Below are 72,089 nucleotides of genomic sequence, written 5' to 3' on the forward strand. Positions count from 1 at the left end.
CTTTCCTTTCTTGACAGTTATGACTAAAGGACTGTGCACCTGCTCAGGTAGAATAAATGGGGGAAATGCTGAAGCAAGTATTTATGCTAACACCGTCTCCTTTCTTGCCTTCAAAATCAAGCCTGCAGCTCAGAAAAGCCGCCCCTCAAATAAGCACACTGAAACCTTTTACATTCAAGTTCTCTCAGTCAAAAAAGGTCCTTGAGTCTCAACTCTATGAGGTTTACAGGTGCCGCTTCCTCAGAGATCAATGGGTGATTAGCTCACAGGAAATGGGAAAAATTGTTTCTTTTCTCTGTAAGAAGCAAATAAGAAGGAAAACAGAGGAGAGGGCAAAGACAAGAAGGTTTTGATAATAAATGGCTTAGAAATCCCTCCTTTCCTCCCAAGATCTTATAAACTCCAGGGTTTCTAGGTTAGATTTAAATACAGTTTTATAAAAGAGTGTCACAATGTGATACATAGATGATGTATTAAGGAATTGTACACCTGAAATCTATGTAACTTTACTAACAATTGTCACCCCAATAAACTTTAATTACAAAAAAAAGAGTGTCAAATGTTTTTTACATTTGCATCCTTATTTTCAAAGCCCTGTCCAACACCACTCAGGCTTCTCATCTATTTTTTCTCTCTCTGATGGGAAGAAGCAGTTCTGCTAAGGTAGCTCGTCAATTAGTAGGCAAATCCCATTGAGTAAACATAGTTTTTTTTTTGTTTGTTTGTTTTTTTTTAGAGAACAAGTTACTTTCAAATACTCTCTCCCTCTGTTCTCCTCCCCAACCCCTTTCTTCCCACTCCCTCTCCCTCATCCTCATGGATGACTCCCCCCCAAAATTCATCATTGCAGCTGGTGAATATGTCTCTCCAGTCTGTTGATTCTCCTATTTCCCTTTCTTTCTGTGTTATTTATTATTATTATTATTATTATTATTATTATTATTAGTGTAGAAGGAATTGGTTGGCTTGTCCTCAGAGTTCTAACAGTTTGGATTTTGCTGATTGCCTCTGTGGAGGGGGTTTAATATGTTCCTTATTCTTTGCATTTTCTGTGACCTGCTAGTTAGGTAAACAGGCTTGATCAGATGGAGCCCTGAATTTGGGGGTGGGGGGGAGAAGACTACGTCACAGGTGGTGGTGTGTGTTTCCAGTAGGTGGTATATGAGAATGTCCAGTTGTCTCTTTCTGTTTCGAGGTTAGAAGTCAGTGAGGATCACTGCGTCGATTCAATCATTTTCTAGTAGTTGCAAGTGACGATAATTCAATTCAATCATTTCTCCTTCATTTATTCATTGGAGGGCTTCTATAAAAAGACTTCTTCTTGTCAAATATTTGTTAAGGTAATTCATCTTATGGAGGCTAGACAGGGTAAATGCTTGTTTCTTTCTCCTGGTTTACAAGTTTTTAAAGTAAGGAGTTCGTTTCCTAGCAGCTCAGAAGGTGATTGTCTTAGGTAGGTTTCTGGAAAAACCAGACCCCAAAACAGGGATTTGAAGGTGCAGGAAATACCAACAAGGGGACGGAGAAGTAAGACCGAGAAGGGAAGATCGCCCAACGGTGCATGACTGAATGAGCTCGCACAATGGGTGACTGGTGTTAAACCTGCCTGGGAAACTGGGAACACTGAAGTAGGCTGCTTCTGTGTTGTCTCTTGTGAGGGAGTGAGGCAGATGGATATGGTGCACCCTGGCTCTTCTGTCCTGATATGCGCTCTGAAAGCCAGACAAAGGTCTCCCGTGAAGAAATGTCCTGCCAGTTGGAAGTTGAGCCGCTGTGCCCTGACATAGTAAGGGTGAGCAGAGGTCGAGGGGGCTCTGAGAGAGACTGCGATAGTCTACCCCTCCCCCCTCTCAATGCCCCACGTTAAGTTTCCTCTGTCTTATCACCCCTTCAAGGTGCTAGTCAGCAGCAACTGAAAACACTCAGCACGACAGTAGGACAATCAACATTCCTGTTCCTGGAGGAATAAGCTGACATCTTCGATGGTGGAGCAGAAAAATAAAAGGAACGGAGGTCCTTGAGGGCCTTGCTGAATCGACCCACGTGGAAGTCTGCCTAACTTCTAAACGACCAGGTATGTGAGACAATACATTATTTGGCTGTTCAGCTATTTTTGAGTGGAGCTTTCTGTAAAGGCATTCAAAAGCATGCTTTCTATTATAGTTTCAGTATTAACACCATTTAACAGATGAGAAAACAGAATCAGAGGGAGGTTAAAGGAATTTGCCCAAGGTTGATACGGACAGTTAAGTGACTAAGGTGGCACGCTTGAGCCCGAGTATGTCTAATTCTAGAAACTTAATTACATCACTTACGTTCTTCATAGCAAGATGTGAATCTCTAAGAGAAAGAGAAAGTCTTTCCAAAGAAGTTTCCTCAGTTTCCCCTTAAATTGACACAAGGGCTTCAGGGACCCATGCAGGTGAATAAAACCATGGGAGGATGGAGTCTGTCTAGGCAGCCAAGTTCCGGTCATGCGAAGGCAGCCATGAGTCACCAACTAGGAATGCTGAAATCGCCTTTATGGATGGGTCTGAGTGTGTGAGTGTATACAGCATCCTGCCCCTCCTTCCCAAATCCCGCCTCACTGGAGCTCCTAGGGTAAGATGTGCATAGAGAATGCAGCTTGGACCCAAAGCTAAATTGTGGTTCCCTGTTCTTCCCACTCCCCCGTCCCCGCCTCCCCCCCCCAAGTCTGGACTGAGGGACTTGCCAGTGGGGAGAGCTGATTGGTAGAGGAGACCCTTGTCCAGCTCACAGTCTCATAAACCCACGCCCCAGGCAAAACAGGTTCCAGACAGTGGGAGGGAAAGGGCTGACTGCTGCTTTTGAGGCAAAGTAATACCCGCTCTTATTATGTGGGACAGAGCCCAACTTCTGGTGCTTCTCACGAATCATTAGCCCTTCATTTCTCAGGGTGGAGGCGGGGGCAGGGAGGAGTGGGAGGGGAGCTGAAGCTCTGTACCCAACGCTTCTCAAAGAGAAGGGCAGTGTTGGTGGGCTGAGTGGGAATGGGGACAGAAGGAAATGTTATCTCTCAGGTCAGCAGATTTTTTTCTATAAAGGGCCAAATAGTAGTATCTGAGGTTTGTGCGTCACACATGGGCTGTGTTGCATATTCTTCTTATTTGTTTGCTTCCCAACTTCTTAAAAATGTAAACACTTATTAGTTGGTGGCCAGTCCAAAAACAGGACACAGGCAAATTTGGTTGGGGTTGGGGAGAGTCTGACTCCTTAATCCACAAGTCGCCAAACCTGGGCCAAGGCTTAATGCCCTCTGACATGGGTCACGATGGGACTTTCCTTAAAGCTGCTCCAAGGCCATACTGTAACCTAAGGCCAAAAACTCATTCCTTTTCTGTATCCTAAATCCACTTATGTCCAGCCTCGAAGTTCAGTATAGCTCACCAGAGACAATGAAATGAACTTAAAGGCCAGCCGCTTGAAATATAGCGGGCATCAAACAGTGCCAGCAGTATGCAAATGTCTTTTTATTAGAATATGCGCTCTCTCTCATTCTTGAAGTCCAAAAAGACTACAAAACTAAAAATCTTTGGCTTGTTATTGGAAGTTCAAAGATTAACGCCTCAATTCCAGCTTTCTTGTTTTGCTCTCTCTATAGCAAGAGGGGCCTCGTCCTGCAAAGCCCGGCTTCCCTCTCCCGCCCTGACACCCTGGGCACACACCAGAATGCCCCATCCCCTCCAAAAGCGACCTAATCCTATGCAGTCAGTAGGACTCACAGAATTCTCATGGCACCAGCCCCAAGCTCATCCTGTTGAGGGAACCCATACACATGAGCTGAAACTTTTCTTTCTGCCAACAAGGACTTCTCTCCTTGCAAGCTGGCTTAGTTTCTGCCTCACCCCTTGGGGTTCTCCACTTGTTAAAATAAATCCTGCGACCTTCCCTCCCCAAGTCAGTTAATTCCACCAGGGGGTATCCTCCCATAGACCTAGCCTCTCATCCAGCCCAGGAAGCTGTCATTATCCCACTAGGATACACTGTATCCTAGCATCTTTCCTTCCCTACATGGAATCCCCTACATAGCCCAGGCGCATTGTCTCACTGTGCAGGCTGTGCCTGCCTCTGGATCTTGATACTCACTAATTCCTAAAGTATTAGGCTAGTGCAAAAGTAATTGAGGTTTAAAAGGTTAATAATTGCAAAACCAATTGCAGAAACCGCAATTACTTTTGCACTAACCTAATATTTCATCCTGGTTTTTCTGGTCTTCCCTTTTAAATCCGTGCAAGTGTTCTGTATGTTTCCTATACATGTCCCAATCATCCAAGGGTAATTCCCTTTGTTTTTACTAATTGGTCACCTTGCAGAGGGTGGCCGGGGGAGTCTCCTGAGCCCTGCTGCCCACAGGCCATCATTCCCTCGCTGTCTGTGGTCTCCCATCTCCCTCTATTGGAGCCCCTGGCCCCCATCAGCCCTTCTGTAATAACTGAAGGTAATAACTAAAATGTCCTACTCATCTCTGATTGCAGCCTTTTGAGCAGTTAGGTCTGAGTATAGCTTTTTTTTTTCCTTTCAAATCTCTTTTGAGGCCACTGATGTTTGTGGTCTTGGACTTTTCTCCTCAGGCGAGCCTTTCGTCCCCAGAGCTTAATCAGTATGTCTTTTTATTTTTTGTTTTCTGTTCCCTTTCCCTTTCCCACAGCCAGTGTTCTGACTAAAACTTGTTTCTTAAACTGATCTGCTTCTCCCCTGAGTCACTGAGTAAACCTAATTTGTAGAGACAGCATGGTCCTGCTAAAGTCTTTTTAATTCCCTCCTAAGACTGGATTTGAAATGAATTCCATGGACTTTCTTTTTTCTGATTTTTGTTCTAAGAAGATGACTATTTCCTCTGTGATAAACCACTGTACCCCACTCATGCTGGCCACTCAGTTTCTCTGTCTTTGCTCGTTGATAAAATCTGCCACTTCTTGTAGATTTCTTGTAGTAGACCTTCCGGACCCAAAATGGAGAAACCTAATTTGGGGCAGCTGGTCGAGTGCCAGCACTCGGGGTTTGAGGATCGGCTGGCTTCACACATCGATGTCCTGTGGTTCGTGGGGAACTTAGGTGCTCTCTGCATTTACAGTAGTTCTGGCTGAGACATATTTACAGGAAAGCAAACATGCCCTAGTTGCAGAAATCATCCCATGTACCTACAGCTAAAAAGTCTGTATGTTAAAGCTTTGCCTGTTTGGAGGTGAGCCTTTCCTGGAATGGAGAAACTCCCTCCCAGGGGGGATATGCCTGCTTGGCTGAGCCTGCAGTACCCAGAGCCACGTCCAGCTGTTGTCCCGACAGGGACCAAAGGCCCATGTACCCTCCAGCTGACTGGCTCCAGCTCGGCACTTGGTACCTCAAATGCTAACCGTTGTATTTGCTCTCAAGGTTTCCTCCATATGTTGGGTGCTGAGGAACCAATCACAGGGCTCCCCTCTCTGAGTTCTGACCAATTGCGATCAGGCACATGAACCCAAATGCAGCGTCAACATTAGACCTAGTGTGGCAGGCCCCTTCAAGTTCATAATTTATGTGCCATTTCCTGCCTGCTCGGTACAGTGACAAACCTTTGCAGCCAGCCAGTGAGAGAGGAAAGCAGCCCCTGGCCTCTGGAAGGCAGCTGAGGTCTTGGTGTTCTCCTGCTGAACGCGAACAGCGTCACAGAGCACCAACATCAGACAAGACCACTCTGGGCGTGATGGACCAAGACAAAAATAAGGGCGCTCTTCAACCATGTACGACTCCTGGCCAAACGTGAACAGTGTCCAGACCACAAAATATCACCTGTCCCCTCTCCTGGCTAATGTTAGCGACAGCTGTTCTTTGCTAAGTACGGCTTTAGCTCTGGTCTCCTTCTTCCAGCCAAGATGTAGTAAGATAACCAAAGTTAGAAGTAACTCCACTTCCGCTTCCTGCAGCAGCCAATCCAGAGCAAAGTGCTGCTTCTGTAAAAACCCTCCCCGCCAGTTCCTAACACAAGCCAAAATCTTACTCTAAGTCCTTTATAACCCCTCTTACTGAGATGGATCACAGTTTCCCATAGTGTGCTTTAAGAAAAAAAATATTGCAAGAAGCAGTAAACTCAAATGTTCAACTACAAGTGTATTCCTACCGTGTTTCCCTGAAAATAAGACCTAGCCGGTATTATATTATATTATATTATATTATATTATATTATATTATATTATATTATATATTATATTATATTATATTATATATAGTAATATAAGACCGGGTCTTATATTAATTTTTGCTCCAAAAGGCGCATTAGAGCTGATGGTCTGGCTAGGTCTTATTTTTGGGGAAACAGGGTAGTGGTCTTTGGAGGACATCGACAGCAGGAACAGTTCATAGTTTACAGCAGGGGCAGAGAAAGTTTATTCTTTAGCTTTTAAGTTAAAAAACAGAAGTCCCTTTCTCTGATGTGGGACAATATGGATTTACTCACCAGCATGGACAGAGCAGGAGATTGGTAATAGATGTGCTCTGAGGCCTAGAGGAAAGGACTGGAGGTTGGGAGAGGAAGAAAAAGTTTATACAGAAGAGAAGAATCAGGTGCTGTGCTCTGACCCTTCTCCCCCAATCTTCCAGGGGTTGGAAGAGGAGCAAGAGCCTGGGTGCACGGCAGACCCAGCCTTGGTATTTGGGGGACCTGTGACTGTCCACTGGTGCCCTGCTTCCCATGGGACCCGTCAAGCCTGGCAGCTCCACCTGTGCGATTGCACAGAGAAGTGGACATAGAGAGCATAGAGACATGTGACGAGCCCCAGACCCCACCCCACTGTAAAGACAGATCCAACAATTTCCTCCATCTCCTACTGGGCATAGAGATTAGCCGAGAGAGAACCAGTGTGTTTGGTTTGGTGGAGCCCAGTTAGGGACACATACTCTGGTAGAGCCCAGGGCAACCTGGTGACGGCCTTGAAGATAACTACAGCAGGTCACTGATGTGAAAGCAGAATCTCACCAATGATGCCAAGAACAGCCCAACGGCTAAGGCCAAGATGGAGAGAGTGGACACACACGCCTTCACCGTTGGGTGTTTGATTGTGGCTGCAGAAATTGGCAATTACCTTTAAAACAGTACACTTATAGTATTTCTTAGGTTATCACTTTTACACCCATCTACTAATGAATTCCTATGATAAAAGAAGAAGAGCTAGACCTTTTCTATCTCCCATGCTCCTACTGTCCCTCTTTTCATTCTATGAATATCATCATAATTTTTGACTATGTTAATTGAATGTTCTTATTATGAAAAAGTGTTGTTCACTGATAAGCCAATGTGTATGCTGCTATGATTACATTTCCTTTCTTGTACAACTCCCCACCTGCCCCACCGCCTTTACTAGGCTTTGTATTAGGTTATCCAATAGAATTTTAAAACCTTTAAAACCCAGTTAAACATATCAGGTATTCCAGTCACTTGTGGCCACGTCTCTCCTGGAGGCCTCCGTCTAGACTAGTTGTTCTCAGCCAGCTGCACAGGACTGTCCATTGCCCCCCCACCCCCCCACTATGCTAGCTCATCTGCATCTCAAATATCATGTCGCTTTTTTGTCTTGGTTTGTACCTTCATTTTGGTGGAGCATATCTTTCATGACGCTACTAGCTGCCTAACTGATATCATTAGCCTCTTCTTACCATCTGTTGGAATCCTTACATTATTAGGTTCGGCAAATAACAAAGCTATGCTTCCTAGGCTCCCTTCTGAATAGATATGGTCAATGATATGTAAATGCATGGGATTTCTGAGATAGCTCTTTTGCCCTCTCTGCTTCTCTTTCTTTTTCTCTCTTCTGCCTGAAAGAAGGATGTGCTGGCTGGGGCTCTTAGAGCTGTATAGTGACCTGAAGAGGAGTGAGCTAATAATAGCAATCAGAAAGGTAGAATGAACTATGTGCTCAATGATTTCTTGGAGTCCCGTGCTGGCTTGACTCCCTAGCTCTAGATTTAATTTTACTACAGACAGAGAAACAAAGCTTTGTGTGTTTAAGCTGACTGCAGTTGGCTTTGTAATTATACAATTCCTAACGGATAAAATTGTTTCCTGAGAAAGGGTGTATTGAAATAACTTTTTAAAAAATTGTGTGTCTGAAATGATTTTACTTCCCCGTATGAATTGACTGGTAGTTTGAGTAGGTATAGAATTGTAGAAATCACACTCTGTAAGACTTTTGAAGGTGTTGCGTCCAACATTTACTATCTCTGTTGGGAAGCCCATTCTGGATTCTTCTCAGGAGGATCTTTCTGTTACCACTGGTGTTCCGAAACTTCACAGTGTTGTGTATTAAAGGGAATCTCTTTTCATTAATTGGGTACTCCGTGGGCCCTGTTACCTGGGGAATTCATGTTCTTTAGTTCTTTCTTTGTAGTATTTGTTTAATAATAGTTTTATTTTCTCTTTCTAGAACTATTAATCAGATTTGGTCATGGGAATAAATCTCTAATTTTCTAATCTTGTTTTTCTGATTTTCCTTTGTCTTTTGGTTCTACTTGCTTAGAGATTTCCTCAACTTCATCTTTCAACTTTTCTTTTGAATTATTGTGGTTATTATTTTGCCAGAGCTCTGTCTTGTTCTTAGATTTTCTCCTCTCTTGTCTACCCTCCTTTCGTCTCTCTCTTTCCTTTCCTCTCCCCCTTCGCTTCCTCTTTCCCTTCCTTCCATACACTGATCTTGTTTTAGGGATGCTATGTCTTCTCTTACTGCTGAGGATATTTATTATAGTTTATGTTGGTTATTTATTTTCAGTTTTTTGCTATTGCCTACAGTGTCTCTGTTTCCTTTGAGTTTATTTCTTTTCTTTGTGTGTCTGATTCTTAGTCTTTCATGTGAGGCTCTCCTCAAATACCTGAGGATGTTTTTGATGTATTCATATTTAGCAGCAACGTGCTAAAAAGTTGACTGAAAGCTGTGTGTATGTGTACTTGTCGTTTGATGGAATTCATGTGGAATGACTGGCCATCTCTTTGGGAAACCCAAATACTCAGCACTTATGGATATTTTTTATGGGTCATATAGAGTATCAGAATAGGCCATCCCAAAATATGTCACTTTGGCATAAGGATTGTTTTGAACTGAAGGCTATTGGGGAAAAGTGGATGTAAGAAAAGTTCTCTGCCCTTCCCCTATTTGTTTAAAAGCAGGACATAAACTTGCAAAGGTGTCTTCCCTTACCCATGTCAGGAAGGGCAGAACTCTCAATCACTAGCAGAGAGCTCTACATTCTTATCAAAGCAGAGGCTTTGATAAGAGGAATCTAGATCAAGAGGAATCTATATAACAAATTACTAAATAACAATTATCTTCCATTAGTTTCCCCATACTCTTTTTAAAGATGTTGTATAACTCAATTTCTGATCACCCCTTTGAGTGACTCATGAGTTGTCCCATGTGTATGCAAGATGCAATTGTTAATAAATACTGTTTTTCTCTTGTTAATACTTTTTTTGTTTTGTTTTGTTAGTTTATTTTGCAGGCCCAGCCACTGAATCTGAAAGAGATATACTCTTTCCATTCCCTGAGAGAGATCTACTCTCTCAGATTCAGTGGCTGGACCTGCGTCATTTTTCTGGGACCATTTGATTTCTCTAGAGAAGAATCTACCAATATCATCTTACTTGGCTGCCTCTGATTAGCTGGGTATTTCTGAAACTGGGCAGGGGGCTGGTGGTCTTCAGGTTCAGTATGTAGACTTCCATTTATCCACTTAGCCTCAGTTTTTAGTAGATGCCTCTTCCCTGCCTGGTGCACTGGGGTCTGGAGACACTGATTCAGTATCCCTGTCCCCCCAAATAAAGCTCCAGTGTCCTGCAATGGAAGGGGGAAAGTAGGTAGTCTGGCAGATGGGTTGCGGTTTAACCTTCTGCCATGACTTTTAATGCTTCTCCCCTCCCCGCTGCCTTTATCAGCCTCCTGCCTTGTCCCACCCTCTGTGGCTCTTAGTGTCTCTAGTTTATGACTCTTCCTGAGGGTCTGGCATTGACTTTCTTATCGCCTCTAATTCGTTGATCCATATTTCAGCTTCTCAAGTTTGTGGACACATCTTCTCTGTTCTTCCCCCATTTTCTTTGTCTCTTCTCCCATGTACTCATTTTAGTATGGTTTCAGAATAGAATAAATTTGTATTTTTAACTCTTAAGTTTAACAGAAGACCCCTAATCTTGTAAACAAACTGTGGTCAAAATTTATGTGGTTCTACTCAAGGCCACTCAGTTGCTGGCAGAACTGGAATAGAACTAAAAGTTCCGAGTTAACTTCTGAAGTGAGATTTACTGGTAAGAGGGTTCAACCAATCATCTTTCATTATTGAAAGTAAGGAAATGATTCCTCCTCCTTTAAAAAAATTTTCTTTTTAAATTATTTTATTTTTTTAAAAAATTTTTTATTTTTGAGAGTAAAGTCTGCTGTGGGGTTTCCTAGTTCCATCTAAAGTCCTTTAGCCCCGCCCCAGGTTCACAAGAGGGGCTCACTGGGACACTTATAAACTCCTGATAACATAAACAGAAATTGTGATGCACTAAGATTCCTAACATTTAAGTGTGTCTGGACCTACAGGAAAAGGCGTCCTACCTGTCAGCCCTGCACCCCCCATAGAATAATGCAGCCTGAGACATCAGGGGATATTCTTTTAGCAAAAATGTTTGGGAGGGAGGGAAGAGGAGAGGAAGGGGGCCGGCAAGCTCCAGGAAATTAAAGAAGGTTTGAACATGAAGCAACAAGGTGGTCAGCACCACCAGGCTGGCTTGTTGAGACTTGACTTACTGGGACGACAGCAGAGGAAGCACAGTAGTCTGGTTTCAGAACCAAGATTAACAGGAGGGAATAAAAAGATCTAATTGGATGCTGCATTCACTTTTTGAAGAGGCAGATAACAGTGGAGAAGCAGGGTGACTCTTCATACGGACAGGCTCCTAATGGAAAGGACATAGAGGATTAATCCACTGTGGATTCTCCACGCTTGGGCTGACTTAATATCCAAAGACCTCCTCTGAGCCTGCCTTCTCTCCTCCCACTCACGGTCATTTTTGTACTGGAAGGAGAACATTTATGTTGAAAGAAGTCTGGGGGACTGAAAAGGGGTGATAAGCTGCTGGTGCCATAGAGATGGCTGCGTGTCACTGCCAGATGCAAACAGCAGAGGCTCAGAGCTGTTCCAGGCTTTTTAGGACCTTGAGGCAGACGTCTCTGATAGCTGTAAAAGGACAGCTGACAGCCAGTTGTAGCTGAGCCAGGGTCAGGGTGTCTGAAGCAGGTTCGTAAGGAATTTGTCAAAGCTACATGCAGGGGCTACATGTAGCAGTGCAGAGGTTTTAAATATGGAAGGAAGCCACAGAGACAAAAGCATTTAGAACAGAAAAGGATCTTACTTGCAAAGAGATTTTACAAGGGAGTCCAGTCCGGGCTTTGAAAGACTGCTCTCCACATAAAATATATAGCAATTATTTAAAGAAAAGAAATAAAAGTTACCAAGACTACTATACTATGTTCATGGTGGGGAAATAGCAGTTTGGTCACTTGATTACCATATACTCAGAAGGGATCCTATGTCTGGAGATATCAGGACTTCGGACGTCAGGAATAAAGGTTTTTTTTCTGTTGTTATTTTTTTAAGGAGTCATCATCTAATGACTCTAGGTCTCATTTATTTTGAGGATCAGAGCTAGACAGGGCAGTGCTGATTTTGTCTCTTGTTTTGTTGTTAGGGTATTCTCAGGTGCAAAGTGCTTGCTGGCTTAGGGCGTGTTTGCCATTGATCCTAAAGGAGGCAGAGCAAGGTTTCAGCTTTGCTTTCAAGACACCCCTCGTTCTTCCCCCCAGAGGTACAGACTTGATCACAACGTTTGCTTAGCACTCTTCTGATTCCCATCATTAATTTGATGTTTGCTTTTGTTTAGCTGGCCTTGTAAACACAGGTGTAAGAGGGATGTTGGTTCGTGCACAAATGCCTCCTGAGGACGTGGTGAATAAAACCGGAGCCACAGGATAGTAGGCCTGAGAGCTGGTTTCTGTCTGAAAGTTTTCTAAAGACTTCAGGGCTGAGTTTGTATCCTCTTTATGTGCTAGAAGTATTTTTCCTGTCCTTATTAGTTTGTCTGTTGACACCAGGATCCAAGAACTGTCCAGCTCTGCTCTCCCAGGCCTTGCCAGCAGGACCTGTAATTGGAGTGGCTTCCGACGGTTTCTCACTGTTCCTGGCCACCCAGGACACGGCATTGACCATCAGTAAAGCTAGGATTTCACAAGCTACTAAACAGGTACTAAGCCAACATTTTATTATTTTGTATAAAATTTATAGGCATTGTTGTCACATATGATATATAATTCCTGCTCCTTAATCATTGGTTTATCATCCCCAATTAAATGAGATTTGTTTTTCTATGTGACATTTCTATCATGGTCAAAGCTATACATTTGATTTTCCCAATTATATTCTGGTAGAACGGAGGACGTCTTCTTTCTAAATCTATGTAAATAATATGATCTTGGGAAGTAAAATGATTTATTAAAGCACTTTGCCTAATAGTTTATCATGGTTATCCCTATTTTGAGTTATTTTGTAGAAAAGGCCTTTTGATTTATGTCACTTTTTCCAGCATCATAAATCTTAGGTTTTTCTGATTATTTATCAGCTTATAATCTTATTAAGACCTTTCATAGATTTTTTTTTTCCTGAATTTTGAGAGTTCGGTTGAAAAACGATCCCATTTAGGAGTATTTCATTCTAGTTTAATATATGCACAGCCTATTAAATTGAGGTTTAGAGACAGACCAAGAAGAAATAGAAAGGATTTTCTCATATGCCCATTAAAAATACACCACAATCACACCCGAGTCAGTTTAATTTGTTCCTAGGCAATTCATTCTTGTTTTGCTGACGTTAGGCTGGTTAGCAGCCTACTTTCATACATTTATCTACTTCTGGACCCAAGAGTCCTGGGATTACTGACTTAGGCACTTGGTACAGACTGACAGATGTCAGTCGGTGATGACAGCGCCAGCCTTCCCTGGCAAGCCTGCACTCATTAGTCTATTACTTTAATATTACTAGTTAAGAGAACATGGGAGTTACTGAGGCTCTTTCGATAGTTCTTTCAGAAGACTCAAATTTCTGATCTGTAGTTTGTAGCAGGAACCGTTAGGCAACTGAGAGAAAAGCAAAAGCACTTGTCAGTGGGAAGAATGAATGGCTCAGGTTAATTTATTATAACAAATAAAAATATCAGAAAGAGGAATGGTAGACTCTTCTCTTGATGTATAATACATTATGGAATTTACAAGGAGTTAATCAATAATTACCCTTAGAGAAGAACACATTGTGGCCGAGGTGGCCATTGAGAAATTTCTAGAGCCTTTTAAGTCATTCCATGTTGTGAGTATTACCATTGTTCCTACTTTTAGCAAAGGTATTTAAACCCAGAAACAAAATTTTAATTTTAAAAAAATTTATTTGTTGGGAGTTATTGTGCCAGTCTTCGTATATGACCATCAGTGTATTTCTATCCAATCTGAATGATACTCAATTCCAAAACATATTCATATTAATGTAATTTTACTTGCATACAATTAACTTATGTATGCTAGGTCTTTCATTGTTGGCTTTAATAAGGTGATGGTAAGTAAAAATGTGGAGACTTTCCAACATACGCAATTATGTCTAGTAATTCTTCTTTTATAAGGGAGGGGGAGATCTTTGATATTATCCAATCTGGAAAATCCCAAAGATTTGTTTAGGTTATAAAGGATGAATTATTTTCAGTGTGGGGCCTAAATTGGGAAAGGCAATATCCAAAATATTTTTCAGAGGAAATAAGTTATGAGTTTGTCATAGGTGCCTGAAGGCAAGAAATGATTAGTTTCAGACAAGAAAGAAAATAACTGCAGCAGCCTATGACTATAATTATTAGAAATTCTAGCTTTTTCAAAAGTGAACTTTTGTTAAAATTGATTCAACAACAAATAAAGTACAGAGAGTTAAGAGGCTGCTGAGTATAGAGAAGGTATAAAATGATTTTTACTGTTTCTTGTTAAGAGCAAACTGTTACTCAAAGATCAATTTGTCATCTTCACAGGAAGAAACTAAATTCTGGTTTTACCGTTTTTGTGTATCACCCGTGTAACATTTTTCTTTGAAGAATCCATAGCTTTTTATCTGTCTCGGGGGTCCACAAGCTTGGGGTCTATGGATCAAATCTGGCCACATCCATTTGTTTACTTGTGGTCATGGCTGCTTTTGAAGCTTAAACAGAGTGAGGTGGACAGGTAACCTAGGGAAATTGACAACCCCCTCCAGGGGACCAGGTGAGGTGCCTCACTGGTTATACAAGCAACAAGTGACTATATCCAGCACCTATAGCTGGAGAAAAAAACAAGAACCACTTTCATCCAGCAAGGCTAATCCCTATGACTGGGGACTGACCTTTAGCTAATTTTAATGTCATTATAATGTCATTTGCATTGAGGTGACTATGACTCCCATCATGCATCTGATGCCATGACAGTTTCGGAGGAACCAAGTAAAGAAGAAAAAGTAGGAAACGGAGGGTCCTGCCCAGGGAGAGGAAATGAATGAACCATATCAATGGTATGTCACCAATTCCCACCCTTGGAGAGATAAAAACCTCGGATCATGACTTCCTCCAGGCGACTGGTTCTCTGAGTTCGCCTACAGTGTCTCTCAAGTGTGTACTTTCATTTTCTATAAATCACTTTCACTTTCCGGCATCTGTCTTGCTCTTGAATTCTTTCTTGTACGGAGACAAGAACCTGGTCCCTGCTGCTCCAGCTTGAGCCCTGTCTTGGACATCCCCGTGAGCCTCAGGCGACAAGAGGAGTTGAATAGTTGCAACAGAGACCCAGGGCCCACAAAACTGAAAGTTTTACTATGTGGCTCTTTACGGAAAAAGTTATCAATCCCGGAATTGTACCTTATAAAAAAATCCATCAAAATTTAGCCAATTTGGGTAAACATTTTACTTAATACTTCTTAGTACTTCTTTCAAACTTGTTTTATGCAGATATTATAATACCAAGGAAAATAGAATTCATGTCCCCTCTGACCTTCTACACCTCATTGTATACCCTCAAAAAAAAAAAATTTTTTTTTTTTACTATTTCTTTTTACTATTTCTTTTCACATTCTTGCATGATCAAACTTTAGGACAAACTTAATCTCTTTTTTCCCCCTATATAAACCAATAGGCAAATCACATTCATTATTTTGTAAATACATACATATTCCTTTGTAATGATTGTACCTAGCGTAGTCTCAATCTCTTACATTGGTTTCAACCTTTAACTGAGGTAATTCATTTATCTCCACCGAGACTTCTGGGAAATAGGTCACTGCGTCCATCAGCACAGTGCCTTGCGGACCAGCAGAGCTCCAGTTTGGGCTGCTGTGCCTCACATGCACACACAGTATTCATTTGCTCATGGTCACCATCACCCATTTCACCCTCCTTGAGGTAGGAAAAATAAACATGTAGGCTAATATGCCCCTAAGGCATCTACACAGCAGTGTCCACCTATTAACTGATAGCTTTTCTCTAATGTATAAGAAGAGGGTTACACATGTGCACGCATGGTCTGACAATTAAGTTCATGAACTTGCCACAGTGTGAACTTGCCATTGGCAGCACTGTACGAACAGCTCGGTAAGGTTTCATAACCTTGGTATATCAGTGTCTCACAGCTGTGTTCATGTCGATGTGTGGTGGTATCTTGCTGAGTGGCGTTCATTATTATTGCTGTGTATTTTTGTGTGCTGTCGTATGTCTGAGTTTGAATTAGAGCAACGAACAAACATTAAATTTCTTGTTAAACTTGGCAAGAGTAGAAGTGAAATCAGGGACATGTTAATCCAAGTTTATGGGAATAATGCCATGAAGAAAATGGCAGTGTACAAATGGATTAAACGTTTTTCTGAGGGGCGAGAACACGTCACTGATGAAGAGAGGCCAGGAACGAGCAGAACTGATGAAAATATTGCAAAAATGTGTTGAATCGTGCATCAAAATCATCAGCTGACTGTGAGAAGCATAGCAGACCAGGTAAACATTGACAGAGAAACAGTTAGGAAAACCTTAACTGAAAACCTTGGCATGAGAAAGGTGTGTGCAAAAATGGTCCTGAAGGAGCTCACCGATGAACAAAAGCAAAGGAGAGTTGAAGTTTGCCAAGACAATGTTTTGGGCCGTGTTATCACTGGTGATGAAACGTGGGTGTACCAACATGACACTGAAAAAAAGCGTCAACGTGCACAATGGAAGTCAGCCAATTCTCCATGACTGAAAATGTTCCGTCAGTCCAAATCAAGAGTCAAAATGACATTGCTAAACTTTTTTGATATCAGAGGGATTATTCATGAATTTGTACCAACTGGACAAACAGTTAACCAAGTGTACTATTTGGAAGTGCTGGAACCACTTGCTGCTCTGGGGGACCTCTGTAGCCAAAATATCCCTCCCAATTTTTAATGGTCACATGTGCATGTGGGACCAGCCCATTTCACTTCTCTGCCCCTCCTACCAGTCTCAAGGTGGCTTTTTCTGTATGTCCTTAGTTGTAGGGCTTCAGTTCAGCTAGACTTCAGGCGATTCTCAGTGATGGGTTTGTTGTACTTTTGATGTGGTCATGAGAGAAGGAAGCACAGTGTTTATCTACTCCTTTATCTTGACCAGTGACTGATGTGTAAACATTTAAATGTATGCAGCATTAGAACTAATGAAGCAGTTGATTGCCATGCAATATCATTAAAAAAAAAACTATTAGAAATTTTAATTTCTTAACAATATTTTGTTGGGCTTGGCTTTCTTTGAGTATGTAAGTTATAGATATTTTAATTTGGGCCACATGATTTTATAGACCCAATTTCTTTCCCCTATTATTCTATTAACAGAATATTTTCATTTAATGTATAATTAAACCTAAACAGAAGCCTATCATCAAAGAAAAATAGGCCTCTATAGTTGGATATTTAAAATTTTAACTGAAGGAGTTACTTTTCAGTTTCTCTTTTGTGAGTGGGAGGGATGAAAGGTACAGATGGGAATTAAGGAGAGGGATTTGTCTCTTTAAAACCTTTTTATTTGTAAGTAATTACATATTCACAAAAAGGCACAAAGAAGTGTACAGGGAGGTTCTGTGCACCCCTCTGTTAACCTCCCCCAATGTCACTGTTTTGTATAACTCTAGTACAATATCAATACCAGGAAACTGACATTGTACAATCTATAGAGTTTATTCTGATGTCACCAATGTATACAAGTACTCATTTGTGCTTGCATACGTGTTTGTGTCTGTGCAATTTTATCATATGTATTGCTTCATGAAACCACCAGTATGATCAAAATTCTTGACTGTCCCCTCACTACAAGACTCTCTTGTGATATCTCTTTATAGCTACGCTCACCCTCTCCCTCCTGAGTCCCTAATCCCTGGCAACCACTCATCTGTGTAATGCATCCTTTTGAGACTGGCTTGCAGTGAATTTTGGAATTACAACGTGTGAGGTTTCCGATTTTGTTCTTCTTTTTAAAGATTGTTTTGGTTATTCTGGGTCATCTGAATTTCTATATGAATATCAGGATCAACTTGTCAATTCCTACAAAAAAATGCAGTTGGGATATTGATAAGGTTGTCTTGAATCTTTAGATGAATTATCATTAAGTCTTCCAATCCACAAATATTAGGTATCTTTCCATTTATTTAGGTCTTTAATTTTTCTCAGTGATATTTCATAGTTTTCAATGTACAAATCTTTCAATGTACAAATTTATTCCTAAATATGTTATTGGTTTTGATGGCATTGTAAATGGAATTGTTTTCTTTTTTTGAACAATGCAAGAACTCAAGGTAAATAATACCCATATGTTCTTTTATTGTTATTATTAGTTTCAGGTGTACAAAGCAATGTAATAGTTAGACATTTACACCCCTCACCAAGTGATAACCCCCTGCCCCCATCTACTATCCTGCTGACAGCATATCACAGGGATATGAAATACAGTATGGGGAGTATAATGAATAATATTGTAAAGATCATGTAGGGTGCCAGATGGGTACTGGACTTATCAGGGGGATTACTTCACAGACTGTGTAGATGCCTGACCCTGGATTTGTTTTCTTAATTGAACTCTGAATTATTCACTGCTCAGGTGTAGGAATGCAATTGATTTTTACATATTGGTCTTGAACTTCTAAAATAGTTCTTGAGTGGATTCCTTAGGACTTTTCCTAAAAGCTCATGTCAGGGAAAGGCTCACTGATAAGGTGGCACTTGAGCAGAGCATTTCACATGGGGACAAGGAGTGGGTAAGAGCAAAAACCTTGAGATGGGGCATGTTTCATAGGTCTTCAGGGCACAGTGAGGAGACTGGTATGGCTGATGGTGCAGACTTAGGATTTATCCTGGGGAAGCTGGGAAGCTGGTAGGTGCTGGTGAGCAGAGTAGCAGCACAAATAATCCTCTCAGCCTCACCTTGCCTCTCATTCTAGCTACAACTGCAGCAAGCATTTCGACCTGGAATTTCCCCACAGGTGCCTCACTGCAGGCTTGTGGCACATACCTAGTGTCCTGCCCCGGGGCTCCTCTGAACCTGTCCTAGGGGACACCCCCTCAGACTCACACATGTACCACCCAGTGGTGGGGGTAGAGTGGTTAGACAACAGGCACTTGGAGCAACCCCCGATCACTGGGGGACAGAAGCCAGTGCTTCCTTCCCTTTCTGCTCCCAGGTGCATGGCTCAGCTGTAATGACAGTGCTCTTTGCAAGGTCTCCCAGAGACAAAGCATTCGTTGCTTAAGTTATGCTTTCCTGTATCGACTCCACCTGTTTCAGTGTCTTTCCCTCACTGCTACTCCCTGGGACCATATTCTCAAATAAAATGTGCACACAGACATTTTTGTCTCATACTTTGTTTTGAGCGATATCAGGCAGAGATACACAGATTTTAGGAGGATCTGTCTGGCTGCTAGACTAGGGATGGGAGAGGAACAAGGGGGAAAGCAGGAAGAGCGATTAAAGATGATTCATTTCCTCAGAGAGAGGTGACAGTGGCTCAGCCTAGGGAGGTCTGTGAGAGTGGGAAGCATGGCTGGATCACAGACGTTTTGGAGGAAAGGCAACAAGGTTGGAGAATGCGTTAGATGTGGGTTGTAAGAGAGTGGCGTCAAGTGCGACCCCAAGTGTTAGGATGAGGCGTGAAGGCATAGAGTTGCCGGTGCCATTAGTAGGGGCTGGTCTGGGGAACTTGTCAGGACAGTCAGCCTTGAGAAGCCCATCAGGCATTCAAATGGAGATTCCTCAGGTTGTAAATATTGAAACAGAGACCAAGGAAGGTGAAAACAAAATTACCTATTTCAGGTCATATCAATAAGAAACCATAGAAGTAAATCTAAATGTCTCACCTCCTCTTTCACCTAACCTTAATCTGTTCCCCAAAAATTTTGGGGAAGGAAAGTCTCCTGGAGCAAGCGTGTGCTCTGGATTTGGCGCGGTCTTATGGACATGATGGCAGGAGAGACAGACTGAATAGTTCAAATGTGTAGCCATTGTGGCTGTCATTTCATGTCCTCTGGACCCTCCTTGGTTACACTGCTTATTCTCAGCACAGATGAGCGGTGGTGGTTCAGAATCCTCCTTAACCACTTGAGGGGAAAGAGAGGCTGAGTGATTTGACGGGTGCTGCATAATTAATCAAAGTTGCTACCTACATGAGCATTTATGCCTGGGAGCTTCCCTGTGCTGGTTGCTCCACACCCCCTCCTGCCTGCATGAATATTGCAGTGGAGCCAAAGTCATTTCCAGGAGAAGAGCTTCGTGGCCTGGCTTGGGAGCCCCTCACACGGTCTCCTTGACAGACTCCTGAGGAGGCCCCATGTGGGGGAGCACCATGAACCCCAGAACCCTGGGCTGCCTTTCTCAGAGGAATGAGGTCCTAAACGGTGATCCTCTGTCCAGTATCTTCACAAAATCTTGCAGCGGATGAGGCAAAAGATCCTTTCATTACCGTGGCATTAACTGAACAAGTGAGGTACTCACGGGCCCAAGGCAAGTTAGCTGTCAGGGGCATGAAAGCTGGAAAGACAAGATAATGCATTTTCCTCTCCAAGGAGAAGAGAAAACATGTTCCCCTTGTTCATTTATATCAAAGTTATCAACTTGGCAGTTGTCTGAGTTTATAAAACTGAGCTTTAACTTCAATTAGCATTTATTGCTTTTTTAGTTTTGGTGAAATAATGCATTTTTAATTTTGTTCTGTAAAGTGTTAGGTGTCTTTGTTCAACACCTTGCATATAGGAGTTTTCTATCCTGTGTGCATTACAAATACTAATATGGTATGAGGCACCTAGCGAGATTTGGTATTGCTAAATGGTCAACAGGTGTAAGAATGAGTTGTTTTACTAGCCAGTGAGAACTGAGACCATCCTGAAAAATCGTAAGAATGAGATTTGGCTTCATAGGTATGGTAAAATTCTCAGGAATAGAAGGAACCATATGAAGTATAGAGAATGGAAGGGGAAAAATGTATTTTAAACATTTTTCTATTCAAAGCATTAGGAACTAAGCACACCTTGATAACTCCACCCACCACAGGGGCAAACCCAGGCTTTTTATGTTCCGTGAAGAGGTACACCCTGGGGCAGAAGGCCCGAAGGTTTCCAAAGCAACATTCATTATTACGTCCTTGCTTGTCACCAAGTGTGGCTCTGTGACCTGTTTCCAACACCAGTGCCTTTCCATGACGTGGGCGTGGTTTTGCCTCGTTAGTAAAACAGTGTGATCGGTAGTTAATCGTTGGCAGAACTCGTGGAGAGGTGGACAGACATATGGATACTTTTGTAAATATCTTAGAACAACACAAAGAGAAAATAAAGGCAAATAAAGCTAAAACTCGTAGAGGGGAGTTAGACACAAAATACAAACAGAGAGTTATTATTACCCTCATTTTATAGTTAGTTGCACAGCTCAGGTTCAAGTTGGCCAAGCAGTGTCTTCACTGGAGCTTTGGGCTTTCCTGGTGGGTTTGGGAGCGCCAAAGAGACTTGAGCGTGGAGAACTGTGGAGCCAGGCTTCACCTCGTGTGCAAACTGGCCACCAGCCTCTGCTTCCCTGGGCAACCCCTCTCCCTGGCCAGCAAGGACAGAGCTCTCCTGTGTGCGTATCAGAGGCCTTCACATCTCAGAATTATGTGATCAATCCTACACAAAGAACAGGAGATCGTAGCGATTAGATCAGATACAAAGAAAATACAGGATGTCCAGTTATGTTTGCATTTCAGGCCATGCAATGCAATGGGACATACTCATACTAAAAAACGATTCATTGTTTATCTAAAATTCAAATTTAACTGGGCATCTTGTATTTTTATTTGGTAATTCTAGCAATTCTATATTAGACTAATTTATTTAAAAATGACAGTAAGAAAAATTACCTGCTTAGAGATGATACAATCGAACGGCCAGAAAACAAAAAATCAAATGGCCAGAGATGTTATGTACTGGTGGGAATGTTATTATGTATTATATGTCATGTCTATAGGAGAAATTAAGGGCTATTTCACCTTTTTTATCAGTTAATGAATAGTAAGCATTACTAAAAATAATACAAACCTTCCTCTTAATTTGGTTTTTCATATTTCAGCAATCCCTTTCTTCCCCTAAACTCTGGTATTCCAGTAATCACTGGCTTGGGATTTTTTTTCAGGTAAATATGGATTTGAAATGGTTCTGCTTCCTTTGAATTGAACCCAGGTAGGGTACATTTGTGGGGTTGCTGGGACTACAAGGTCCTATGAGTGAGTGAAGTGATGGGAAAAGCCTCTGACACAGGTGGGGTGGAAGTCGGGCCTTGTCTGCTAGCAGAGCTTGGTGTGGGATTTGTATTGTCTAGCCAGACCACCCCTTCTTCCTTCACCCACGTTCCTCAGTGTCCATGCCATGCTTTTATATAGAAGTTTTGCTGAGCATTTTCCCGTAACAGCTTAGATGCATATGATAACTAAGCGTTGATAACTTTGATCAGCTTTGGCGGTTCTCTGTTTGTCAGTTGTCACCCTCCCTACTCATCACCATGTCATAACAAGGGGAGAGTATTGCTTTCCAGATGTTATAGATGATAGAGGACTTAAACCATGTTGAGTTAACTCCCATTGGCTGATCTTCCTCTGTCTACTCTTCATGTTTGTTCTTTCTAGGACGCCATCATCGACCCACTTCTCTTCTTACACTGTATTCTTTCCCTGAGTGCATATACTCTTGGAGTTTCTGCTGATAATTTCCACATTTCCAACCATTGAGTGCACATTATCAAGCACCTACTAACAGTCCGGGTGTTGAGGATTCAAGGGTGAGTAAGATGCAATGTCCCTCCAGCTGCCAATGTGCCAACTGCCGATTAGACATCTCTCCTCGGGTGTTCAATGGGCGTGTGAAAGGCAGCTTGTCCAAAACAAGCCCACCACCCTTCTCTGCAAATCTTTTTCTCCATTATCAACTCAGTTATTCAAGTCTAGAGATAATCCTAGACTTCTCCTTCTACAAAAACCCCACGACCAATTTAATAATTCTTCCCCCAAATCTCCCAGCAACATAGTGCAGTGATTACAACTTTGGAGCGAGACTGCCTGAGTTTGAATCTAGGCTCTGGAAGTTTACTACCTGTGTGACTCTCTGCTTCACTTTCCTCATTAGGACTAATAATGGTGCCTGACACAAAGGGTTGTTGTGAGGTTTTAATGACTTAGCCCATATAGAGGTCTCAGAACAGTGCCTGGCACACAGGAGACACTCAGTAAATATCTGTTTATTATAATTATTATTATGCTCCCTCTCTTTGCCGTCACCACTGTCGTAGTTTGGACCATCGTGATCTCACCTGGATTATTGCATGGCCTCCTACCTGTTTTCCTATTACCAGGCTTTCTGCTTCCTACCCATTTCTCACACTAACACCAGAATTCATTTTTAAGTGAAAAGGTAACCATTCCACTTTGTTCCTTACACCCTTTGGTGGCTTCTTAGCTTTAGAATAAAGCCTACAGTTCTTAGTGTCCTCTGCAAGGCTCTTTCTGACCTGATCTCCATTTCTGTCTTCTACTTTGCATGCTCCTACTGTAACTGTTTTGATTCTTGCCCATTCTCCCTGCCCCTGACCCAGCTGGCAACCTCCAGCTCATTCTTTCAGATTCATCTCAGGTGTCATGTTTGCTAAAGGCCTCTGCAACCCTCCAGGGTGGGATTAAGAGTGTTTCTGTCATGCTGGTGAGGCCGTCCGTCCATCAGTAACACCTAACGCAAATCATTACATGTTGTGAGCGCTTGACACCTGCTTGCTGGATGAATTGTCCCCCAGCACGCCATTGGGAGACCAGGTGTGGGGCTCATGGTTCCTGGGATTGCACCATGGGGACCATGTTGCCTGATTTTTCCCTTTCATAACTAACCTGTCTGTTTTGTTCAGATCCCCATGGGCAGGAAGAGGCCAGAAGAGCCCCTGACGTGGCAGGGAGTTTGGGGCATATGTAGTAGATAGTTTTACTAATAATGAAGGCAGAGATCACCTACTGAACCCTTCCCTAATGCCAGGGATGGTGTTTTATGTGCTTTCTCATGTTTCCTGGCAGCAGCCCTACAAAGTCGTTACTGTAGTGATGCCCATTTTACATTCAAGGGAACGGACGCCTAAAATCATATTGTTTATAGTTGGCAGAGCTGCAGTTTGGATTCAGGACTTGCCTGCAGCAAAGCCTGTTCTCTTGATCCACACTCTATTCAGGATTCCCTCCCTGTCCGCCCTCCAGTGGCACCCCCAGGCAGTCTGGATTATTTCCTCAGCACCAATCTAATGGAGGACTGTGGAGGAGGCTTTGAGAGACCCCACAGTGGGGTCTGTGACCAGATGGGAATGAGATGCATGATGGAAATGCCCATGACGCTCAGTAAACACGTGTCCCTGTCTTGTGAAGTTACCTATGCAAAGAAAATGTCTACACACATTGCTAAAACTAGGTAGAAGTAAAGGTAAGGTTGGGAGGTTGAGACTGGCTGAAATGTGGGCTGAGTGGGGTAGAACGGGGCTAAATCAGCTGTGGAAGATAAAAGCTGATTGGTTGTGCTCTGAGTGAGTCATCTATTTTGTTCTCTCTCTGTGCATCCATCTTCCCTTCCCCCATGAAAACAAGGGTTTGGTCCTTGTTCTCATTGAACTCAGGGGAGGCAGGTAGCAGGGCAGAGAGCAGAAATGCTGGCTTTTGTTTTTCAAAGCCTGAGCCCCACAGAGGGGAGATTCAGGGCATAGGTCGTGTATCTTGTTCAGAAACATGAAGAGAGAAGGATTTTTGCCCTTTTGAGTCAGTGCTGCCTACCTGGAGTGGATGAGAGTAGAGGAATTTGTGGGTCTGCAGGAGGCACCTATGCGCCTCTTGTGGGCAGTGCACTGAGAAAGGGATGCTTGTGCGGTTTATCCAGGCAGATGTAGCACTAGATCTAAGGTGTCAGGAACAACCTAGAAGAAGCAAGGAGGCTCAGGTCTGAAGAAGCCATGCTGAGAAGGATGACTCATTAACCAGGAGGTCCCCTGGTGCCTTGGTGCCCCAGAAACAGCCTTCTCTCGGGATGTTGCGATGGATGCCAGAAAGGACTGAAATTAAGTTTCCTGCCAGCCCTGGAATGGGCACTAGAACCCATTCCAGGTGATTGGCAGGAGCTCTGACAGGCATTGTGTACCTTGTGCCTAGCTAGATACACCCCAATGTCCGTTGTGCCATCTGCTCATCCATTCGAGATGGACACCGTTGTGAGGGGTCTCAGTCCCGCACGGGTGCTGATAACCTGCAGGGCAGGCGTTCCCGGCCTCAGGCTCAGAATCTGCCAATCAGCCTTGTAGCTGGTGGGCTCTTTGAATAAACCACTGAGGCTGTGGGATCAAGACCTCTGTGCCTTTTGTCCCTCTAATAGCCTTGAGAAGTGGCACACAAAGAACAGGGGGCAGTGAGAAGGAGTAGGTGAAAAAGGAAGAAGGAGATTAGTTTGGAAAAAGATAAAAGAAGAACTGGAGAGCAAAGAGGGGCAGGAAAGGAGACGGACTTGGGGTTGGTGTGGGGCTCCAGAAGCTGGTTGGTGGCTCTGGTGCTGTGAGCTGTCCTTGGCAAGGCCTTGCTTGCTTTGAGGGAGGATTGTCTAAGGAGGGCTGAGCACTCTCCATCTTTCTGCAGAGGATCAGAGCAGGGGAGGGAAATGAAATTTAAAAAAATGTTCAGCCCAACCAGCTGTCGTCGTGAGCTCATTCAGCTGAAACATTTCCGAAGGAATGAAAACTGGAAGGTAAGCATCCTCTTTCCTATAAAAGGAACATCTTTAAAAAAACATATGCTGCAAAGATTCGTCTGAGACAGACCTCCATCCTGCCTCAGACTTCTTCTCCCCTCTCTCATTCTTCTTCTTCTTGCAGTTATTGTCATAGTATGTAGTGTATTAGTAATAATTGTAGTTGATTGCTTTCATTACACCTATTAAATGAGGTTCTTAAGGCTCATTACTATCCAGCCTTCTCTACATTATTCTTGCCTTTTCAACAACTCTGCTGCTCAAGTGAGTTTGTGAGTAGTTCTCTTCAATCATATGGAATGAGTTTGGTGTAAAGTTCAATGCCAAAGAACAAAAGCCGATTGGTTCAGAATTGATTTACCAATAAACACATTTTTAAAGAGTGGAGCTAGATTTAGGTTTACGGAAACTTACTTGGGTTTTGCCTGAAAACCTAGCATGGCAGAAACTATTACGATCTCCTAGTATCAGTAAGTCCTTAATAGATGAAAAGTATCCTCTTCCGTCTTTTGGTGTTACAACCCCCTCCCTCGGGTTTCGCACTGCTCATGGGTGCCCCAGTAGAGACAATGTAATTGAGTGGAAATGATGTGTCCAACTTCTGGGACATGTTCTTAAAAGTGATCTGCTTCCTTCCTCTCTCTCGCCTCTTGGGAAATGGTGGTGGCTGGGACAGACACTTTGACACACAGGTGGAAGCGTGTGTGGAGGATGGCTGAGCCATTCCACCAGCTTGGATACCCGAGAGTACGTATGGAGCAGAGCTCCCCATGGCCCTGCTCTGCCCACCTACTTCTGGCCTCTTAGAGAAACATACTCCTGTCTCATTTAAGCCACTGAACTTTCAGGTCTCTGTTACAGTAGCATAACCTAGAAACTAATAAAAATACCTAGCTGAGAAAAATAAAAACTGTGGGTGGATCAGATACATCTTTTTAGAATATAGATGAATGTGCCAGGGTGGCAGGTCAGCACACTTTATTTCCGAGGGAGTTTGGTGATTTTTTTTTTTTTCAATCTGAATCTCTTTTGGTAAAATATATTCTCATTTCCCCACAATCCCCAGCAAACCTTATTTTTTTTATACCTACTAGATTCACACATTTATATTATCCTCCTGGCTCCTGTGGATATTTGAGTTTGTTACTCCTGAAAATAACCCAAACGATTTTTTTGCAAGTTGAAAACTCTCATTTATTATCACTATGTGATAATAAGCAGGGTTTCTTCAATATGCTACAGACTGGACATGATAATGCAGATCAGATCACATCACTTACTGACATTCACTGGGGCCTGAAAACAACTTAGAAGTACCGCGCTGCTGGGATTATCTTGATATTGGATAAATATGCCAGATCTATCTTACTCATGTTCCTGGGAGAAGCAGACAGAAAACACATTTGGTGGGGTTCACCGAGGGGGAGGAAGATAAAACATGACACACAGCCCAGGAAGCAGAAGAGCCTCAGGACTGTTCTTCACTCAACATGATATTTAGTGAGATAGTGGTTAATGAAGCTTGAGAACTCAGATATTTCAACCCTTTAAACCAGCATCAAGTAAAATAAAAAAGTCAATTTTACAACTGAAAAAGAAGTGACTTTTTCTTCGAAGCTTGCATTCGTCTTGCCTCCTGTCACAGCATTATGGGAAGAACTGTGGACATAGGCAGGGACCTTCAAGGCCCAGGAGGTCCAGTGGTTTTATTCTGGGAAATTCCATAGAATAGGAATAGAGCTGGGAGTCTCCGCTGGATGATTTGGAATTGGAACTGGAAACCATGAAGTATGGAAACTACAAGTCAAAATGAGGATGAGTTGATGCGGGATATAAAATCCTGAAGTAGAGCTCAACAGAACAATTGAGGCCTCAAGTCTCTGTGGAAATCCATCTAAGAAAGTGGCAGTTGGCCTCAGAAGGTCAAAGCAGCCAAGCAAAGCTGTGTGGGGGTATCTGCTTTGCTTTACAGAGACTAATGTACCTAGAGAGGGGACCAGCCCAGACTGCAGTGGGTGAGAAATGGGCTGAAAGTTTAAAGTGGTCTAGAATAGTGTTTCTCAAAATTTGTTCCAGAATCACTAGGGTGTTTGTTCGAAATGCAGATCGTTGGTCCCCTACATAAAATGAATGAATTAAAATATTCTGGAGTTAAGAGGATATTTTAATATTTTTAATGCGTTTTCACTGCATTCCCAGGTAATTTGAGAGTTAGTAAGAAGCAGCTGAAAAGAGGTTGACCAGAGAGCACAAATTTGCAATGAGGCTCTAGGGTGTTCAGTATTTATAGGACTCCTAGTATGTTCCAGGCACTGTGCTAAGTATTGAGGACATAGCAATGGACATGAACATTTCAGTGAGGAGACCAGAAAAATAAGTAAAGAATGACCATGCAATACGTTAAGGGTCTCTATAGTAGAGAGAGGGAGAAGATGCTATGGGATCCTGCCGAGGGAAGAGGGGGAAGCTTCACAGTGCAAGTAACATTCATTTGAGTAGGGTATTCAAAGATAAATGGAATTTCCTGGATAAAGAAGAGCCATTCCAGCTGGGGGGAGGTGGAATGTGCATTGGATGTGAAAGGGAACAGCTAGGGACAGTGAGCCCAGGGAAGCCAGATCTCAAAAATGGCTCAAGAGTGACATGTAGAAGAATGGATGCGTCCCTGTTGTCTCGGATAATCTGAAGGGTATGTGCATGGGTCTGTCTTTTGGAGGATTTGTGGGGTCTCTGGTAGCAGAGGTTCTTTGTGGTCATGTTTCTTCCCTGGGAGGGGATATAATAGTAAACAAGGCAGATGGGCCCTGTTACCTCAGAGCTTTCCGTCTGGTGCAGGGAGGCAGAAAGTATACAGACTTTTAGCCAATATACAGACTTTTTAGGACGTAGTGAGTGCTATGAAGAGACTAAGGCATGGGTTTCTATTTCTGGGAATACAGTCTACTCGATTACTTGGACAAACCCTCCCACTGAAAACACATCTTCTTGAAAGTATAGAAGAGTTGACAAGATGATAAAACCAAGGAAAAGTAGGCAACCAGAGAGGCAAGTGGGCCAATGGAACTGGTGATTCTGACAAACGAAAACATGGGGAGGCAAAGAGACTGAAAGCTCCAGCTTTCCCAGGTAGAGATTCTAAGAGACTCCGAAGGGCTCCATCCTCAGGATGGGGCTGACCCAGACTTCCCAGGGCTGCCTGCTGCCTGTCCTTTCTGAGGCTTGCTTTGTGTTCAAGTCTGCCTTCTGGCTATCCAGTCTCCTGCCAGCAAGTCCATTTCTGTAGTTTTCAAGTTGGTCACAATCAAAGCGCCCCAATCCAAACTTTCTATTTCATGTTTTCTCTTTTTCTTTTGAAATCCTTTTGAACTTAAAAAAAATCTTGCAAGAATAGTACAAAGAACATTTTTCCTCCTTGAATCACTCAGTAAGTTGCAGACCTGATACCATTATCCTGGAATACTTTAGCATGACTGCATGCTAGAACATTCTCTCACAGCCATAATATAACAGTCAAAATCAGAAAGTTAACATTTATTCTATCTAACCGCCAGACCCTATTCAAGTTTCACCCATCATTGCAATAGCATCCGTCATGACAAAAATCTGTTCCGAGATACTATTATCTTGTCGTTACTGTCATGTCTCTTTACTCTCCTTCAGTCTGGGAGTTTCCTAGTCTTTCCTTGCCTAGCATGACTTGACACTTTGGAAGATTACAGGAGTATCACAGAAATGTGTTCTGATTGCATCCCATCACGTAGTGTGTGGTTTTGATTTGACCTGTTCCTGGTGATGTTACTTTTGGTAACTTGAAGGTTTGCCAGGTTTCTCCACTATAAAGTATCTGTTTTTTTTTTTCTCTTTGTAATTAATAAGAATTTTGTGAGGAGATACTTTGAGATTATGTAAATATTCTGTTTCTCATCAAATTTTCGTCTAGTTTGAAGCATCCATTGATGTTTCTTGGCTCACTTTATTATTTTTATAGTAATTGTCATATGGTGATTTTTTTAATTCTCTTATTACTTGAACATTGATTTATCAGTTATACCATAAGGAATAACTCTCTCTCTCTCTCTCTCTCTCTCTCTCTCTCTCAGATTACTATTGTAGTCAATGGGTTATAATCTACTAATATCATCATTTATTTTGATGCTGAAATGACCCCAGATTTGGCCAGTTGAGATCCCCGTTAAGCTGGATCTTGTGTTCCTTTGAAATATACCCATTATTCTTTGAGCTCTTTCTTACTTTCTAGCTCCAGAGTCTTATACGTTCTCTGCCCCAACCCTGAATCTAACATTTCCCCAAGGAGTCTTGGTTCCTTTTAAGGAGGATGGTATTTAAAAACCAGCATCTGATCACCAGGTGTGCTTATTGCTACACACACGCGCACTTCTGTATTTATTCCTGAGTTCATTCTAATACTTCCAATTTCTGAGATGTATGAGTTCATTCTAATACTTCCAATTTCAGCTCAACACTACATTTGTGACTCCCTTATCCAACAATAAGAACGTTGGTTCCAATGATCCTTACCATATGTAGTAATTGGATCAACCTTCTGCATATGTTATCAATCTCCTATAGCCTTAACTTTCTTCCACCCCTGCTCCAAGCAGTTGCTGCCCTGCCCTTTCTCGGGCTCTAACACCTGACTCTGGGCTGCCACGGCTCTGCTCCCACTTTCTAGACTCCTTCCTTGCCCCACTCAGGTGCCAGTGGTCACATCAGGCCACGTTGGTGCCCCCGTCCTGTGCAGGAGCCTCATCATACCGCCGAGGCTCCACATCTGCCCTTGGCCATCACAACACCCTGCCCTCACCACAGATGCCGGCCTTGCTGGTCTACAGACGGTCTTTGGACTGTATTATTTAGAAAGGCAGGAGCACAGCCAGGAAGAGCAGGAATGTAGGAAAGCAGGCAGGAAGCTGATACATTCTTCTTGGGGATACTTAGAAAAGGAATAAACTAGGAAATAGTCATAGAAAAAGTCGAGAAAAGTAGATGGTGGAAAAGAAGTGGATGTTTATCTAATGAAGCCTTGGAAGGAATCACGGGTGATGGAGGCAGACCTCAGAGCTGCACAGAGGACATCAGAGGAGAAAGGAGCAGAATGGTGTGTGTGAGAGGGAGAGGAAGACTGCAGCAGATGCTTTGACATGAGGTCATTGAGGAGGAAGTTGAGAGCTATCCAACAAGTAGGTTGAATAGAGGTTATCCCAAACGTCTTTTCTTATAAAATAGCCAGGTTATTCTGGGCCCTCGAATGAGGCAATTTCCCAGAAGCAGGATGTAGGAACTCTGAGTCATAAGACCCATTATTGTGCAAATTTCTACAAAGCAAAATGAATTTATAAACGTCCCATTGAAGCGTCAAGAAAACTAAGCAAAAAAGTTTTTAGTACGTGAGGAATAGTACATGGAAATTAGTAATACAGTACCTTAAATTAGTAACAGTAGGCACTGTATTATTTCAAAAAGTGCTTAGAGGACTCTGTAAGAAAAATGAAAATGTGATGACCAGACAAAAATGTCATATCAATGTATGTAGGAGGAAATTGAGACAATGAATAAAAGAATGACCTAGGAATTCTGAGTAAAGCAAAAAGGATGAACCAAAGTGTAGAGACATGATTCTTCCTTAACTATGGGTCAACCACATACTAGGCACACTCCCCACTCCACTGAGAAGAATACAATTGAAGGAAAGGAACTGAAAAGTTATGTACAGTTGTCATGCCGGGACTCTGGTCCCACTCCCCGCACAAGGACGCAGGATATGGCGAGGCCAAAAAGGAACACCCACAGAGCCACAGATAGGGGAGTCATCCCACTATATTCTGCTGGTGGCTGGGTTGGAGATACAAAAGCAAACATCCGCCAGTACCCCAACAAGGGGTCTTCTGCACCCCAGTCTCACTGGTGGCCGGGCGAGACACAGGAAGTAGGATTCACAGGATGCACAATCTGCCAACGGCTTTTCTGCCTGCCAACGGCTTTTCTGCCTGCCAACCAACCAACCCGTGTAGCCATGGCAGCCATATCAGTGGCTAATTGGCAAACTGGTTACAGCTGATGGCCAATCAGTCACAGCTGATGGCCATCTACTACCCGAGCCAGCACCTTTCCAGTGAGGCCGAGAGCCTGGCAACTGCTCTCTGGGGCTCTGTCCCAACAACAGTCATGTGCAATTTAACAATTGGGATATATTCTGAGAAATGCAACATTAGGCAATTTGATTGTTGTGTGAACATCACAGAGTGCAGTTACAGAAACCTAGATGGTACAGCCTGCTACACACCTCGGCTGTGTGCTACAACCTGCTCCCAGGCCACAAGCCTGTACAGCATGTTACTGTACAGAACAACAGGAGATTAAATCAAGCACAAGCGAAATAATGCTCTCAAGAAACTTGGTACATACAACTTGATGAGGCTGCTGCCAGCGTAACACGGCGTCCTGTTTTACAGCAAACTTTATATAAAGTAGGAAGAGGACACTTGAAAATAATGATAGAAGTATAATATAGTAAATACATAAACCAGCGACATAGTCATTTATCATCAAGTATTATGTCCTGTACACAATTATATGTGCTGTGCTTTTGTAAGACTGGCAGTGCAGTAGGTTTGTTTAGGCCAACATCACAAAGATGAGAGTAATGCATTGCATTATGACCTTATGACGTGATGACGTTACTACGTTCTGACGGCTACTGCGTGCGGACATCACTGTGCGATGGGAATGTTTCAGCTCCATGCCGCCATCAGATATGCAGGCCCTTGTTGACTGAAACATTGTAATGTGGCGTCTGACTGTAGTTCAGCTCTTGATATGACACCCGAGGAAGCTGAAGTCGACAGAGACCGAGGAACTTGTCTGAGGTGAGGGACTGTTAGGGCCGAGCTGGTGTTCTCGAGCCTGGATGTGGCTTTTGGGCGGCCCTCTTTCCTCTTACTCCTCTTTCTGCCTCTTTAGTGAGTCCCTGCAGTTCTCCTTGTCACCTCAAAATGCTCTGGGTTTTGCCTTTTTAGACTCATAAAGTATTATTACTCCAGAGAGATCAAGGCATAATCCCTACAAATTTTGAACTAATCTTGCTTAACTATAACCCAGCAGCAGAAATGACTAGTGAGAGGAGGGGCACGGTGGGCACTGGGCAGGGAGTGAGCAGCGGTGGGGGGAGGGGCATATGCCGCATGGCTGGGAGAGAATATTCCAGCACACCGATGTGTGATGGAGGACGTGTTGTTGCAGTCACAGCACACCCTTTCTTTTAATTATTTGGCTTTTACTTAGTAACACAATTCTGGTCTTGGTGCTTTAAATGATGGTAATCATAACAGCCAGCAATAAGCTTCATGTATATTATATAACAATTAAAATGCTTGTACGGTTACATCTTCCTTTTTTCAGACTCTTTCCACCCCTTAAATACCTGAGAGAGGAGGAAAAAAAGCAATTTTACTGACAGATGAAGCTGGGGAAGATTAAAAGCTGAATAGGATGTAGTGCCTCTGGATTCCCTTCTGACCTTTTTGTGGCTGCACCCACTGTGCACATGTCTTGGATTCTGCGTTTTTCTCTTTCCCTGATTTTGTATCAGGTTCCCTCAGCAGGACCAGCCCATGAGCTTATCATAGGGACACTGCCCTGATAGAAGCCCATTACTGTGTTATTCCCTAATTCCGTCAGCTGGTACTTGGATGGCGTCCAGTTTTCACAATCTCTAAATAGCCCTGCTGTGAATTTCTTTATACAACTCATCTTTGGCCATCTTTCAGGTTAATTTCTTAGCCTGTACCCCTCAAAGTGAAATTGTAAAGTATCACATACTTTACCGAACCTCTGATTGTTCTTTTTTCGTGTTGCCAGCTTACTCTCCAGACTGAAGCAACTTATAATGTAACAGTAATAATTTTATTTTTCCGCAGAATTATAAGTATTGAGGCTTGTTATTTTTATTTGTTTAAATAGGTATATAATGTCACCTCTGGCTTTTGAAAATCTGCATTTCTTGAATTGTTACTAGGGCAGTGACTTTTTTACAGTTTGTACTTTTTAGCATGTATTTCCCTTTTCCAATTACAGAATAAGGTCTTACATATTTGTGTCAATTATCCATGTATGTTGATCAATGTATCACATTTCTCCCATTCTGTTGCATTCCTACTTACTTTAATAGATGTTTATGATATTTTGTTTTCATTTTTGTATTTATAAAAATATCCATCTTTTCTCATAAATATTTTCAGTATTTAGAATAGTTTCTCCTTTTTACAGAGATTTCATGTACTTTCTCCAATTTTATTTTAGGTCTTAATTGCTGAAGTCTTTCAATCCAGCTGGAACTTATTTCAGTAAATTATTAGTAATATTGGATCCCTATTACGTTTTTTGTTTGACAGACTTATTGTGACCCTTCTCTGTGCCCAGCTCTGTGCTAGGCATTGGTGATATTGAAGAAAGGTGATCTCTTAGGGGCAGTTTCTGCCCTCAAGAATCTTACACTCTGTGGACCATACAGGCGACTGAACCCAAAGTACATGGCAGTTTGTATAGTGTCAGGATATCACTAGATAGAGGCTATGGAGGTATACAAAGCAGGGTTATTTAACCCAGTCTTGGGGAGTCAGGGAAAGACTCCTGGAGGAAAGGGGTATCTAAGGTGAGACCTGAAAACTAATAGGCGTTGGCCAGGTAACTAGAAAACAAGAAGAAGGACCGTTTCAGGCAAGGGAATAGCAAATACAAAGCCAGAGCCAGCAAGAGCTGGTGCTTCTACAGGAAAGAAAAGACATCAAGTGCCAAGCATGTTTCTTGTACTGACAGTACTTTGTAAAGGAAGCAAAAATAACCTTGTACTCATCGACAATTGCGACTGCCTACAATGAGCTGGTTTCTAGTATTGCTATCTTCTGCTGCTCTAGATAAAGCCCTAGACTCCTGGTGCAGCCAGCCTTGAGCAGAAATAAGGCCCTGGGGACGTGAGGTTCCACTTCTGATGTAACAAACTCAAGGCGAGCAGGAAAAGAGCGAGTGTTTAGAGGCCTGTCTTGACTTTTTTAGCCTTCCTTGAATGAGCCACTGAAGGTAGGGGATCTGGCCATGGCCCAAGAAGAGTCCCAACCACAATGCATCACTTGCCATTTCCATCCTGGAGAGAAAGCCTGGACCCCAGCGTGGGCAGATGATTGCTGCCAGTGTTTTCCAAGAGGCTCTGAGAAATGGACCTCTTTCTTAAAAACCACCTCGTAGTAAAAGTACTTAATTCAATTGGCTTAAGTGAAAAGATGAGGCAGGAGTTCCAATATTTGGGATAGGGCTTGTAGCAAATTGCAAATATTTGAGCATAGACTATAAAGTGAGGGGAAGGGGTACAGGTACTATTTAGGGACTTTCCTTCCTCTTAATGTTTATGGAGCTAGGAACATTTTAATGCTTTTTAAAAACGTCTAATTGTTTTTCACTATCATGGGAGAATGTGGCAGACTTTTTGTTTTTATTAAATTTACATTAAATGACAGAATATTGTAGGGATGAGACCCTCTACCCTCCTTGGTTCTTTTGCTGGGACCCTACAACAGACTGACTAAAAACAGATTAATAAGAGAAAAACAGAAGTTTGTATTTGTTTTTCTCTCTAGGTTTCATTTTTTTCCAAGCCTTATTTTATTTATTATTTTTCAATTAATAGTTGACATTGAATATGATATTAGTTTCAGTTGTACAGCATAGTGGTTAGACATTTATATGACTTACAAAGTGATCCCCTCGATAAATCTAGTACTCCCCCAACACTATACATAGTTATTACAGTATTATTGACTATATTCCCTAAGCTGTACTTTACATCCCCATGACTATTTTGTAACTGCCAATTTGTACTTCTTAATCCCTTCACCTTTGATTTATTTATAACTGGAAGTTTGTAATTCTTAATCCCCTTCACCCTGCTTGCCCACCCCCTCAGACATCAGATTGATCTCTGTATCTATAAGTTTGTTGCTGTTTTGTTTGTTCATTTATTTTGTTTTTTAGATTCCACATACAAGTGAAATCATATGGTATTAGTCTTTCTCTGACTTATTTCACTTAGCACAATACCCACTAGGTCCATCTGTGTTGTCACCAATGGTAAGATTTCTTTCTTTTTTATGTCCAAGTAATATTCCATTGTGTCTATGTACCACATCTTCTTTATCCAGTCGTCCATCGATAGACACTTCAGTTGCTTCCCTTTTTGGCTATTGTAAATAATGCTGCAATGAACATAGGGATGCATATGTTTTTTCAAATTAGTGTTTTGGATTTCTTCAGATAAATAGCCAGAAGTGGGATTGCTGGGTTATGTGGTAGTCCTATTTTTAATTTTTTGAGGAATCTCCAAACCATTTTCCATAGTGGCTGCACCAATTTGTAATCCCACCACCAGTGCATGAGGGTTCTCTTTTCGCCACATCCTCACCAACACTTGTTTGTTGGTTTATTGATAATAGCTATTCTGACAGGTGTGAAAATATAGCTTATTGTGGTTTTAATTTGCATTTTCCTGGTGATTAGCGATGTTGAGCATGTTTGCCATCTGTATGTCCTCTTTGGAGAAATGTCTATTCAGGTCCTCTGCCTGAATTTAATTGGATTGTTTTTGGTGTTAAGTTGTATGAGTTCCTTATATATTTTGGATATTAACCCCTTATTGGATGTATCATTGGCAAACATCTGCTCCCATTCAGAAGGATGTCTTTTCATTTTGTTGATTATTTCTTTGCTGTGCAAAACCTTTTTAGTTTGATGTAGTCCCATTTCTTTATCTTTTCTTTTGTTTTTCTTGCCTAATGAGACATATCTAGAGCAATGAAAGAGCAACTATTATAAGAGCAATAAAACAAACAAGTTTATTAACACATGCTGATTGCATGCATGTGGGAGAAACTGATGAATAACTCAAAGGAGTGATTGGAATTTTGGGCTTATGTGGCATTTTTAACAAAGGACAATACATTTGTAGAGAGATAGTGAGATAAAGGAAAATAAATTTGGGCTTTTAGGGTTGGTAAACTGTGGAGAGGTAAATATATGGGGGAAACTAATGGAAAACAAAGGTCGTTTTAGTAAAGTTTGTTATGTAGTTTCCTCTGGTGCTGTCTCAGCTGATAAGAGTTTAAAGTTGTCTGGTGATTAAGAGAGTGGGGAGGGCAGAGAGTTTTTCTCGTGTCTGCTTCTTTTCAATTGGCTTCAGCTCAAAATAATGATATGTCACAGTGGCATATTCTGATCTCCACAATATGATCCTTTTTTTTTTTTTTTCTGGTGAAAAGTCCCAGGGTATATTTGAAAAAGCTTTTAGTTATCGTTAAAATCTCCCCATGTGCCTATTATAGCATTTCTTATGGTATTGTTCAGTTCCATAATCTCGTTATTAATTTTTAGTCTCCTTGATTTGCTTCATATCATTAACCTTCACCTTGGTCTATATTCTAATACATTTCTCCTCTGAATGACTTTGTCTGCTTTCTATTTTTCATTGCCCCTTCTAGCCTTCTTTGTAGATCAATAATTCATTGCCAATTCATTTCTCTGGCTGTGTTCTCTGCATTTCTGGCCTTTTCAGATCCATTGGGCCCTTCAGTTAGTCACAGATGGGAATCTCTTCTCTCTTCCAGGTGCATGGATTTATTTATTAACTATTATTATTATTACTATTATTATTGTTATTGTAAGTAGTTTATCTTTGGGCTTACGTGCAAGGGCATTTTCAGGATTGCTCCTTGGCTGTCTCCAAATCGAGGGCTTTAACAACTATTGCCTTAGAGTTTGCTGAAGACGTGGAGGTTCATGAGATGTGTAGGCAGAAGACATTAGTGAGCGCATAGCACAGGGTGGAGAAGTGCACCTTAGCCTACGCGTTAGGCGATACCTGGGTGGGGTATGGGGAAGGACTCAGAAGGGCAGACGGGCGGTTAGAGGGAAAGAGAAGGACCACCCGTGTTTGTTTAACGTTAGGCCTGGGGTGCCTCTCACATTTGGTGCAAGGATTAATGTGCTCTGTTTTTCCCCCGGGGAAAAATATTTGAGACCCTCTCAAAATCTTTATTTTTTGAAAATCGAGGTCCCCAAATCATGACTATTCCCTTGCAAGAATGTATCCTTTCCCTGTTAGTGCTCAGGGCCCCCTAATACTTACAAGAGTCTGGGGTTGTCTAGTTTGGCTCAAGCCTATCTCATTTTTGGACGGTAAGTGGGTAGAAGCTTATCTTGGAGAGCTGTGTGTAGACAGCAGAAGCGGGGTGCAATCCTAGCTCTCACAGTGGCCCCAGGTTAAAGTGCTCCAGTTCCTGTTGTCTCAGGAGAGGGAAGTTGTGGAGGTTTGAATCATGGTGAACGAGCATCCCAGCTGGTTCATAAAGGGGAGAGGAGGGTTAGGGCTCTTCAGTGGCCAAAGCTCAGGGCTGGAGTGAGGTCCGTGGCTACACAGAGGGGCTGCTCATCTATGCAGATAAAGCTGTTGTGTAATTAGGGCTCGGACCATGCTGGTGGAGGCTGGTCCTCTCCCAGTATTTCCTTGAGAAGAAGTGAGTCTCCAGAATCACGTTTGTGGGCACTCATGAAGGCTGGGTCCCAAATGCTCTCACACTCATGACGAGATCAATTCCCTGGGTTGAGCACAGAGCCACGGGTAGGGCCAGAGCAGACGTCAGAAACCCCGGGCCAGATACGGTCACGGATCTACACCCCTTCTTGCGTCCCTCGTGACCCATACCTCTTGCAGGATGGAGGCGCTGCCCCAATGCCGCGCTAAGGGAGACACCTGTATGAGTACCCAGGTGGTTCTTTGTCTTGCCTGGGATGTAGCTGGCAATACTTTCAACAAAGCACAGGTTTCATCCCTACGGGTGTCCCTCTGATAGGATCTGTACTATTCATCATTGAACCTAAAGGAAGAAACCATTTCAGCAAGAAAGGGCACAGAAAAAGGAGGTGGCCAGCAAAATTAAATAGTGGAGAAAAGCCAAAGAAAATGAGAACTGAGGCATTTAGTTCATATCATGTCACTGGTGACCTGGGAGAGCACAATTCCAGGAAGTTGTATCAACAAAAGCTGTACTACAGAGAGTTCTTTTTTTAAAAAACTGATTAATTAATCAATTAATTAATTAATTAAAGGAGGGCGCAGCTCACAGTGGCCCATGCGGGGATCGAACTGGCAACCTTGGTGTTCTCAGCACCACGCTTCAACCAACTGAGCTAACTGGCCATCCTACAGCGAGTTTTGAAGGTAATGAGAAAATGGAGACAGCAGCTATATGTTTAGATGGTAGGAATTTCATAGTAAAGAGAAACTTGTCAGTTATGGCCAGTAGGTGTTCAACTCTGTTGGACTTATCTCCGGTTATAGCGTATCTAATGTAAACCCCAGGGTATTGTACACACTACTATTAGAATTGTCTTTTCCCACTGGAAATCTGCTGACTGGTGCCACTCCTGCATAAATTCCAGCAAGGGCGTCAGCATAGGGCTCAGCAGGTTGTAAACTGCCCAGTGCCAGGGGTACCAATCACGTGATGTTAACGGTGTCCCTGAGAGTTGTGCAGTATACGACCTGCACAACCATACAGAGCAGCCCTGATTCTAGCACTGCCATTTTTGAAGCAAAGAAATGAGTATGTGTTACATTGTTTGACTCTGAATATATCCCTTTTTTGTTTGCCAGGGTTGGGGAAACGATGTATTTGTCTTGTCTCATTTAGGGCCAGAGTATATCTATGATTAAAAATAAATAATGACAAAAAGTAAATCTTATAAGTATATCCCTGACAGTAATAGTAGCCACCCAGAAGAGAACGTATGGTGATTGGTTGAAAATGGGATAATAAACACATAGAGAGAAATTCAACAGAAACCCAAGGTCATAAATGTAATGATTATCCACTGAATAGCAGTACATTGTTGTTGTTTGTTTCCAAGCAATATTCCTTGCTTCACATGAGTAAACAAGGCTGAATACATAAAACATCTTTCAATAACAATCTAGTGGAAACGTTAAGCAGGCTTGAATTTAATAGCATTAATGCCACGAAAAAAAACAAGTAAAAATTGTTCTTAAAATATCCATCTTGATGGATATTAACATCCTGATATAGACGAGTATTAAGTAAAAAGTTAAACTAATGAGTGTAGATAGAAATCAGTGAATGAAAAATAACTTAATCCAAACATGTCCTTTTAGAAGAAACCAAGTGATGACAAGTTAAGTAATTTGCTTGAAGTCATACAACTAATTTATGTCAAAACGAACTAGAAAAGGACATTCAGATCCCACACTGGCTGCAGCCACCAGCAGTTATTTATGAAATCATATTGTCATACATAAAAGTGTTCCAATTAAGGGAGTTTAAATGAATTGTTTTGCAAACTAAATCCATATAAATCCCACTGTAAGCCAATGTGACGTTTTAAAATTACAAATTTATGCAATATACAAAGGATCACTGGTTTGCTAAGTTGATTATTCTTCCAGTTATAAAAGATATCTATTGGATACCTTTAAAGAGCCAATTCTCTCTCCCTTCCCAATATCCTTTCATATAAAATGCAATCTGACTCACGAAAGTGTAGTCAGCTCATTGCATTTTCAAAAAGGAATCTGTGGTACAAAGCAGGGTTTATCTGTACGTTATCATCCAATTTGTAATTTTTTTAAAATCACATTTTCACAAGCCATAAAGCGAAGCATAGCACAAATAAGGATTTTTTGGTTTTCCTGAATATCTGCACCATCTTAAAGATCAGTGCTTAGGAGCTGGCAGGTACAAGGCCCCTAATTGTGGCTTTAGCTGTAGTGAGATTCTGAATATGTCTTTCCACGTCTGTTTCCTGAACCTCTCGCATCTGAGTTTTCCCTGAGTGATGAATGAATGTGTAGGACATGTATGTTTTTTTGCACATGGTCTTAATCCAAGTATTAGAGACACAAATGGTATGAGAGTAAGTTCTCTGGGCTAAAGATTCATGTCAGGATTCAGCCCCTGTTAAAAGGACCCCAGTTTGGCTGTTTAGAGAGTAGTTGGTGAGGACTGGTGGAAATGGCCTCAGAAGATTTTCAATCCCATTGGTATGCAGTGTGTTCTGATCATGAAATTTTGCTGAGGTTTCCTTGGAGATTGAAGGATTGATGAACAGAGAGGGATTTTATCAGAAAATTAATTCCTGCTGACTTCACAGGATTGTTGGAAGAATACAATGAGATGAGGGGAGCAAAAATGCTTCGTAAATGGTGAAATGCCATAGAACCAGACGAAGCTTTAGCCATGTGGTGAGTAAGCAGGAGCTTTAGTAAGGAAATATCAGGGGGTATTTAGAGAGTCATTGCAAGTGGTAGTGAAATGACCTTAACCCCTTTTGCTTTTGACCTTTGGGAGGACGGGAAAGTACTGTTGATGGAGTGTAGCCCAGGGGGTGGCGGTAGTGGGATGGGTGAGGCATGGAACTTTTTCCTATTAGAGCATCAAGCCTGAATGAGGAACAAAAAAGATGGTGCAAAAACATTCTTTACTTTTCTGTGTGAGTTGCCTCTCAGTACTCAGTCAGCCAACTGCCTCTGTTGCCTGCATTTCTTCTCTCCCGTCTTCAACGCCATCATGTCTTAACTCTTCTTAATTCTCTCTTCCAGGCCATCAGTCATCCGGTTGCATTTTGTTTTCCTCTCCCTGGGGTTGGGGTTGGGGTGGATGTAGGCAGAGAGGCTTTGCGTTCCTCAAGGAGGAAGGATAGGAACGTGGTTCTGTCTGGCCTGGGGCTGGAGCATTGACGGGACAAGTGTTATAAGGGCACCTGGGATTTGTTTTAATCAGGTTTGGTAAGACATGCAGATGCAGAAATGATTGTCACGAAGGGAGAACTTTACTCACAGCTCCCTAGAAAGAGCCTACGTGGCCACGTGCCATGCAGGGCCACGCGGGGAAGCACCAGGGTCAGTCAGAGCCAGAGGGAGTGAAGAGAAACCATGGGGAAGAACCTTTATTGTGGTTTCCCTGGGAAGGAGCAGGTGAGACAGGGACGCAGGTTTAGGATTGGCTCGTTTCAATAGCTTCAGAGGGCTCTGGGGCATAAGCGATGCCCCTTGTTGCTTGGTACTTGGCACGGGGGTGATTAGGGCAGGGGAACAGTGGCCCTGAGAGTGAAAGCCCAGTCAAGAAGGTAGTTGAAGGTGTGGGCTGTGGATTGGTTGGTTTGCATAGGAAAGGCGTGCTCCTAGTTGAGCTATTTACTACCTTTAGGAATTGTTGAGCCCTGGGAGGAGCAGTCTGTCCCAGCTCAGCAAAACCCCAGATATCAAAGCATCAGAATGCAAAACATAGAAGGACTCGCTTCATACAAGGGAGACTAACTGACTATTTCTACTGCTGAGATGGTGGCCTCCCAACACAGCCGCCATGTGTTTGCTGAAGAGCCTGCGTCCTTTTGAGAAGTCCCGTGTTAAATGACCCTATCTTGGGATGAGTTGGAGGCTAGAAGGGGTTTGAGAAGTAAACAGGGGAGGCAGGAGGTGCTGAATGCCAAATAGTGTCCTCAGAAGCTGTGGAAAGTCGGAAAAGGACTCCTTTAGGACACTGGATTTGGTTATTAAGTGACATAGTAACCCCTTTCCTACCAGTTTCACAGATAGCCAAGAAAACATTTGCTCTCTAGCTGGCCAGATTCTAAAAAGCATGTTGATATGGGTACTTCGCCTGGCTGCAGTACTCAGCAGAGAAGCAATCATTATTTGTATTTTTCTTTCTAGAAAGATCTTTCTCCTGTTTCCAGTAAGGCTCAATGAAGGAAATGTGGACCACTCCACATTCTCGTCCCCTTAGGCATCTTTAAAGGGGGGAAAAACCAGGCTTTCTTTGCTCAGAATGACTTAGGCACATGGGATCCTCACCTCCCAGTGAACGACTCAGTCATACCCCAGAGAGGAGTCACATCCTCTACTTCCTTTCACGTTCTGAGATCAGATCTGCCTTGGCCTTGCCGATGGTGGTGGGGGCACGGCCAGGAAACTTAACTTTGCCATTGGAAGATACATAGTCGTTTTTGGTAACCGCAAAATATCTCCCCTGAATAAGTGATCTATATCAGTTTTGTGGACTTCTCCCCCGTCTCTTCTTAGCCGGGGGAGAGGAGGACACTTTCAGAGAAGGGAGCCGGACCCAGGTGCTGGTCTCTGTGTGGTCCTCTGGGTTTCTCGGCCTCTGGGGAGAGCTCCCTTAGTCACGGGCGCCCATTGGTACCTGCTGTCCATGTGCCCCCTGGGCTAAGCTCCTGGTTGTTCCGTTGACATGAAATGCTCCCTTTTCCAGCTGCAGGGCTTCTCCTGTGCTTCCGTCTCTCCCACTCCCCCACCCCACCCCCAGCATAGCTTCACTTTCCAGCCCTCCTCCACAGACATCCCTGATGTGGGCGGTTCCTGTCCTCATGTCCCCGCACACTGAACTTTATCGCTTAGTCTTAGTGGCTGTTGGGACCAAAGAAGGAAACCAGCTTCCTGATGAGGAAACGTAGCTTAAGCTATTGTCCCTAACATACAAGTATTTAAACTGAGTAGCGTTACTGAAACAAAAGGCTGCCTTAACTTAAACTGAGAAAAGGTAGTCACTAAGAAAGCATCTCATTGTTGGTGCGGCCATCTCATCCTGTCGTGTCTGAATGAGATTTGCCAGAATTAATTACTGAGGCTCTCGCACAGGGGTTCTAATGACTCACTGCGGAGGGGATTCTAGAAGGCTGAATTCCATGCCCACACCCCACTGACAACTAAATCAGAATCTTTGGGGTCTGGGCTTCAGTAGAGTGTAAAAAGCTCCCAGGTGATTTGGATAGGGGCCAGGGCTGACAATAGTCAACTACCTGAGACCTCGGGCTGTCAGCCGCGGCTTCACCTGGGCCCTTCATCAGACTTGCAGGATCTGGAACCCGGACCAGATCTGTAGACCCAGAATCAGCTTTGTAACAGTATTCCCAGGTTATTCCTGTGAGAAGTGCTGATAGTTTCACGGATCATCCCTGGAGAAGTCAGGACTCAGCCTTAGTTCTAGGGCCTTCACGGCTCTGCACCCAACAAAGCAGACCCTGTTCCCTCTCCGCGGCCGCTTACCTCACTATTGGGTCATAAGTGAAATCAAGTTAAACTGCTCTTCACGTGTAGCCACAGTGATGCAAATATTCAATCTAAGGCCGGGAGGGAGGACGGGAGGGAGGATGGGAGGGGGGGGGGGGAGAGAGAGAGAGAGAGAGAGACAGACAGACAGACAGACAGACAGACAGACAGACGGAGAGACCACAAGCGTGCCGGTGTGTGTGCTAGGCCCACGTACTTGGTGGGCATTGGTGGCCATGTTTCCACCAGTAAGATGAACTCATGCTTGCGAGCCCATTTTCAGTTGAGGTTTGGTTGGCCATTTGCTTGTTCCAGCCCCAGGCACCAGAGCCACCTCCCTCTGCACCTCCTGTCTCTCAGTTTCCAGAGCCATCTGGTTGTAGAAGCACTAGTGGCACAAACTCACGGATGGGGATTCAGGGAAAATGCGTGCTCTTGGAGGCACAGCTGGGTCCACATTCCAGCTTCCCCACATGACTTTGGGCGATCACAAGTCCCACCAAATTTCCTATTCTGATAGTACTCGGGGCTCATGCTGTCCCCCTTATGGGCATCAAAAGAAAAAAAAAAATGAGTCAGAGACAAAAAATGAATGAATGCTGTTTTTTCATAAATGTGTGACAAGGGCACCCATCTGCTGTCCTTCCATTTCAGCAGTTAAAGAGTGATAGGAAGGAAAGTAAATTTTATGGAATAAAAAAGAGAAAACACTGAGGCAGCGTCTGATTGACAGGTGTTTGATTAAGGTGGGATTTTTGAAAGCAAGGGAAAGTTTCTGGTGGGTCTTTAGGAACACTTGCCAGTTTAGATTGGCTGCAAGGGGTCAATGAGCAGTTAGGGGAATTTCAAAAGAGGGAGCATTGTTCTGTGTTGGGGCAGAGGGTTTTCTGTGGCCAGCCATTTCCTGGAACGGTTGGGGTTCATGGGGTGCTTTTTTAGGGTAATGATCTTCATGTGAGCTGAGAGCCATGCACTTGTGTTTTTTCCTCACAGCATTGCAAGGAAGAAAACTATTTGCACATCATGTTTGGTCATTGGAGGCAAATGATATTTGGACAGTTGAGTTGGATCCAGTTTTTGGCTTCCCATTCAGAAATCTACCTTCTTATGAGAGCATAGGCTTAATTCTGGGGTTCAAGGTCAGGTGTTTGATCTTGGGGTTCCTATTCTCTGCCCATGGTTGAAAAAATGATTTTTAAAATTATTTTTTTAAACATTTCAAATGAAAACAAAGAGGTATGAAGTGAAACTTCACATAATAGCAGCAAAATAGCCCTTAAAAAAATCTGGGGCATTAAATCACCCTCCTTTTGATGGCCTGTGATAAATTACATGTCACGCAAGTCATATAAATTAGCCCCAAAGAAGGATGAGCCACTTCTGCCTTTCTAACTGCTAGTAGCCAACCCTGCTGTTAGGAAGGCAATGGATTGCTTTTTTGTTGGAAATTGTGTGGTACTTCCTGTCTGGGAGTGACCCACTTAATTGACATTGGGGGCTAAGAACTGCAAGAGAGTTTAGGACTTCACAGATAGGAAATGCTCTAAACGAGGCCCGTGGAGCATGCCTAACCACTTCCTTGCATGTTCCCCAAACCTCTTTTCTTCCTGTGGCTTTCAGGAAAACCAGGCTTTTTCCAGAGTGACTTTCCCCCTTGCTAATTCTCACTTTAAGACGCAACAATTTCCTGGGTCTATTCATTTGCAGATACTGAAATCTTTCCTTCCACCCTGGTCTCCAGCATCCTCCGCCCCTATAATTCTTTATCAGCACTCCTTTCCATGGCTGCCACCTCCAGGCTGGTCGGAATTTGGGATTGGAGGGGAGGGAAGGGGTTTCTAAAGTGGAAAGAAGGAACACCATTCTCCCAAGTAATGAGGACTTTTGAAAAACTCTAGTGTGCCTAGGGCAAGAATAAGCGACGCAGGTTTATATTTTTGGGGAGAATAAAATGGATCAGTAGACGACTGCTTGTGCTTGTATAGGTAAAGGACAGGGAAAAAACAGATAGGGACCCAGCCTCGGAAAAAGGCCACCCTCCAGTAAGTAACTGTCCCTCATCTCCAAGCAGCTCTGTCCATGAGCAATTTTGGTGCTGGATCATATTCAGAGACATACAGTGCAGCCTTTGTAAAGTCAGGAACCTTTTCTTGGTGTCTGGAGGAAGCATATTCTTAATGCAGCAAACCATTTAAACCAAGCCTCTGTCTTTCCTCTTTCCCCCTGCCCCCTTCATGCCACTCTCAATTAAATCTACAGAAATGCAGTTAATCCCTGAAACTCTCTTTTTTCACTTAGCTCTTAAACGTCCCCAAACTTGAATGACCTCTGTCCATATTCCCCATTGCTTGTAAATTTGCTTTTATTTGTTTTTATTTTTTATTTTTTCTTCTTCTATTAAAATCTTTCTTCCCTTATCCTTTTCAAAGTGAATCTTCTACTCATCTGGCTCATGAGCCCAGTGTACACGATAAAGTGGGGAGGTCGGGAGCACCAGACTTTCGTGTAAAGGAGGGGCGGAGGAGGGTGCACAGAAAAAGGCTGTGAATTTTCAGACGGTCATGATGTTTGTCCCTGTCTCCTCATGTTGAGAGGAGGATGTATGACTCAATCTCAGAGGAACGGTGGGGTCCAAAAGGGTGCAGAGGGAAGAGGAAGGACAAAAGGGGTAAAACCTGAGACCTGCCACCTGATTTCTGGGGGAAGCGTGACCTACCCAGTCGAGGTGCTTCTGAAGGCAGGACTCAGAGAGCTTTCTGGGTGGTTGGGTGGTTGTAAAGGGGGTGATTTCATCCAGAAGAAAGATGCCCTCCAGCACTAGAAAACAAGGTCATTGCTTTCTTGGTGACCAAGGGCTCTCAGATAAGGTGCCATCGCACAGAAGAGGGAGGGAGGGTGGGCAGGGCAGGACAGCCTGAAGTTTGGGACTATGAGAAATACTGTGTAACCTGGGATAAAGCAGAAAGGACTTGGGTTAGACATTTAACCCCGCCGTGGTAATTCGGGAAGGAGGGACTGTGTGCCCGTAGCTTACTCTTTCTGTGATTGGTTTATGATCTGAGATGCTTCTTTCCTCCCAACTCATGGAAGGTCCACATGTAGCTATTGCTCCCAGGGTCCCTGCCCCTTCTCCTGGGAGGTTAGATTCATATTTCAGGGCTTTAGAAAGTGAATAGGGTGAGAGGCCATGTATTATTTTGAGTCTGCAACAGGGCTTGAGAACCAACCCTCCCTCCCTCCCTCCCTCCCTCCCTCCCTTCCTTCCTCCCTCCCTTCCTTCCTTCCTTCCTTCCTTCCCTCCTTCCTTCCCTCCTTCCTTCCCTCCTTCCTTCCCTCCACAATCATTATTTAAGTGTCTGTGATATGACAGGTACTGTGCTGGTCTAATGCCTGGTACTAGAGGGAAAACTGAGTCTCAAAGACGCAGAGGGACCAGTCAGACATGCGTGGAGCAAGGACTGTTTCTCAGGTCCTCAAATCCCTGGGTCAGGACCCTTGCTATCACACCCCAAGGCCTTAACAAAGCCACATTGTAACCTTGTAGTCATTTGCATCCTTTCTCTCCTGGGAGCATAAAGGATCCCAGCCTAGAGTGGAGTGTCTTGTCCTTGCTAGACCGTAACTTTCCATTCCTAAACCCAGTGGTCCTTCCCAAGATGGGAGCTCTTGAAAATCTCTTCTTTAATTAAAAAGTGTTCCCAAGAATAAGCATAGCTCTGTGGGCATTTCTCATAACATTAGTCACTGGACAAGTTCAAGAAATGAATCATGGTATCAGGTTGATGCAAAAGTAATTGCGGTTTTTGCAGTTATTTTTAACCTTTTAAGCCGCAATTACTTTTGAACCAACTTAATATCTTGTAAGTTGTTGCAAACAACTTCTCTTTCTGTATGCCACCCAGTCAGGCTGTGCTCTGGACCGTCCGTGCACGTCACAAGGCCTGACTTGGGCAATATTCCACTTGTTTGCACCCAGAAGGTAATGGGATTCCGTAATAGAGAGGCAGCAAATAGTTCAGCCGTGTGGTAGGAAAAGCACAACAGTAATTTCATGTTTGGACGTCGTAAGGCCCTTTCTGTTATAGTGTGTTAGGGAAGCTCTGGGCATGCAATAATGCCTCTTTGTTTCCCAGAAAATATGTCCATGAACTCTTTGAGCCTTTCGATAATACATTATGAAAGATTTATATGTTTTTTCTTTTGGAAGGCAAAACAAAACAAGACCAGGACATAAAAAAAAAAGTATTTTCTTTTTTATAGAAAAAAGGAAAAATATTGTTTTTGGTTTAACACAGAAAAACAGATCCTCAGACATGAGTCTAAGTTATGTCAGATCTGATGTTAGGAAATGGAATGAAGCAGGGGCAGGACGAGGGGCAGAGAGGCTGCTTCCTCTCCTGTGCTGGGGGGCGGGGTGGGGAGTATGTGACCAAGGGGCTGCGAACAAGAACCTCAAGCCTTGCAAAGAGGTGACACCTGATGCAAAGAGGTGACACCTTCAGGCTCAGCCACAGGCCAGACCCTGTGATGTTTCTGCCCTACACTTTTGGGACATCAAACAGAGAGGGGACAAAGTCACAGGATAAAATCTTGAGGAGCCAGCATCTCAAGAGCAGCAGGCTGAGGAGATTCAGGGGCTTGAGGGAAGAGGATCTGTGGTCCAGGAGGAAAATCTCTCTCTGGCGAGTCACTGGCAGTGAGTTTCCTCTGTATATGGTACGAGGCAGCAGAGGGAAACCAACCTTCCTTCCTCCCTCCCTCCCTCCCTCCCTCCCTCCCTCCTCCCTTCCCTTCCATCCTTCCTTCTTTCCTCCCTTCCCCAACAAATACTCACTATGACTTCACTGGTGCAGGTGGGTTATGTAAGTTTCGATAATGTCCCCAGCTTAATTATCCAAGATCATATTTTTATTTTCTCCAGAAGAGGGGTGGTAGGAGCAGAAGCAGCCCTTTTCAGCCAAGCATCCCTTGGACCTAGAGTCCAACACAGATACTCTGCTTGTAGGGACATGGTCTACCAAACAAGGTGGATCTGGAAACTTCCATCCGTGCCATGTCTCTATGCTTCCAGCCTCATCGTGAAGAACGGATACTAGTGATCTAGTTGCGTTTAGGGGACTATTATAAGTATTTCTCCTCTTGGTTCTTATGTAAACTCGGTGTGGGTAAGTCTCCTTCCTTCCTCTGGAAGGAGAGAGCAGAGTCAGTGCCCAGAAGCCCCAACCAAGCAGTACCTCTGCTCGGCAAGACCCTACAATGAGCTAGGAACTGGCTTCTGTGGGCAGTCTTGATGAACCAGACACTCAGGGTCTCTGCCCTGGAGTAGGTAGCAGTCAAAAAGAAAACCCAGAAAATGTGCACATACCCAGAATGCCCAGCGGCCAGGGCTGAGTGGTGAAGAGGGGAGATCTCGTCCACAGTGGAGCCCACACTCTGAGCCCCACTGCCAGGCTTCAAGCTCACTCTGCCACTTACTAACATGTGGACTTGGGTAAATTACTTAAGCAATCTGTGCCTCAGTTTCCTCATTTGTAAAATGGGCTTAATAATAACACCTACCTCATAGAACAGTCCTGAGGATTTAATGTCAATATGTGAAGTGTGTAGATCAGTGCCTGGTGAAGAGTATTGTTGGTTGTTATCTATTACCTGCTTGCTGTACCCTACTAGAGAACCCGTAGTGATTGCCTGAAACAATGGTGTGTAAATATTTCTTCTCTTTCTGCCCCTCTCTTTCTCTGGCTCATGTTTGTGCCGAGAGTGTTACCTGGATAGCAATGCAGTGAACCTTTAGACGTAGCATTCAGCAAGCATCACGTTGCTGTCTGCACACAAAGGCAGCTCAAGTCCTCCTTCCAGATGGCCCTTGCACCCAGGCAGCTGAGCAGGTGGGTCCCCATGGTCATGCCACGTTGTCCTGGGACGCAGTAAGCACCAGCCGCCGCCCTCATGAACCCCACTGTAACTCTGTCTTCAGTGTTGTGCTTCCTTCCCTGGATTGTATTGAAGTATGTTGTTCACACCACTTGGATTTCTAAGGAGAAAGAAAGAGCTAAGGAAGCCCAAGAGCGTACGGAAGCTTGGTGCTTGCTCTGTGGGTGCCATCCCGACTTCCCTCTGCACAACCCTTTCTGAGTGTCTCTTCTGCGTGGCTGTGGCCATGGCTGGCTAGCACTCAGTTTCCAGTCCTCCCAGGGCCTCTTCTCAGAGAATCTGAGCATCTTTCTTCCGTATGTGGTCAGATCGTCCACCACCCTTTCACAAGATACATTTCCAGTATTTAAATCATGTGACTTTGAGATATACATTGATTCATCCTAAGGAGCTTCCCATTGTGAACACGTTTGAGAGGATGGGAAAGGAGATGAGACAATCCCTTGTTAAAATGCTGCTAGCTTGAAATCAGCCATGGTGGGAGTATTTACGTCAGGGAATTCGGCAAATACAGCGCTCTCCCCGCCCCATTTTCTCACACTTCCAGCATAAATTACAGATAAGAGAGAACTCGGAGTCAAAAACAAGCCAGAGGTGTGCTCTCTCAGCTGTCTGCTTGAAAGATTAGCTCACGTCCATAGAATTTAAGCCTTTCCATTTTCTAAAACCACAGCAACAACAAAAAGACCTCCGCATAGTGAGGTTTAAACAAAACAAAATGGAAGTTTTCTGAGACAATCTTTGTCTTTGTTGCCCTACTAAACAAGCTTCCCAGAAAACTCCAGCCAGATAAATGGGAACAGCAGAGGAGAGGAATCTCGCAGGACCCATGAAGGAGACACTCATTAAAGAACCCAGTGGGCGGTAGCTGCGCGCCTGTGTCATTAAGCAGGGCTACCTGGAGACACTGGTGGGTGGCCCCTCCCAGAAGGCGGGGGCAGCCTGAAGAACTTCTGCTCCTTCTCTGTCTCTCTCTCTCTGGCCAGCAGCATATATGGCTTTCCTTTTCCCTTCTATGGTGTCTCCTGGAGAGACTCGGCCAGGGCTGCTTCATTTTGCAGCTCACTTCTCACTGACCCACGTACCACTCTGCAGGCAGGGGACATGGTGCAGAATAGCCGAGTAGATGTCAGATCCGGTGTTGGGGGCCTGGTGTACAGAGTAGAATATATGTCCTGACGCAAAGCAGCTGCTTTGGCTTATGCTGTGCCAGCTCCTACACGCGAGCCGAAGATGCTGGCCAAGTCCTGCCATCACAGAGGGTCCCAGACCTGTGGAGCTGGCCCTGAAAAGCTTGACCTTGGCTACATATTAGAATCACCAGGGGCAGTTTTGAAAATCCCAATGCCTAACATGCAGTTTAGACCAATTACATCAGACTCTCTGGAGGTAGCACATAGGCATCAGGGGGTTTGAAGTCTCCTCAGGATTGAGACGACTGCACCAAAGAGTGAGAGCAGATATGCAGCACAGAGCCAGCCAGTGGTTCTCATTCTGGCGGTGCAGCCCCCCGGGGGATGTTGGGAACTATGACAGGGTGTTTGGGGTTGCCACTTGCACTTAGGGGGTGTGGGCCAGGAGCATTAAAAACCTCCTGCACTTCGGAGAACAGCTCTGCACAATGACCAATGCCAAATCTCCGAGGCCTGTGCATGCACGTGTGCGTGCGTGTGTGTGTAATGTGACAGATGCTGACTACCGTGCCATCCTTGTGTAGGGGAGACGGCCTGGTCAGTTTCAGTCTGAGGCACTTGTGATGCAGAAGCGAGATGTAGAGCTTTTCCCTGGAACCAATAACCTGCTCGCAGAAGCCTCCGCATAGTGATTTGTTTAGAGTGAGAACACTGGCCCTGTGTGTGTGTGTGTGTGTATGTATGTGTGTGTGTAAAGCAAGTGGCAAAAATTCTTTATTATTCTCTCCTACAGTCTTCTTGACTATTAATGCAAATCATGGCTGGGGGACTGGGTGGGGTGGTGAAGGAACAGGTATTTGTGGATATGGCACTGGATTGACTAAAAAGTCAACAACTTCCTCCCTTCTTAGTTTGACCGATTCCACATGGTCTGCTCAGTGCCCAGAACAAAAGCAGACGGTACCAACTGGCCGTCACCATGCTGGTTAGGAGCTACCCGTGTGATCTGCTCGTACAGGCAGGGAGTCGGCTTTGAACCATAAAGGTGTTTTGTCCACATTTCACCGTCTCCCTGCCTGGTGTTTGCATCTGCTGCCGTTTCTGTGATACGTGCAGTATCTCTCCTTACTGTACACCTCCCCTTGCACACCACGGCACATACCCTCATCTCTTGCTGCAGTTCTGCGCCACAGCTGGTGTGCGGGGCGGGGGAGTCCAGCAAAGAGGATGGAGATGGAGCCAGATTAGGAACTAAAGGTTTACACTGGGCATGCTTCCAGCTCTGCTTCATGGGCTGTGGTCGTAGAGTCCTAGAATTTCAGAGTTGTCCCTGGGACAAAAACCTGATCTCACCTAAATCACCATCAGCTGGTTTTTCAGAAGTATCTATGAGCCACTTTGCCTGAGGTCACAGATTGTGAAGATCACTAGGTATGGGAGTCTGGTGAGATGAGAACAAGGGTTCTCAGTCCCAGCTATGTTAGAATCAGCTAAGGAAGTTTAAAAAACAAACAAACAAGAAAAACCAGTACTGGGTTCCCACCTTAGACCATTGGGATCAGAATTTCTGTCAGGGCAGAAATGCAGTAAGTCCTCAATGTCCTTGATAGGTTCTTGGAAACTGTGACTTTAAATAAAGTGATGACTATAAAGGAACCAATTTTACCCTGGGCTAATTGATGTAAATAAGGGTTTAGTTCCTGTGGCATATTTCTGGTCACCAAACTTCTCAAAACACTTCTGATATTAAAATGGAAATATATGTGAGCGATACATGTTTTAAGAAGGATTAATAAAACCAAGTGAGGGCCGGCCTGGTGGCTCAGGCAGTTAGAGCTCCATGCTCCTAACTCCGAAGGCTGCCGGTTCGATTCCCACATGGGCCAGTGAGCTCTCAACCACAAGGTTGCCAGTTCAATTCCTCGACTCCCGCAAGGGATGGTGGGCTCCACCCCCTGCAACTAAGATTGAACACGGCACCTTGAGCTGAGCTGCCACTGAGCTACCAGATGGCTCAGTTGATTGGAGCACAAGGTTGCCGGTTCGACTCCCGCAAGGGATGGTGGGCTGGGCCCCCTGCAACTAGCAATGGCAACTAGACCTGGAGCTGAGCTGCGCCCTCCACAACTAAGACTGAAAGGACAATATCTTGGAGCTGAACTAAGATTGAAAGGACAACTTGACTTGAGGAAAAAAAAAGTCTTGGAAGTACACACTGTTCCCCAATAAAGTCCTGTTCTCCTTCCCCAATAAAATCTTAAAAATATATATATATATAAAACCAAGTGAGATAATTCTTTTCAACCACTGATTCCAGTTCAGGGTCCCAGGTGGCCAGACCCTCTCCCAGCCTCTCAGGGCACAAGGGGGGAATCGCCTTGGACAGGATGCCCTTCCATCACGGGGCCACTGGCACCCACCCCACATTTAGACTGAGACAATGGAGACCCGCCAGTTCACCTGATGTGCACAGCTTTGGGATGTGGGAGGAAACCAGAGAACCCAGAGAAACCCACACAGACATGGGGAGAACATGCAAACTCCACACAGGCAGTGGCCCCGGCTGGGAATTGCTTTTTTTTTTTTTTACTCACCAGCACGTGTCATTTGGAGGCTAGAAGATAATCAGTTTCATTCCTATCACAAATAAGGAAGGGTAAAGCTTCAGATTTAATGGCTACCACCTCTGCCATCTCCATAATCAGGCCTTCTTTCCATTGGTGTCAAAGTTAGAAAGGCCGAACAAATTATACCTTGTGAGGAACAGACATAATGCAAAAGGAATTACAGAGACTTTTCTGTGTTCTGCAGTTCTTCAAGGCAGGAGAGATTTGGTGGTTCTCTCTAAAAATTTAAAAAATAGCAATAAAACATAACCCAAGTAAATAGTTTAACAGATTACTGGGAAATGCTCTCTACTTGAGTCACTGAAGCAAGATTTTAAACAGGCGATACTGGTTGATTGAAAGTAAGAAACCCCATCTGGGAACAAAGCACAGAATTAATAGATCTATGAGACTGGAAGGCAGTCAAGCCAGAGCGGTGGGTCCCTTTCTCAGGAGAATTACCCCAGGCCAGATACAGGCTGCCTTCCTGGGGGTGGGGTATGGCCCCTCCTCAGACCCTGCTTCTTTGCACACAGCCAAGAACTAACTGACAAGGGGGGGCAGAAGGTTGGTCCCCTTGCCCCAAGGCGGGAATGGCTTTATGGTGTGTTTTGTGTTTCAGAAAACACTGTGGGGTTAGGCTGAAGCCAGACTCCTGCCCACATCCCACACTTGCTTATGCCCTTTCTCTGCCTCATCCTGCTGGTGTCATCCCCCATTGGAAGGCCCTCCCCCACGAAATCACATCTATGAGAATCCTTGTCTCAGGCTCTGCTTCCAGGGCACCTACTCTAAGACAGTGGCTTATAGGAGTTTTATTTTAGAAGAACTAGAATGCAGACTAGCATCCTGGATACTTTCTTGGACCCTTGAGAATGTTGGAGAATAAGATTGTGGGTGGTGGGAGAGCTTAAGGGAAGAAGGGAGAACAGGGTGAAGGCGGAAAAGTGAGAGAAGGTAGTGAAGAAAACAAAAATTCCTGACTTATTGAAACTTTGTGGAGTAGCAGATCATATTTCTAAGAACATAGGAACATAAATGTCACTTTTCCAAGGTGTCCTGATCATGCAAGGTGAGGTGTTTTGAGGATTTTGCAACCAATACTTTTTTGGATCTCGAGTCCACCTTTCCCGTGCTCCCTGATTTGTTCTTATTTTTGAACACCAGAAAGATTTCCCTGACTTCCAGCCAGATTCAGTGGGGCTTTCAGTTACTCAGTGGAGATTTTTCTTTCCTCTCGCTAGCTGGTGGTAATTATTCTTCCGCAGTACAATTAGAGTGCTGGCACCACTGCAGAGCACAGCATCTGTAAAACGACTTGTCGTAACAGCCAAAGCAGGTTCTAGGATTAGTCACTTTTCTCATTCAGAACAGTTCAAGAGCTACTATGGAAGAAAGACATGTCCTGGCCTCAGGGAGGCATGGGGTTCCTTAGGTAACAGCAGAACGGGGCAAAGTATGGGTTCTGAGGTCAGCTTCCCCTTACAGGGTTTGTGATGATTAAATGAGATAATGCTCTCAGAGCACTTAGCTCAAGGTTGGTATGAAGTAAATGCACAGTAAATGTCACCCATCATGGTGGACGTTCCCAAGCCTCTCTAGCATTGATTTCATGGGCCCTCTCACATCGCCTCTTGTATTTGCTCTATTTGTTAGTGCTTTACGGGTCTCAAAGAGCAGGCCCTGCTCCTGAGGATGATCCAAACCCTCCCTGTTCACTGAAACTCTTGGATCTCTCTTTGATCTTGGTTCTTAGCTCACTGACTCCATAGGACCTCATCTAGTTTCTGGTCCCATCTATCTGAGATAACTCCTGGCCCCCCACCGTCTCTGCTTTTGTCCACTTGTGCCTGGCCCTTCTGTTCAGCAGTTTTTGCCACTCAGGCTTTGATACTTCACCATGATCTTGAGTGAGAAAAATTTCCTCTCTCACATCACTGTAGCTAAGGAGTTACGTGGAACCCCATCAGCTGCACTTGTCTTCTCACCCTCTGAGTAGGAGAGACTGCAACTGTCTCCTTCTGCTTTAGGCGTGGGAAAGCAAGGACTTGGGAAGAAAGAGTACTAAACCATTCCTCCTTACTCCACCTTCAGCCTTGGGTACCAAGACAGGGTCTGTATTACCAAGTGATGTGCACATTAGGAGCTGTGCTTCGTGTTAATTGAGTTGGACTTAATTGCTATCTTTTAGTTCCATTTGGTTGGAGAATCATATGCTCTCCTAGAAACACCTCATTGTCTGGTCATGGCACCACGTTTTCTATTCCTTTGGAGGTCAGTGCCTCACTGATGAAGATGTGAGTAGAAAATTTATGGTGGACACATTTCTTGTACTTTGTACTTTTCAGGAGTATAGCCTGTCACATATCAGTGCTTTGTGGCTTCAAGAGATTTGTGCTTGGGGAATGGGAGACCATGGTGGTGATCTCTATTTGACCTCTGCCTGGAATCCTGCACTCCACAGTCCCAACCTTTGAATTTTCCCCAATTTCCTGCCTCAGAGTCCACACCACAGCCTCCCCTACTCCAGGTCCCATCATTCCTACTCGGTGTGGGATGTGGAGATTTCAGCCAAAGCAGCCTTTTCTCCAGCACTCAACTCTACCTGAGAAGGAGTTAACCTGGGAACCTAAGACAAATAGAAACTTGAAAGAAGTTTCGTAATAGCTTATTTATTTTTGTATTCTTTATGAAAAAGTTCAATAATATTGAGATGACTATTGTGGCTTTACTCTCTCTAGTCGTTTTGCTAAAAGATAAAGGGCTGGATTCTAGCCCAGGCTTCTCCACTTAGTAGCTGTGACCATGGACATGGTACATCACCTCGCTAAGACTTGGGCTCCACTTCCTTAGAACGGGGACAGTAACTTCCTAATGGAGTCGCTATGAGGACGAGCATGCCCAGCACATAGGAATTGTCTAATAAGCGGTAGCTATTATTATAAACTGCAAAGATAAGTCATCTGTGTCATAGCTGGAATGGGACCTTTATTATTTAGAAGGTTGAGGCGTTCATGAAAGAAAACAGATGTACCAGAAGCTGCATTACCTTTCCCAAAAGGAAAAGGTATTGTGTGTGATATGAAATTAATAGAAGAATCAAGACTGCAGATTTAATGTCCAAGTAAGTTTTATTCATATTTCCTAAGGTTACAACAGATATAACTATAGTACTCACCTTTATTTCTTGGGAATCCAGAATCTAAATACCCTTTTGAGGCAGACAGTGAGAAAGGAGAGAGACATTAGGGTTGAAGATGGGGAATAAATCTTATTTAACTCTAGGTATGTTTAATTCATGTTTGTGAATTAATAGTACAATAAATGCTGATTTAATTCATAACCAAGTGATGCTATTTACGTTTCAATGAAAAGCACATACATTTGCTCACACAAAGCTCTATTGTAAACTACAAAAAATCAGTTTTTATTGTTCAAACAATTGTGCATTAACCAAAAGCTCAAAATGAGGGTTCTGAGAATTGTGAGCATAAACTGGGAATTTTAATGTGTTCAGTTTTTTTTAATGTCATGTTCAGAGGATGGGTTACAGCATAGTTGGGGTGAACAGGCCCAAGAATATTTTCCAATGGTCTGCATGCTGCTCACTTTGTGATTTTTTTTACTGGTGATTCTGTAGCATGCAGAAGGAGCAGTCTTTGATTTCTTCACAGCTTCAAAGAGAATGAGAGATCAACAATACCCCAAAAAAGCAGCAGCTGTGTTTTTGGGTACTAATTTACTGCCGGGTTTGAGAAACAAAGAAGTGCCACATGTACAGAGTCAACAGGTGTCTTTGGAACTTACCACAGATTGAAGCTCTCAGGGAGTTAAAGAGAGGCCACAAAATTTTGCATTTCCACTGGCTTAGTGCCTTCTCTCCACAAAGCCAATTTTCAGAGAATAGCCACAACCTGTATGTATTTTATCCTTGTATGTATTGTAAGACCTTTATAGGCAAAGAACACCTTCAGATAACTTTTCCCTGGTTGTTATGAAGAATATTTATAAATTAGGAAAATTAAAATGTCAATAGAAAAAATTAATATCTTTTTGCATCTTCCCCAAAGATAAGCACTGTAACATTGTATATGAATAAATAACACGTGCAATATACTTAGTACAGTGGCTAGACGGTCGTAAATACTTAATACGTGACAGCTGAAAATGTTTTGTATATGTATAATTTTTCTGTCCATTATTTTTTTCATATCTATGTATATATATATACATATATTTGTTGAATAAGTAAGTATTCAACACATATTCACTGAGCGCCAGGAACTTTGAATGGGCTGGGGAGAGGGGGATTCTACATTGGTGTGGGTAAGACACAGTGTTGCTCTTAAGTTGGTCACAATTCTAGTGGAAGATACAGACAGATAATGGGCTGTTTCCCTGTGATGGGGAGGTGACCTGGTAAGTGATATGTGGAGACTAGCAGGGACTCCCTAACATCAGCCAAGAGCTTTCGGGAGAAACTCACGTCCATCCTCATCCATCCTCACACCTGAGGATGAACAGGAGCTATTCAGTTAATGGAGCAGAAATGAGAAAACATTTCCAAAGAGAAAACTCTTGGAGAAGAGTGAACACTGCATGTTCATGAAATGAAGTGGAATTCTGTGTGGCTCAAGAGTATGCAGTGGGAGTAGATGAGATGGTGGGTGGGGTGGGATGGTGGTGAGACTGGGGGGTATCTCAGCAGGAAAGTCAGCCAGGGCCCTGGAGAGGTGCACAGGGCTGATACATTCCTGTGAGAGCCTTTAGATTTTTATTTTGAGAGGAGTGAGGAGCCATTGAAACAAAGGACATGATCAGATTTGTGCTTTAAAAAGAATATATAAAATCAATTTTAAAAAACTATGTTGCCAGATAATAAATAAAATAATTTAAATTAATAACAATTTAAAAATAAACAAAATAATAAATAGTTGGAAAAGGATGAGCAAAAAGAGTCTACCTTGAAATTTTAAGACATCCTTTATTTTTTGGATGAAGTGTTAATTATAAAAGTATGAAAAATTAAAAATGAATGACGCTGAGATCGCTGCATACTGAAAGCTATGATGTGTGGCATTCCATGCAAAATTTGCAGCCACAAAAATATTCACTAGAAACAAGTGAAAATGGAAAGTAAGTTCTGTAGGTTAGAAGTTCAAGCTGGGTCTTCCTGGGCTAAAATCAAGGTGTTGGCAGTGGGTGTATGTCTTTCTGGGGTCTCTAACGGAGAATCCGTTTCCTTGCCCTTTCCAGCTTCTAGGGGTTGCCCACTGTGATGGTTAATTTTATGTGTCAACTTGACTGGGCCACAGTGTGCTCAGATTAAACATTATTTCTGGTGTGTCTGTGAGGGTATTTTCGGATGAGATTAGCATGTTTGTGGTGGCCTCGGTAGATTGCTCTCCCCAATGCGGGTGAGCGTCATCCAGTCTGTTGGGCCTGAATGGAACAAAAAGCAGAAGAAGGGAGCATTCCTTCCCTTCCCTTCCTGCCTGCCTTCATGGACTGGGACAGGGGTCTTCTCCGGCCCTTGGACTGAGATTTACACCATTGGCTCCCCTGATTCTCAGGCCTTCAGACTTGAACTGGAATTAACCACTGGCTTTCCTGGGTCTTCAGCTTGTAGATGGCAGACTGTGGGATTCTCAGCCTGCATGATATTGTGTGCCAGTTCCTTATAGTTGTATGTGTGCATGTGTGTGCGTACTGTTGTTCTGTTTCTCTGGAGAACCCGAATACACCCACTTTCCTGGACTCATGGCCCCGTTTCTCCATCTTCAAAGCCAGCAACTGTGCACCTTCTGTGCCTTTATTTCACTATCACATCTTCCTCTGACTCTCCTCTTTGCCTCCCTTTTCCACTTTTCAGGACTGTTGTGATTACATCGAGTCCATGTGGAAAATCCAGGATACTCTCCCTATATTAAAGTCATTTGATTAGCAACCTTAATTCCATCGGCAATTATTATTCTCCATTGTCATATAACTTAACATGTTCGTAGGTGCTGGGGATTAGGACATAGACATATTTGGGGCAATTGTTCTGCCTGGGACAAAGAAATATTCTCATTTCTGTCCCCATCTGCCCTATTCTGCCACCTCCTGCTTCCTTCAGATGATCACTTATGTTCTTGTTTGTTCTTTTAGTGTTTCTTTATGCAAATATAAACAAAACCAAAGTATTTTCTTCCTTTCTTATACAAATAGTGTATGTACTCTTTCCATGCATTGCTCTTTTTATCCACTTAATAATATGTCATGGCGATCTCTCATATCAGTATTGGAAAGCTTTCTCCTTCTGCATAATATTCCATTGTATCAATAAACCATTGTTTATTTTTTAAATGACATTTCAAATTAGAGGGGAGGAGTAAATTAATAAGTGATGTTGGGATTACAGAGAATGTAACACACGTGTTGTAAATGTTTAGCAAAATATCTGGAAGGATGAACACAAGTTTTAGTAGAAGTTTTAGAGAGTGAAGTGGGAGAGGGAAGAGGGCAAATGAGAGCAAAAGCCACTTTTCGTTTTTTCGTTTTATTTCCATTGTTACGTAATTTGTTTCTACAGTGACGTATTTTCAAGTATTACTTATACAAGTATATAAACATTATAAAGAATAAGAAAGGTGCAATATGTAAACTTCATCTTTGTGGATACCTGTGATTACTTTGTACATTTTCAGAAGTGAAAATGTCACATCCAACGTAATGCACACTGCTCTCTAGAAGCGCTCTCCAGAATGAAGTTCCTTACCCATCAGGAGTATACGAGGATGTTCCATTTCCCCACATCCTCGTCAATAGGGCTTTCCTTTCTGTCCACATTTGCCTCATCAAATATATATTAAGAATCCTTTTCCCTATTGAAGTTAACCAGAGTTGTTTAAATAGAAATAAACATTTGAATACTAATTTGTTGTTTGTAAATAGTACTTAGAATTTAGAGTTTAGCTGTAATACTCTAGAAGTGACAGGTGGTCTTCATGGACCTTCACATGCGTGTGCTATTTGGAGTGTGAGTAAAGAGAGAGAGAAGGTGAGAAGTTCGGTTCGTTTTCAGGCGATGAAGGAGGAAAAGAGCCTTTATCAAATAGCTACCAGGTCCCAGGTAGTATCGTTTACGGTACCTTACCTGTGAGATATTATTATCCTATTTCAGAGACGTTAAGAGTCAGAGAGTTTCAGCCACCATTAGGATCACGTAGCAAAGATCTGGTGGGTTGGTATTTGAATCCAGTGCCATCTTCCTTTCCATCATTCTTTCTTTTAACTGCTTAGCAACTCCCAAAGTGCTGTTTCCCCCAGATGTCCGAGAACCAGACAAATCTGAGAAGAAACAGTCATCTTTTCCCTGAATCACTTTCTGCTTTGGTTGGTGATCTTGGGGCACCTGAAACCTGCGGCTCAAAGTTCTTCATCCTGTACTTTAACCCAGAGTCCATTTCTCCTGGACAGTACAGGGGAGCGCCTTTCAAGGAAAAGCTGAGGCTGGTGTGAAGGAAATCATAGAGATTGTAGACAGACCCAGACTTTTCCCTAGAGCTGCTTTTACTTCCTGACAGCTAATCTATCCAGCTGATTGGCCCTGGGCCTATAACCCTCTAGTTCCATCTGGCCATGTTTTAACACCCAGGCAGTCTGGTGGAGGCTGCTGCTGATAGCCGTGGGAACCAGTTGTTCTGCGGCAGGGTTTGGCGCTCAGCGGCAGCATCTGTGTGGACACCATTGACCTGCTCAGATTGTAGGATGTGTGGTAACTTGGAGGGGGTTGCTTTCAAGGTTCCATTTGCATTATCAGCAGAGGATATGGAAAACAGCTCAATTTCAGCTGATTACCCACTAAAGTGCCTGGATGCGGCTCTGTAATTTTCATCGCTGCTTACTGGGCTCTTCAACACAGTTTGCAGGCAAAGTTAATGGAACACATTCAGCCCTGCTGAATAGCGAACAGAGAAGGCACCAGCTTCCTGTTCTCTTTGTTTGGAAGCATCTGTTACCATAACATAGTAAACATATTTTTAAACCATTTTTAGAACAGGCATCTGTAAGACACTTTCCAGTGTAGCCTTAGGCCCAGACATTGGTTTTCCCACAACCTCACCCAGAAAGAATTGTCTCTGTTACCCAAGGGCAATGAGATTGGCTCAAACAAATGTTTCTAGGAAATGGCTCCTGGCCATCTAAATGGATAAACTCTCCTAACACTTGTTAGAATCCCATGATTAAATTATAGCCCTGTGGCACAATCATACAATGGTGTACTTGTCAACCATTAAAACGGATGTTGTAGATTCCACTTCTTATGCTTCACTGTGCTCATGAATCACTTGGGATCTTGTCTAAGTGAAGATCTGATCCAGCAGGTCTGGGCCTCAGGTTCTGCATTTCCAGCAAGCTCCCAGGTGGTGATCCTTGCACCACACTTTGCGTAGCAAGGCTGTAGGAATTTAGAATTGCATGGGAAGGTGTTCATGGAGCCAGTAAGAAAGAAAGAAAAGATTGCAGTATGTAGGCTATGATCCCATTTATGTTAAAACGTGTGTATATATATGTGTATATATATATATATATATATATACACACACACGAGAGAGAGAGAGAGAGAGAGAGAGAGAGAGAGAGAGAGAGAGACTGAGACTAGAAAGAAATATAACAAATTTATAGTAAAGTATGCTGAATGGCAGGATTTAGGGCAATGGTTATCTTCATCCTTCTGATTATCTTTCTTTTGTTATATATTCTATAGTAAACATTTTATAACAAAAACATTATAAAAACAATCTTTAAAGCACCTACTAACAGGAGAATATAACAATCTTTTTCTTTTTTTAAAGATTTTATTGGGGAAGGGGAACAGGACTTTATAGGGGAACAGTGTGCACTTCCAGGACTTTTTTCCAAGTCAAGTTGTTGTCCGTTCAATCTTAGTTTTGGAGGGTGCAGCTCAGCTCCAGGTCCAGTTGCAGTTGCTAGTTCCAGGGGGCACAGCCCACCATCTCTTAAGGGAGTTGAACTGGCAACCTTGTGGTTGAGAGGAGGCCATCCAACCAACTGAGCCATCTGGGAGCTCAGCGGCAGCTCAGCTCAAGGTGCTGTGTTCAATCTTAGTTGCAGGGGGCGCTGCCCACCATCCCTTGCGGGAGTTGAGGAATTGAACTGGCAACCTTGTGGTTGAGAGCCCACTGGCCCATGTGGGAATCGAACTGGCAGCCTTCGGAGTTAGGAGCATTGGAGCTCTAACCGCCTGAGCCGCCGGGCTGGCCCAACAATCTTTTCTAAAGCACCCATTTCCACAGGGGAAATATTCTGCAAATGCTGTTAGGAGAGGAAGGTCTGGTGGGTTCCCACAACTGGACCATTTAGTATCATGGAGAGGTGAGCTTTTATTTTTTATTTTGTAATCTTATGTAAAGTATATGTGTGTGTGTGTGTGTGTGTGTGTGTGTGTGTATACACACGCACACTTACATGTATATAGGTACATATGCATATATGTGTACATCTACATATATTTATATATACACACATACATATATAACTTGTCACAAACATGTGCTACTTTTGCAAGTTAAAAAAAAGACACAGATGTGATTGTGTAAGAAAAACAGGGGAGGAATAATCTAAACTCATTATTAGCTTTCTAATGGTATTTAGGCTACATGGCAAGTAGCCATGATTAAAATGGAAGCTTTTTTCAGTTGCAAACGTGATTAATTAATAGCTTCATTCATTATTGCTACAAAAAAATATATTCAAACTTAAACCAAATTGTAAGGAAAAAAATCCACTCCGATAACATTTCCTTCAGATTCTGTGTCCTCGAGCTATTTAGTGGAGACAAGAAGACTCTTTAAAGTTCGTGGCTGTGGGTAGTGAACTCTTAGGTTTCCAATTAGCAAACGTGCTAAACTAAATAGAATTCTGCAGCTCTCACTCAGATACTTGGGCTCGCACAGCGGCCTGCCCGGTTCCATTTCTGCAGATGTTTTTCGTGAGCTGACCTCTGTTAACTGTCTTTGGGACTGAACTGTCATGTCTCAGAGATTTGCTGCTTTTGAGCTGTCTCATCATTGCCTCATAAACTTTAAGTGAATAGTGCATTGCCAAGACCCACACTTGAAACACTCACCTGTCAACAGCAGAATTCTCCCTCATATCTTTTACTTCAATTTTCTCTTGTGTGAGAAATTGGTAGAAATCCAGACTTGGCCCTGAGTAGTCTCCAGGTAGATGAAAATCAGCTGAAACCAGTGAATCCGAATTAATGGCCAGAAATTCTCCAAGTTGTTGTGCCACCTTTCTATGTGTAGGAAAGGGTATGTGTGTCACCTCTGAGAATAACCCCAAGGAAGGCCAGCCCTCATGGGAGGTCCAGAGAGGACAAAATGCTGTGTGTGGTACCTGTGGCCCAGTGCCTGCCAAGAGACCTCTCAGTGAAATCCAGCATCTTCCATACGCTTGCTTTGTGTCCCAGAATGGTGCAAACTCCAAGAACCTAAAGGAAGAACTGGAAATATTGTAGAAGGGTAGAAAAGTCCCAAATTCGAGCAAGTAGCCTATTGCGTAGAAATTAAGAAATCAACAATTTCATAGAAATTAAGAAATTCAACTAAACATTATGAATGTGTCTATATAGTATATGTGTATACTTTTATCTCAAGAATCCACATTTCTCACCAAGATGTATAAGGCCTGATCCTGCTTCCTCCCCTGGGTCTCTGCTCACCGCAGCTCCCTCTTGTACTCCACGCTGCAGCCCCTTCGAACTCCGCTCTGTTATTCTAGAAAATGTCCTCCAAGTCTCTGGGGTCGTCTTATATGCTCTGCCCCCTGACCCCTGCCCTCAAGCTCTTCCCCTGGCTACCTTCCACGCATTCTTTCTGTCTCACTCTACTGAACACTTACTTTTGGAAGCCTTGGGGGCCTCCCGGTGTCCTCTCAGTGCCCCACACAGCTGTCAGTGCCTAGATAGCCCTCAGCACCCTGCATCCCTGTAGCTACACAGATGAGGACGGCAAGCCTATCAGCCCTGCTCTGAGCTGTGCCCACAGCCTCGCATGTAGCAGATGAGTGAGCAAAGCTATTTATCAAATCATCAAAGAAAAAAGAACATGGAAAATGAATGCAACAGGTCCTCAGAGGACATTGTTTCACTATGTCCTTTCATTATAATGTTGATGACATGCCTTGGAACTTAACTCTTGTTTATATCAGTTATCCTATGGTAAAATTGGTTTCGTTATCTGTCGTTGCACTTCACGTGGTGGGACCTACCAACGTTGTGGATTTAGTGTATACTTTCTGAGCTGTTAAGGCAGGATGGTGGGTGATTCCCCCCAACACTTCTTCATATCATGAAAGAAATGTGAGAAAAGTAATTTAAAAACTACAGTCATACCATATTAACAAAATAATTTTTATTTTTCTTACTCTCTTTAAGAATCTGCCTATATACCTGTTTTACATAGTTGTTATATGATTTTTTAAAAATTTTTATTATTATGATTTGGGGTAATAGTTTATAAAACAAATTGCATTTTTCTACATAGTTCTTCATACTTCTATTGTTGTTTCCATAAGATAATTGAGTTAATATATTATACTTTCTCTATCCTCTTCATTTTGTGATTATATCAGGTATAGTGAAATCTCTACACTCAGTGAGGGACAGACATAAATGATTTCTTGTTTTCTTCCAATCACACCTCCCTTTTCTGTCTTTCAGTGACATCTTGGGATGATCCCACAGCTTTAGAGTTAATTTCTCATTATTAAAAAGTTCTGTCTGGTCAAGTTTGAAACCAATCTCATCTCTTCTTCCTTCCCTCTCTGGCTAGAACATGAATTTCAGGACCTGTAGTCAGAAGGGGCTATATGTTTTTTTTCACTCCTTCTTCCCTCCTCTGGATTGGGAGGTGGGGCTTGAGGAGAAGGGACCACCTGCTGGTGGTGGGCAGTGGCCCGGATCATTTTACTGGTCACTTTGCTTGGCTGCTGCAGTTTCTGCTGATGTGGTCTTTTTGTGTAATGTGATTTTTCTGGGTGTATATTCAGCTTGACTCTGGTCCTTCCGTCACTGAGAACCCTTTATAAAGGAACAGTGGTGTCCCCTTCAAGCCATGCTGTCGGTATCATCCTTAACCCCCATCTCGGTAGGTTATCTTCTCACTTGGCCACTGGGCGCCACAGTTGCTGTCTCTCTATTTATCCCTCAGCTTCTTCACATGGAGCCAGGAAGGCCACCTAATTTCTTCTCCACACCTTCCAAGGGCCTCAGGGAACTGTGGGGTGGAAGGTTATCTTTTACCCAAGCACAGCACGCCCTGAGCCCTATTTGCTGCAGTAGGAGCTTTTCCAGAAAGTTCCCATACTCAGAAATCTCCCCTCAAGATGCCGGCCCCAAAGTGGGCCTGCAGATATCACGATGTGGTGGCTAGATGCCAGTCTCCTCTTGTATACCAGCACCTCAGTCTGTATGAGTTATTCTTAGGAGTCCCATCTTCTTGGCAAGAGTGGGGAGTGCTGTGAGGGAGAGAGGGCAGGGCCAGCCTTTTCACCATGAACACTGACCCCCTGGGGGTCTGCTGATGCCTGGGGTGGTGAGGGTGAGGGCTGGGGTAGTGTCATTTAGCATCTGGCCCTGATTGTTTTTTGCTCATTTCACAATGCTGGGGAGTGGCCATGTTTGTTGTCTTGATTGTGGCAACAGTTTTATGGGTGTATAAGTACATCAAAACTTATCAAATTATATGTGTCAACTAGGTACAGTTTATTGTATGTCCATTGCACCTCAATAAAAGTGGTCAAAATTGTTGGGGTAACTTACTGCCTGCTTGTTCTGTCCTCTTCAACACTTACAGTATTGTGAATAATGCTGCATGAATATTATCATGCATACAGGGTTGTTTTTTTTAATGTTTCCTTAAGATAAATTCCTAGAAGTTGGTTTACTGGCTCCAAGAAAATAACCATTTTTGGTAGCTCCCAATACATATTGCTATATTGCTTTTCCAAAGAATTGTGCCAATTTCCAATGTAGTAGCAGGTATAAATACCATGTTTCCCCAAAAATAAGACCTAGCTGGACCGTCAACTCTAATGCGTCTTTTGGAGCAAAAATTAATATAAGACCCGGTCTTATATAAGACTGGGTATACTATATTATATTATATTATATTATATTATATTATATTACATTACATTACATTACATTACATTACATTACATTACATTATATTATATTATATTATATTAGACCCGGTCTTACATTATAGTAAAATAAGACTGGGTCTTACATTGATTTTTGCTCCAAAAGACGCATTAGAGCTTATGGCCCAGCTAAGTCTTATTTTCAGGGAAACCCAGTATGCTAGTTTAATACAACCTTAAATTTGAGAGTTATTAAAAAAAACATATTCCTAGCTATAAAATAGTACATTAATTTTTATTTCTTCGATTAACATAAAGGACAACACATTTGTTTATGTTAGGCCAATTTGTATTTCCTTTTATAAGAACTGCCTGTTCTTATTGTTTATCTGTTTTCCTACTGGGGTTTTGATTTTCTTTTATTCTGATTTCTGTAAATGTTGTCATAAAGTTGTTTGTGAAATAAAACAAATGTTTTCTCCAAAACAGTGTTTATATCATGGTTAGAATTTGAGAACAAGTTGATCAAAGTATGTGAGGCTTGGTTATAGAATGTGGAGATCTCTCAATTGCCTCTCCTGGTTTCTGGAGTGAGGGTAGTCCCTCTGTATAGGCAGGCTAAGGTGATTTTTCCAGGCAACTCTGTCTGCCACTAGTCACACAGCCTCCCTGGTTGGTAACATTTCTGTTAAGTTTTCTGAAGCTGATCTTATTAGAATTGTACGTTTCCTTTTAGGACTGTGATTTTAAACTAGGAGAGTGGTAGATATATGAAGTGGGAAGAGGGTGGTATGGTGGCATGTGTAATTAAAAAATATATATGGGAAGAATTCAATTTCCTTGTCAAGGCAGTCATAGAATTTTATTTAGAGTATTTTGAAATTTCAAATAGTGTCAAAAGATTTATGTACACAGATAGTGTATAAAAGGTTTCTTAAAATATCAAAACAGAGCGGAGCCTATAAAAGATTAAGAAACAGCGCTCTGTGCTTCATTTTAAGGTGGTGGCATGAGTTCATGTTTTAAACTTTATAGCATTGTACATTTATATACCCACACTCACACACACATTCCAGACACATTCCATCCTCTAAAGGAAGCTAAACATCTAGCTAGACAAAAATCAAAATGGAAGCATCTACCCAAAATGGGAACTGAAGTGGAAATGAATCCAGAAATGCCCAGAGTTGTCTAGAACTTGGGTTTCTGTGAGGTAGACGGGATCGAGAGCACCCCGTGTGTGGATGGCGGGAAGTCAGTCTAGAGTGTAGGGTCATGCAGGGTTCCTCACCCATGAAAGGACCATTGCCTGAGTTATAGCTATATAATGCTACAATTTAAAATAAGAGTTTTGTTTGTTTAAAAAAGTAAATATAAGTAAAGCTGTGCAGCTGTGGGGGCTAGAGGAAGCAGAGAAGGCAGTGGAGATAAAATATATGTCAGGACATCTGCTGCTTCAATGGCAAAATCTGTGATACACCCCAAAGTGGAAGCCTCGGCTGCTTACATAAGACCTCTTCTCAAGTAGGAGTCTCCGGAGCTGGGTAAATGCACTGCAAAAACAATGGACAGAAGAGAGTAAATGAGGAGAGAGGGATAACATGCCACCATCTTAATGAAAATAACAAAGCACAAAGAAAGTCCACTTGAAGAAAGCTGGTCAATGAATGAAGAATGAAGAGACGAATTAATTATTGAAGAAATGAAACTAGTTAATCCCAAAATGACTTTAAAGTAAGTTTAAGTTATTCAGAGATAAAGGAAGGAATAACAACCATAAAAGTTTTCTGAAATAAAAACTTGCAGCAATGAGTCAAGGACAAATGGATATTTAAAAAAACTAATTGAAAAACTTAGAAATAAAAAATATAGTAATTGAGATTAGAAACTCAATAAATGGAATAAATTCTAGAATTGATAACAGAGAATTATGAGATTTGAAAATAGTACTGAAGAATTCATCTAGAAAGAACAGAGAATTAAGGTGAGAAAAATATTAATGTTAAGTGAAATAAAAGATGGATGAGAGGCCCCAGATTGGAGCCTCCCACCCCCACAAAATCCATGTTGAGAGAACTGCTAAAGGATGTGCTTCACCAAGAAATAAGGAAACCCAGAGTAAAAATACTAGAATGAGATACTAGGAACAGCAATGAGCAAAGTACTGGATAAAAATATATTGGTAAATTAAATACTGACAATTTAAGAACAACATTTTTGTCTAAAAGAGAGTTGGAAATAAAATTTAGACACTCAATACAAGGAGGACAAAAGGGATTTAATGGATAATGCACACGAAGATCATTGCCTTTTTTAGAAGGATAGGGATACTGAATTACTTTAGACTTTGTTAGATAATATATAGTTTAATATTTATGTTTAATTACCAAAATAAAAGAAACAAAATCTATGACTTCAAAACCATTAGAGAAGGAAAAAGGGAATAAATATAATTTTACCAATCTAGGAGAAGACATGAAACAAAAAAAGGAAAAGAAAAAGAGTAGGGAGGAAGATGGTACACAGAAGATACAGCACATGAGTAGAAACTAGAAGAGCAAATTAGACCTAAAGTAAGTAAAAGAAAAAAAAAAAGGTAAATAGAAATAGAGAACAGACAAGCAGTGAAACTGAAAGTTAGTTTATTGGGAAAATCACTACATTGATAACTCTAGTGATAACAATCAGGGAGGGAAGACACAGATTACTAACACTGGGAATGAAAGGGGTGACATGTCAGTTAGAACAGCTGTCATCAGCATGACAAATAGTAACAAGTGTTGGAGAGGCTGTGGAGAAAAAGGAACCCTCATACACTGTTGGTGGGAATGCAGATTGGTGCAGCCACTATGGAAGGCAGTGTGGAGGTTCCTCAAAAAATTATGAATAGAATTACCATATGACCCAGCAATCCCTCTCCTGGGTATCTACCCAAAAAATCTGAAAAAATTTATCTGTAAAGATATATGTGCCCCAGTGTTCATTGCAGCATTATTCACAGTGGACAAGACATGGAAACAACCAAAAGTGTCCTTCGATAGATGAATGGATAAAGAAGTTGTGGTATATATACACAATGGAATACTACACTGCCATAAGAAAAGATGAAATAATACCATTTCCAACAACATGGGTGGATCTTGAGATTATTATGCTGAGTGAAATAAGCCAGACAGAAAAAGTCGAGAACCATATCATTTCACTGATATGTGGTATATAAAACTGAAAAAAATGAAAGAACAAGACAAACAAATGAGAAACAAAAACTCAGACACAGACAATAGTTTAGTGGTTACCAGAGGGTAAGTGGGTGGTAGATGAGGGTAAAGGGGATCAAATATATGGTGATGGAAAGAAAACTGACTCTGGGTGGTAAATACACAATGTGATATATACCTTGTTTCTCCGAAAATAAGACCTAGCCGGACCGTCAGCTCTAATGTGTCTTTGGAGCAAAAATTAATATAAGACCTGGTATTATATTATATTATACCCAGTATTATATTATATTATATTATATTATATTATATTATATTATATTATATTATATTATATTATATTATATTATACCTGGTCTTATATTAAAATAAGACCGGGTTTTACATTAATTTTTACTCCAAAAGACACATTAGAAATGATGGTCTGGCTAGGTCTTATTTTCGGGGAAACCTGGTAGATAATGTATTACTGAATTGTACACCTGAAATCTATGTAAATTTACTAACAATTGTCACCCCAATAAACTTTAATCAAAAAAAAAAAAAACAGGTGACATGACTCCAGATTCTACAGATAGTGAAAGCATAATATGAGAATGTTATAAACAATTTCATGCCAAATAATTGGATAATATAGATGGATAAATTCCATGAAAGACTCACACTAACAGCTTTTTCAAGAAGAAATGGATAAAATGAATAGCCAATATTTATTCAGGAAGTTGAACTTGTAGTTGAAAGGCTACCTACAAAGGAAACTCCAGGCCCAGATGGCTTTACTGGTGAATTCTGCCAAATATTTAAGGGAGAAAAAAATAACAATATTATACAAATTCTTCCAGAAAATTGAAAAGTAGGAATTGCTTTCCAAATAAGTCTATAAGTCTAGCATTACCCTGATACAGAGTCCAGGTAAAGACATTACAATAATGTAATGTAATATAATAAACATAGAAGCAAAAATTGTAAACAAAATCTAGCCATTAGCATAACACTCTATAAAAAATATAATACATCATGATCAAGGGAGGAATGCAGTGCTGGTTAACATCTGAAGATAAAATAATTCACGTATTAACAAAGTAAAAAAAATATGACCATTTCGATAAATACAGAGAAAGCACTTAATAAAATGCAATATGCATTAGTGATAATATTGCTCAGCTAACTAGAAATAGAAGAGAACTTCCTCAATCAAAATAAAAAACATCTATAAGAAACATACAGCCAACATCATACTAATTGGTGAAAGATTGACTGAATGCTTCCCTCTAAAGATCAGGACCAATAAAAAAATATCTGTCTGTTACCACTTCTATTCAGTACTGTATTGGAGGTTCTATCCAGTGCACCAAGGTAAGAAAAAGAAGTAAAAGGCATCTATATTGGAAAGGAACAAGTACACCTGTCTTTATTCAGAGACATGGTTGTTGATGTAGAAGGGCTATGGAATCTACAAAAAAAGCTACTGGAACTAATAATTGAGTTTATTAAATTGTAGAATACAAGATCAATGTACAAAAATCAATTATTGGTCTATATATTGCAACGAACACTCTGAAATTTAAATAAAAAAAAAATACCACTTACAGTAGCATCAAAAAATACCGAATACGTAGAGGTAAATCTTTCAAAAGATATGTAAGATATATACAATGAAAAAATAGAAAATATTGCTCCGTGAAATTAAAGTAGAACCAAATAAGAGGAAAGATACTCTGTTCGTAAGTCAGAAGACTCAGTATTGTTAAGATGTTAGTTACCCATAAATTGATCCATAGATTCAATGCAATCTCAATCAAAATCAGCAGGCTTTAAAAAAACAACAATTTGTACAAATTCAGAAAATACAAACAATAACATAGGAAAGTCGGCAAGTGGCTATAATATATATCCCCATTATTCAAGAGCCCATCTTTGCAAAATCACCTACTTGCTAAAACTTATTTTTAACCTCCAATGTCAATACTTGCAGTGCTTTCACGGTCATTCCAGGAAGTATGAGGGTGGCCATCAAATTGCAGTCACCTGGTAACTCACCTTCCCAGCGAAGGTTGAACAAGGTGATGCTCTGTTTCTTGTTTTCAGCTCTCCTACTGTCATTAATGTCCTTTTCATGGTCTGTTTAGTGCCACATTTTTTTGTTGTTGCATTTTTGTGCTTTTTGTGATTTCACATTTACAATGGCAGCTAATATGCTCTCTAGTGTTCCTAAGTGCATGAAGGCTGTGTTGTCCCTTATGGAGCATTCAGGCCTCAGGTGCAGTGCTGTTGGCTGCCAGTTCATTGTGAATGAATCAACAATATATATTAAATAAGATGTCTTTAAACACATACACACACACACACACACACACACACACACACACACAATACAAAGTTATGTATTGATTGGTAATGAAAATGGTGTGATCAGAGGCTCACAGTCACCTAACCCTGTATTTCCCTTAGTAGCAGTGGTTCAGTATTTGATCATTCAGTGTTTGCAGTGTCTTTATAGTTATATCTACCATCAATAATGAGAACTGACTATGTGCGCACAGCAGTGTATGGACAGTGA

This window comes from Rhinolophus sinicus, linkage group LG09 (assembly GCF_036562045.2).
Source record: "Rhinolophus sinicus isolate RSC01 linkage group LG09, ASM3656204v1, whole genome shotgun sequence".
Lineage (NCBI taxonomy): Eukaryota > Metazoa > Chordata > Mammalia > Chiroptera > Rhinolophidae > Rhinolophus > Rhinolophus sinicus.